Consider the following 53,535-nt stretch of genomic DNA (forward strand, 5'->3'; position numbering starts at 1 on the left):
TAGAAAGCTAATTCTCACAAGAGCACAGTAAAATTCAGATTGCTAAAATAACTCAGCCCCAACTTCCATCGGAGACCCTGCCTATACTTTCATGATGCAACCTGGCTTTCATCAGTGGAAGACTTTCATTTCTGCACATATGCCCTGATTTTTCCACTGTCTTCTACCTTGTGTAGTCATTTACATCTGTGCAAAGCAGTTGTAAAAATGTTACTAAATTAAATGAACAGCACTTTATAGCCACCTTTCACTGACTATGCACAGCTGTAAATGTCAACACAAGGCTCAAGGCAGGGGTGAATTGGGCACACACAGTTGTTGCTAGCAGGGTTCTAGCACAGTCTAAAAGAGCAGTGTAAGCAGGAATTATTTTTCCTTATAACTGAATTATTAGTCATGCTATGCGACAGACTGTCTCCCCACCAAGTGATATATGGTTCCATCTATACTATGAATTCAGCAATATCAGGAGACCTCATTAAAACACATCAGTCCCCTCCAGGGTTCCATTATGCAATGTTGATGAGACCCAGCTGTGTTTTAAGAATTAAGCTCTTTCCCACAGAATGGAACAAGTCAGTGGACAACTATCTTTTAAGTGGGACCCCCCAACATTGCTATATTTGAAGCACTATTTTATCCTATAGTTCCAACATGGTTCTCAGATAAAACATCCCTGTTGACACTACTCAGGAAAATAATGTTAAATCCCTGTTAGCAAAAAGCATGTTTAAACATGAGCATAGTTCTGCTCTCAGTGCAGGCACAGCCTAAATATTTGGCCTCCCCCATGGAAGAGAAATGTACACTCCTGACCTACATGAGGAAAAACAGCTGAATTAACCCTCCCATTGTCAACCACCTACAATTAAACCAGTACATTTAGGGCAGCAGAAGTTTATTTCCTAAGTGTGGTTTGTGACCTTGTGCAACCTCAGTGCCTGACTGTCAACTGTATACAAACTAAACATATGGTGATATCGGCAATTACATTTACAAATATGTTACTCAGTTGTTGGGATTTCTTCACTTGCCCCTCAAGAGAAGCACATAAATAAACTGTTTTTCCTTACCGGCTTTTGCTTCCACTTGACCAGCATTTTATTTTCTTGTTTCTCAGGTACTGGAGTCTGAAGGACTTAGACACATGGTTGGATGTTTACCTGAGCATTTCCATTGTGACATCAAGATTTTGGCAGGATGTCACTATGCTCATAGGTCAACACTGCTGTTTCCCCAAAGGGCTCTGTGGTGCCTTAATTTGCAAGACACAATGTGTGGGTGAGGGAGACACGGGGGGAGGTGTGCACATGGGTTTTACACTAATCTAGCTCCAGTCTCCAGGGGCATTCTGTCTGGGGGCATAGACAATGGAATGAGTGTGCTGGAAAGCAGTGCGGGCCATTTTTTCAAGCTGGAGCATGTGCTTCACCGCACAGCTGCTGCAGTCTGCTAACCTGTGCAGAAGAGGAGTAAAGCCAGGGCACTCAAACTAACAGCCCTGTAGTTTAAACAGCAGGACACTGGCCGCAAGGCATTCTCCGTAAGGGGTCTATGAATTATAACTTACCTCCTTTTTTAGTCCACTGGATTTGGTGGCCCTCTTGGTATGCAGCAAGATTCGTCTATTCCCCCCCAAAATGTTGGAGATGGGAAGGCGGTTTGGGGGATAGAGGGATGTTCATGCCTGGATTAGCCAATCGGCACTCAATTTACTTGCACAGGACTCCTGATCTCAAAGAGGCCCTGACCAGCTTTGGGCCTAGGGTTGCCACCTGGTCCGTTTTTAAAGGGTCCGGACAGTTTTTCTCCTTCATTGCTGGTTGCAATGTTCCTTTTTTCCCTACTTGTAATTTACAAGTTATTTGTAAGTTATAAGTCAGTAACATCTCCCTCCCCATTGAAACCAGCAACAGCTGCTGCACACATGAGGTGGAGGGGGTGCACCAGCGGCTGCTTTCACTATGGCATGCAGGTCACATAACTGCTGGGAGCTCTCCTAGAGTGGCACCTGCATTCGGCTCCATATGCCAGGCCCTCAACCTGCTGGCACAGCCGCTGAGGCTTCTGCTCCTCTCCTTGCCGGAAAGCAGGACACACCCTGTAATGGCATGCTAAATTGTATTTTCCTGTTCAGCCACATGTAATATACCTTAACAAGCTCACAACAGCTGAGCCATTCTTGGCAGTACATTAAAGGGTCTTATCATGAACAGAACTTAGAGGGAATCTCTGTGACCAGTCCATATCTGGTACAGAAAGCTGACCTGTTAGTAGCAGCCCTGCAACCTACTGTTTATACAGTGTACATGACATGGAGTCAGAAGCAAACTAGTACCACAGTGAACAGAAACAGAAGGAACAAAGCAATAAAGGTTGCAAACAGAAGGAGGGGGAAAAGCAACAAATTTTGCAAGATTTCATTAACATCCCACTGTTCAATGCTCCAGAGAACTTCAGCTGTGTTAAACCTTCCTAATGGAGAGACTGCAAACAGTATTTTGCAAGATTTCATATTACAACCAAACTCCAAAAGGAAACTGGAGATATTCAGGTATGCTCTTTAATTTATGCTATGGGGAAGCAAGCAGAGCATATCTTTAAATCTTTTACCTTTGCTGAAGTTAGTCACAAAGATGACTGTGAAAGGATTATGGCTATGTTTGATGCATGTTTTATATCTCAGATAAATGTGGTTTATGAAAGAGCATGTTTTCACCAGAGAATTCAAGAATCAGGAGAAAATGTTGAATCTTTCATAAGCACTCCTGATTCATTGGTTAGAAATTGTGATTTCGGGACAGCAAAACATTAAAATATCAGAGACAGGCTGTTTATTGGGTTAACAGATGCAAATCTTTCACAGCAGCTACAATTGAAGAGCGACTTTACCCTATACACAGATATTCAAATAGCAAGGCAGTCTGAGCTAGGCAAACAGCAAAATCTAGAGCAATTTGCCCAACTTGGAAAAGCTGAAACTAGCTTAGAAGCTGTATTCTTCAAACTGGCTGCCTCAAGCAGATTCTGGCAAATTCTTTTAGCCAAAGAGACTTCAAAACTGACTACATTTATCACCCTTTGGAGAGTTTGCTTTTGAAGACTACTTTTTGGGATTACTAGTGCACCTGAAATTTCCAAAGAGAGATGGCAGAACTGTTGGTGAAAAATGGAGTTGTAGTTTTCATGGAGAATATTTCGATATATAGGTCTTTAATGGAAGAACACAACAAACCCCTCCATGAAGTTCTAAGTCTAATATGTCAGCTAAAAAAAAAAGTGCATTTTCAGCCTTCCCCAAATCGAGTTTTTGGAACAGACAATAAACAAAGATGGAATCAGTCCTAGGCCTGAGTAAGTAAAAACAATTTGAGAATTGAGTGCACCAGTGAATGTGCCAGAACTGAGATACATATTGGGGTTGGTAAATTACCATGGTTGATAACTAAAAGACCATCCTACAGTGACAAAATCACTGAATGACTCTATTAAAGTCCAACATATTGTGGTTACAGGGGCCAAATGATGAAAATGCCTTCAAAAAGATAAAACAAATAATCTCAACAGCTCCAGTTCTCAAGTACTATGATGTGAACAACCCACAATGGCCAGCAAGAATGCAAGCAGCTATGGCCTAGGTGGTATACTGTGTTCCCTCTGAGGTGCATGGCTGCACAGGAGTCCATCAAAGGCTGCACATACAGGTGAGTGTGTAGGGTGGGTGGGGGCAGTGGAGTGAGGTGAGGGGCAGTGATGGGGGTTTGGGGAGCTTGGGCCATGCAGGGCTATGGGGGAGGGGAGAGAAGCCTTGCCCCAGGGCTGTGGCAGGGAGACAGGGCTCCCTCAGCAGCACTGTCCACAATTTATTAAGCATTGCAATTTATATTAAAATCTGATCTTGGCGCTTACATTATTTATCAGCACTGAAAACTGCTACTTCTCCCACAACCGAACAATAGAAAATGACACATTATTTTTCTTTCTCTAGTATAATTGAGTTGAAATGTAAAATAACTTTTAAAAATAGCTAACACATTTAAAGAAATACATTATTTCTTTCATTGAGAAAAATTACCTGACCTCTGTGCTCTTACCCTGTGCACTTGGGGCTCGGACTACTTTGTCATAAAGCTACTATTAGAGAAATAATAATATTAGTACAATTTCTCCATTTGTAGAAAGGAGATGATGATATTTACCTGCTTCAAAATAGTTACTGTGTGGCTAAATCAAATGTATAAACTTATCTGATGGCCTCAGAAGGAAGAAGTGCAAATTATTAGTAGTTTTATTATTACTCCTCCATTAACTGTGTGTGTGTGTGGGGGGGGGGTTATGTGTGGACTGGATGGTTCAGGAAACTAATGGGATATAAAACTTTTGTTAATGAGAATCCAAAGCAATACAACAATATTAATAATAATAGCTTGATATTAATATTATTGTAATGTATTACGTATTGCTTGTCTTCCTTCTCTTTTCCTTCACTCCTTTATTCCCTTCAGTTGACTGTATATTTTGGTGTATCTTATCCTCCTTCTTTTTCTTGTTTTCCCACTCACTGCTCCCTCAAGCCTGCACACCCGCTCACACTCACTTCCCCACACACCCACATATCTGTTCACACACACTGTCCCTCAGGCCAATAAAAGGTACCTACTCACACTTTTGGGGATGTCTTTCCGATACTGGGAGGAAGAGAGTATTTCTTGTCTTTATGAGAGAAGGGGCTGCTGTAGAAAGGTCCTTTTCTTTTCTCCTGGAGGAGAGAGGCATTGAGCTAGATCTTAGGCGTAGGGCACTGTTCTGCACTCAGTTTACTGTGCTTACTTTAGTCTTAGACCAGGCAGTGAGCTGAGTTGTAATCAGCCACACATCATGGGTTCTGCTGGAGATGGGGAGGGAGCTGCAGTTGGAAGCAGGGGAAAGGGAGGAGCAGAGTTGGTCAGTAGTTTCTCTGAGGACACGAACAGGGAGGAGAGGGCACTAGTATCCTGGAAAGGGCAGAGGGAGGGAGCTTCAGAAAGGAAAGTAATTGTTTGTATTTGTCTCCCACCTGCCATAGGTAGCATCAGGGTCTCTCCATAGAGCATTGCTTGCTCAGGTGACTGGGTATTTTTATCCATATAAACATGTAATATTTTTATGAATGCTTATAAACTCTTGCCTACAGTTATATCTATTGGCAGTGAGTTCCACAAGTCAATTATTCATTATGTTAAAACCTGTTTCCTTTGATCAGTTTTAGATGTGTTGCTTTTCATTTTGATTGAATGCCACCTTGTTTTTGTAATAAGAGAGGGTAAATAGGAGCTCCCAATTTACCTTCTCTATCCCATTCATTATTTTATGCAACTGTATTATATCCTTTCTTACCTATGCACTCTCTAATCTAAATAGTACTGATATTTCCTCGTATGGAAGTTTTCCCATGACTTTCTCACATAATCCGATGAAGTCACAATGGCTCCCAGATCTCAGCATTACCTCGATATTTGTGCTGCACATAACAAAATTCATTCCGCACATGGATGGAAAAAATTAGAGGGAACATTGGTGGTGTATTGTTGCAAAAACATTGATTTGAGTTAAAGCCAATTGTATTTTACTCTCATACACTCACAGAAGCATAAAAATAATATAGACATATTGAAAAAGGAGTGACTGGCAAGCATATGGGCACGTGAGAACTTTTTTTCATATATCAGTATGGATTAGACTCTTATACATCAATAACAGACCATATACTGCTTTAACCCTCATCCATGGAAAAATCCTGAATCAAACACGACGGAGACATCAATGTCTTTTGATAAAGTTAATGTGATTTAACCCGTTTGCTAAATATGTTGCTGGGAAAAATCTGGTGGTAGCAGACACTGTCACGGAGCCCAGCATCTCATTCAACTACCTGTGAACTAGAAGATGATGTAAAGCAGATATGGATGCTATGGACACATACACACCAGGATCAGAAAAGAGACCACACCAGCTACAACAAGCAACCCTGAGACATACACACAACTTTTAAGAAGTTCTAAGTTATATTAGGCTGGCCCAAGTATCTAAAGGAGACTAAGGAAGTGACAAGAGACCACTTTGTGGTATGTGGACAATTAAGTGATTCAGATGGACTCATAATTAAAGGTGACTGCATCATAATTCCAAATGAGAGGAGAAATCCTAAATCTTTATATCTTTCATGGATCAGGACTAACTAAATGGGCTAACTAGTCAGTGTGGAAGCTGGGCATCAGCAAGGACATAAAGAATGAAGTATCTGCATGTGAACATTGTTTGCATTGTGTTGGTCTGTTAGTTCTGCAATCTTTGATAACAGCACCTCTACCAGACTGACCATGGAAGACACTAGCTGCAGATGTATACAGATTCAGAGGATATCATTACTTGGTGGTAGTGAACTTTTTTCGGGTATATAGAAATAACATACTTGAAAGACATAACATGTTGCAGTGTCATTGAGAAACTGAAGTGCACTTTTGCTCACTTCAGCATTCCAGAACAACTAATAACAAACAATGGACCACAATTCATTGCAGCAGAACTTGTCATTCCGAACAAAATATGATTTTGATCTTATTACTAGCAGCCCACATTACCCACAAGAAAATGGAAAAGCTGAGAGAGTTGTTCAGGAAAGAAACTCCTACGGCAGGAAGATCCATTTCCTTGCTCTTCAGAGCTATAAATCAATGCCAATAGTAGTTACTGGATATAGTCCAGCACAACTCCTGGTGGGAGGACAACTCCAAACTACTGTTTCAGTTTTGGTAAAGAACCTATCTACAAAGTGACCAGCCATGAAGAAAGCTGCCAAATTAGATTAAAAGGTAAAAAGAGCTTACAAATGCTTTGGCATTAGATGTTACTCAGAGAAATGCCAGGTCTAGAACCTGGTGACCATGTTTGTGTTAAACTGGATGGAGAAAAAGGATGGAGAACTTCAGCTGATGTAAAGAAAAAGAACTGACTGCACAGGTCATATGTGATAAAGATCACCAGTGAAGAGCTAAACAGAAATCTTTGACATCTACAGTGTGTTCCTCAGAAAGAACAATCAACCGAGAAAACTCTACAGATAGTGGATGCAGAACAAGAAGACTCAAAGATTCCAAACCAACCAGAAACAATCTTTGCAACTAATAGACAGCCAGATGACCGAGTTGTTACACATTTGGGTCATCTCATTAGAAAACCAGCATGATTCAGAGACACTTAACAGACTGATCCATATTGAACTTTAAGATAGTATGATATTGTAAATGGTAGAAATGTCATACAGTAGAACCTCAGAGTTACAAACACCTCAGGAATGGAGGTTGTCTGTAACTCTGAACAAAACATTATGGTTGTTCTTTCAAAGTTTACAACTGAACATTGACTTAATACAGCTTTGAAACCTTCCTATGCAAAAGAAAAATGCTGCTTTTAACCATTTTAATTTAAATGAAACAAGCACAAACAGTTTTCTTACCTTGTCAAATCTTTTTTTAAACTTTTTTTCATAGTTTACATTTAACACAGTACTGTAAGGTACAGTATCTGCTATATTTGTCTCTGCTGTCTGATTGTGTGCTTCCAGCTCCAAATGAGGTGTGTGTGGTTGACCAGTCAGTTCATAACTCTAATACTCATAACTCTGAGGTTCTATGGTACTTAAAGGGGGAGATGTAATGGAATGCTAAATTGTACTATGCTGCTCAGAGAATAGGTGGAACCATGTTTAACAGACTTCACCATAAGACTTCACAACACCCATTCCTGGAAGTGTATTAAAGGATCTTATCGTGAAGACAGCTGGTGTGTCTCTCTCTGAAAAGGAAACTCTGTGGCCAGGCCCTATCTGGTACACAAGCCTGACCCACCAGTAGCAGCCCAGCAACCTACTATATTCAAGGTGTAAATGACAGACCCAAGGCTTGCCGGCAGGGTGGAGTAAAGAGTGGGGGTCAGGGTGGGGGAGGCAGGGGCTTCTAGGAGGAGATGGGAGGGGGAGCTCCCTGGATTGAGGCTCCTGGGAGGGAGCAGGTGTAGAGACTAATGGACTGGGGGGGGCAGGCCTAGGGGGCACCTGAGAGGGAAACAGGAGGGTCAGGCTGGTGCGGGAGGTGGTGGATGTTTTTTTTCGCCTCTCGGAGGTGGCAACCCTATTTGAGTCTTGGCCAGGTTTGGCCCGGCTGCTACCTATCATGACATATGACTGGTTGGGCAGGCCAAACTTCAGTGAGTAGCACTGTGACCTGGTGCATGGGGCCGCAGCACACTGAGATTTGGTGCCCTAAGCAGATGCACAGGTAGGTTTCGCACCCTAGGCAATTGAGGCTCTTCTCAGCATTCTTCCAGATGTCCATGGCAAACAGAGCCATATAAAAGTAGGGGGGCTTCAGGGAGGGGTCCAGTTTTTCAGGTCTCTTTTTTTGGGGTTCCACTCATCTTTGATTTGTTCTGCCTCCTTGCTGGCATTGGCATCAGAGTCACGGTGTCCTCTTCAGGGTCTTGGTAGGTGGCCATCCTGGCACCCAAGTTCACCCTTCTTCCCAGGGAGAAAAGAACCAGCTTTCCTGCTCACTCAGCTGGCTGGGATGATTTAGTTGGGGATTAGTCCTGCTTTGAGCAGGGGGTTGGACTAGATGACTTCCTGAGGTCCCTTCCAACCCTGTTATTCTATGATTCAGCTGCTGAAGCCCAATCCCACAACCAGCTTTTCAGAGCCCATCCCTTATTTGTATTCAATCAGCTCAAACTTGTGTCCAGAGCCAGCTGAGACTCAGTGCCCCTTTCCCTGAGGAGCTGGTAAAGTTCTTCTTCTCTGAGCCTTGCCTGCTTGTCAAAGGCCAGCAAAGTGTCTCTGGCTCAGGAGGCTCAGATATCCAATGCACTAACTTACTTGCTCTTTCCAGCCAGTTCCACTCTGAGCAGGAAGACTTTCTCCTATTGCCGTGGGGCCAACTGTGCACCATCAAGTTCATTTCTAAGTCACATTTCATAAATACAAGTGATTAGCCTACTTGGAAAATGTTTCCCAGAGCCAAAGAAGGGGTTAGATTTTTTTTAAAAAAAATCAGACTGTCATTTATATTTAAACTAAATATTCTATTTTTTTTTTTAAAAAGTCTTCTCTGATCTTTCCCTGCCAGTTTTGAATAATTATCTTATTTGGATATTTTGGGAAAGATTTGGTGGGCAGATCTGATCTCTCAGTGAAAGGTGGATGCGTTATTATGCCTGATGTCCAGTTAAATGTAAAAAACAATGCTAAATCCTGTGGTGGCCTGAGGTTCTGAAGGCTATCTGATTGTCTACAGTGACAGGAAGCAACCAAATCTCATTGCAAACCTACCATGTTATTTGGGAGTGGCTGGCACCCATTCAGGTACAGGCATTCATTTTAATACTGAGCTCAAATCTGTTTGTGTGTTTAGTGAGCTGCAAACATTCACTTCCAATGGAACCAAAACCCTGGTCCTACACTGAAATGAAGAGGTAAAAGAGGGAAAGGATTGTCATACAGGGTGCTCTCTCCCCAATTCTCAGATCTGTCTATATCTTTCTGTATGAACATATTTGCATTTATAATTGAGTGTCTTGGCAAGCTAACTGATTACCTATTAGGCAGTTACACATATTAATAAATGGAGATATTCTAATATTTACAGACTGTATATTACATGCTTTGTTTAGTTTAAGGAAGGTGGGGAGGACCCCAATTTCCATAGCATGAGGGAGCACAAAATTCTTTAATCCAGCCCTGGGGATGTTTCCCCTTCTCGACTCAAGTGGATAGTCTGTGTTTGAGGCTCTGTGGGTGATCTAGTTAGGAGCAGAAACTAGTGATAGTCAGGTCTTTCTTTGAAGCAGTATTGTTTATTTACAAAGAATGCACAAAGTCCTGTTTCTCTGAATGCAGAGGGAATCAAATAGCAGGAAACAGATTCTTTTGCTCACAGCAGCAAGAGCACTCTTTTCAGCCTGCACCCTGATCCCAAAACAACTCCCCCCAGCTTTCTTCCGGAGTCAGCCACCACACTGTGCTTTCAGGTGCTCCTTCAGGCTGTCTCTCTTACTCAGGGCTGGTCTACACTAGGAAATTAGGTCAGTAAAACTAGGTTGCTCAGGGGTGTGAAAAATCCACATCCCTGAGTGATGCAGTTAAACCGACCTAACCCCCAGTGTAGACAGTGCTAGGTCGAAGGGAGAATTCTCCCCTTGACCTAGCTACCACCTCTTGGGGAGGTGGATTACCTATGCTGTGGGGAGAACCCCTCCCATCAGTATAGGCAGCGTCTTCACTGAACATCTGCAGTATTTTAAGTGTAGACGAGCCCTCAGTCTGTTCTTATCTAGCCTCAGGGCTTGTGTACACTTAAAATGCTGCAGTGGCATAGCTGCACTGAGGCAGCTTCACCACTGTAGCGCTTCAGTGACGTTACCAGATTTGCCCGCTACTTTGGGGTATGCTCATTCATTATGGTTACTCTTCTGGGGGGGAGGGGTGTTTCTGTAATTCTATTAATGTACTGCTTGTGTCACTTGTGTTTTCATATGGAGCTCTACTTCTCCCTTCTGCAAGTCCCCTCCCAATGGAGCTATCCTGCAGGACCTAGGTTCTCCAGGGCGGGGGTCCTCCAGCCCCAGAACCGGATGAACACACACACACACACACACACACAAGTCTGAGTGGACCGGGTCAATCAGCACTTTCAAGTTGACCCCTTATATGTCCCTGGACTCAGTGGGCTGGGTCAAGCCGCACTTCCAAGCTGCCACCTTCATATGTCACAGGTTCAGCACATCCCTATCCCCACTTTCACGTTACAATTGTACTGGTAGTAACCCCCTTGATGAGAAAACCCCACAGTATTTTTGGGCGCTACAGGGATCTTTAGCTTAGGTAAGAGAAGCGTTGCTGCAGAGTGAATGGGGAAGCTAAAAACACAAAAGAGTAAAGTTCAGAGAGAGAGAGAGGGAGGGAAGCAACCAGGTTAACCATAAAAGTTAGTTATTGAATAATAGTGATAACTACACAATGAGAGCCTAGACCAACATAAGAATTACATTATTAAAGGTAATACCTGAGGTAGAAAAGAAAACAGAGAGAGAGAGGGATCTCACCCACTCTATGAAGCTTGAACTGGTTGGGGTTCCCAGGTGATGATGGTAGCTCATGGTCCTGAGTGCTGGAGACTAGCAGAGCCCGCAGCATGATCAGTCAGGAGAAGATGAAATCCCAGTGGAACTGATGCAGAGTTTGGATCCATGCATCAGAACACTTACCCTGAACATAGGTAGGGGTTTTTGTAGAGAAACAACAATGGTTCAAGGGAGAACACTAGATTTGTTTATGGGTAAACTGATGACTCAAGAGTTTTCTTTGGACTAGATAATAGGAGCTGATCACTCGTGGCTATGGGTGGCGTTTTCTTCCATGGAACTCACAATGCAATTAGGCTGCTTCAGTATTTTGGATATCAAAGATTTATTACTAGAATTAGTCTGATAACTGCTGAGCTGGGTGATTGCAAGCATAGGTTTATTAACATCTGGAGCAGAGATCCCCCCTGATGCAGTGCTTCCCTGCTTTTCTGGTCCCAGAGTTCAGTGTGGTTCTTGCCTTGGAATCTCTGTTCTCCATTCTGCATGCTATTTGCATGGAGATGCCTCCCTGCCCCATCTTTGATGCAGATGAGGCTAGGGGAGTTGCCTTTGTTCTTGTCGCCCGTGTCAGGAGGGGTCTAGGTGTGTCTCCCACCACCCTTCACTGCTCTCTGCAAGTCTTTTCTCTGATCGGTTTTGGTTCAAGCAGAGGCTGGGGGTGGGGTGTCTTTCATGAGTCAGACAGGCTGGATACTGCTCCCTGGTTCCCCAAGAACACAGAGATGACTGGTATCAAAGAAGACACTACCTATGTTGACGAGAACAGGTTCTGCCATTGGTATAGGTAATCCATCTTACTGAGGGGGGTAGCTAGGCTGACAGGTGAATGCTCCCATTGACCTAGCGCGCTCTATACTGGGGGTTAAGTCGGTTTAACTGTATGGCTCAGGGGTGTGGATTTTATCCTAATATAGACCAGGCCTCTGTTTCTGCATGATCTCTCTTCCCTGGCCTCCACACCTACCCAAAACAATACTCAGCCAGTAGCTCCTGGGCAGGTTCATACATGCCTTTTTGTTTTAGGCTATGTCTACACTGTGCACTTTACAATGGCACAGCTACACTGCTACAGTCGCACCGTTGAAAGGTATGCAGTGTAACCACTCTTTGTCACCAGGAGAGAGCTCTCCTGATGACAAAATAAAACCACCCCAATGAGGGGCAGTAGCTTTGTCGGTGGGAGAGCGTTTCCCCCCCGATGAAGAGGTGTCCACAACAGTGCTTTTCATCATTAAAACTTTTGTCGTTCAGGGGTGTGTTTTTTTTTCTTCACAGCCCTGAGTGACAAAAGTTTTAACAATGAAAGTGCAGTGTACACATAGCCTTAGGTAGGGCTTATGCTTACAGTTATGTTAATTGAAGGGTGAGTTCACACCTACCAATCTCAATGGGTTTTAACTCACCCCATAACAAGGTTTCATCTGGCTCATAAAAGGGAAAATGGCATGGCGGTCACTTCAAGGTCTGAAAGGTTTTTTTGTCTATGTTTTAAGGTTTATTTCATATATTTTTGGCATTTAAAGGTTTGTAATGTGCCCACAACACAATACGTTTTCATAAAATCTCAATGGGACTAATTGTGGGTGTAACTGCTTATCAATGAGAGTATGGGGGTCTGTGCACAAATAAATAAATATTTACTTTTCCTAGTACTTGCTTCTTATGAATTCAAGAATAATCCTAGCTTGCAAAATATTTATATTTTAAGGCAGTGAGTCCCCTGATCCTAAACTTTTATAGGTTATGCTGATATGTCCAGCAAAGAAATGCTGGACATATCAGCAAAACCTGTAAAAGTTTAGGATAAGAACATAAGAATGGCCGTACTGGGTCCGACCAAAGGTCCATCCAGCCCAGTATCCTGTCTACTGACAGTGGCCAATGCCAGGTGCCCCAGAGGGAGTGAACCTAACAGGTAATGATCAAGTGATCTCTCTCCTCCCATCCATCTCCACCCTCTGACAAACAGAGGCTAGGGACATCATTCCCCTAGGATCAGGGGACTCACTGCCTTAAAATATAACTATTTTGAGATATATTAAAGCTGCTCTTAAAATATAGTTGTTTTAGACACAGTTTTGAGCAAGATGACATTTCACTTCATATTTTAACTGAGGAGCTGGGTGTGGCTGGCATATCTCGTCAGGACCCATCAGCTAATTTGTGCAATATGTATTTCCTTTATCAACATTGTTTGTTTTAATACTCACTTTAAAAAAAGTTGATATGTAACATTGTGCTGCACCACATGAGTTACATTAGTTGCATTACATTATGCAGTGCAATAAAATGTCAAAGGCGCTTTCAAGGTGAAAAGCCATGAGATGACTCATCAACTGAAAATCATGAAAAACCACAATTTCCCCCAAATTGTGGTTTGGAGCTAAATATAGCCTTTAAAGAAAAACAATTTTTTAAATAACCGGCAGTCTGCAAAACACTGTAGATCAGTTGTTCACTACAAAAACTTTTTACTGTTATTGGAGATAGTGCTGTGGATGTTAAAAATATCTTCACTATCTGCAGGTCATTGGTATAACCATATTGTTGTTTTTATGTATTTATTGGTTTTGTATTGTGATCATACTAGGAACCCTGGTCAGGGACCAAAATCCCACTGTGCTAGGTGCTGCCTGTTCTAAAGCTCCAGATTTTTTGCTACGCTACTGAAGTATGGGCCTGATCCAAAACCCATTGAGGTCAACTGTCTTCTTTCCATTGACTTCAGTGGGCTTTGGATCAGGCTGTCTGTCTCTTGAAACATTTCCAAAAAAGCCTAAGATAGAACCAGATGTAAGTGTAAAATGTCTGCTGTAATTTAGATTACACTAAAGCTGCATCCTCCGCACCCAGTCATCCCCGCTACAATGGACCTAATCCAGCTACCACTGATGAATGGGAGTTTTGCCACTTCCTTAAATGGAAGCAGAACTGGCCCCAAAATGTGGTAATCTATTTCTGAATAAAGAAACAGGTATAATAGACAATTCCATTTCACAAGCTACATGCAGCTATCTATACTGTCTATTAATTTGAGCAGTCCTGATTCTTTTTTCAGTTAGACTTGTGTAAATCAAGAGAAACCCCACTAAAGTCAACAGAGTTAAGCAGTGAAAAAATGATGCAAGAAGAGACTGAGGCCCAAAGTTCCTAGAACTAAAATTGACTGTGGGAGATAAGCTCTGGGGGATGCATTCCCAAAAACTGGAATAAATTACTAAATCCAATGAATCGGGCACCCATATTGTTTGGTTTAAGAAACATTTAATCTTTATTTTAAGGAACCATTCTTGCCTATATAAAATAATGTGGCGTAGGTTCTGTACTCTGCTAAGGTCCTTTTATATCACCTTATGGAGTGGAATGGCAAATATCGCCAAGCAGCTGTAGCACAGGGTGGTGCACAGCTCTAAACTTTCTTGCACGCAGAGAGAGAAGGGAGGTGAGATAATATCTTTATTCGGACCAACTTCTGTTGCTAAGAGAGACAAGCTTCTTCATGCATGCAGTTGGGAGTGGCTGGAAAACGCCAGTTAATCTGAGCTATCGAAGAGCTACTCTAACTTATGTCAGGAGGCCGCATTGGCCCCGATAGCGGCTCAAAATACGGGAAGTGCAGCATAGAATCTGGCCCTATGTCTTCTTAATGTTATAGTCATCTGCCATTTTAGACTGAGTGCCCTGCATTATACTGTTTCCACTGTAGTGAAATATGTACAGCTGTGTGGTTGATCTACCTATGACCATCATGAAGCTGGATGTATATCTCATGAAGACAGTTGGCTCCAGCCCCTTGGTGGAGCAGTTGTACACATCACTCTGCTGTGACCTCCCACCTGCCCCCCTGCCCCTAGAATGGCTTTCTGTCACTAGAGGCCCACACTTGGGGCCCAACTAAATCAACCCCTCAGTATTCATATGCTAGGGTACACAACAGAGAACAGAACACTCTACTCTGAAAATGCTGGTCTAGTCACCACCTTTGGCCAGATTGAGGACATTGACTAAAACATGGTTCGATCCTGTTCGATCTACAGTACAAGACTGATCCATTTTTTAACAATGTTTTGTGCTACTATTTTGTAACTCGATTCCCCAGCAACTCTCTGTAGTGTAGATGGGCCTAAACAGCTAATGTGGGGAAAGAGAGAAACCAGTAGAAAAATGCAAACTCACAGGGAACACAGAAATAGATGTAAGGCCCCAGCAGATTGAAAACATGCCCACTGCCTGACTAGATCCTAGAACACTTTCTGTTTGGAGGAGTCTGGTTTTTTTTTACTTTTCTGATCAAAAAAGAAGAGAAATGTGGTTCTGATTACTCTGAGCAGTGAATAACTGACCAATGAATTTCCAAATAGGATTCCATTTTCACATCGCCCAGTACAATGTTGTGAAAAGTTAATTGACATGATGTCTACCATCTGACAAAAATATATATATTAAAAATAGTAGAGAGGATACTGAACATGATTTTAAAATGTGAAACACATGCTGTACATTGTTGTCCTATCAGCGATCAAGTTCCTGGCATGTGTCATTAAGTTGTTAGACTTGTGGGGGTGGCGGGCGGCTTTAAGTAGTCATTCACAGTGATTATGTTTGACTTGAGGAGTGCAGTGTTACAACAAGTGAACAAGAAACTTAGGCATTATTCTTCAATTGTTAGGGAAACGGGTACATTTATGATAGATTATTCAGATGGTTTCAAATTTTTATGTCCTCTCAAAAAGAAAAATAATTTCTGAAAGGAATATTTCTTACAATGTCTTTAATTTCATGACAACCTAGCCACTTAGAATGCAAAAAATATTTATAGTGTCCAAGCATGTAGAATGCAGATTACAGGACAAAGAGAAAGACAATGGCTCAGCCTCAAAGAAATTACAATCTAATTTTAGATGTGGCATGATGGCAAAAAAGGTAACAAGAAGTAGGGAAAGAATTGGTGAGGTAGGAAAAGGGTTATGCTAATAAGATTATGTGGTTATGTATATTTCTAGAGGATTCAATTCAAAGTTTATATTTTTGTTTAAGTAATGATGATTCTTGAGTCACTTCTTTTGGTCATTGCAGAAGTGAGTCATAAGAGATCTGAATACGCACATAGTGACTTGGAAGTGGGAGATCAGTTCATGTGAAAACGTCACAGTAGAGAAAGACAAGGAGAGGGTTGCGTGAGAAGCAAACAGATGGGGCATTGTGGGCAACTTAAGATTCCTGAAGTTTTTAACTACTGCTGGTGTTCCTGATCAGCAAAAGTACATAGGATATTACCTAGACATTGCCATACTAGATCCGACAGCAGAGGCCAATTCCTCTGAAGGGTGAAAAATATCTCATCGGCCAGTGGTGCAATTCTATACATTTGCAGAGACATTTCTTCCTGACCTCTGCTGCTCTGAAGCATGAGATTTTATTAGCCCATTTTAACATGTATCATAGGGTTGTCAGGGTTGGCCGCAGTAACTGGCCTCTACCACAAAGGGGCGAGAAGAGCAGCAGCTGCGGCTGGACCCACATGGAGCTGCTCTCTGCTCAGCTGCTGATGCCTGACAGAGAGCAGTGGCTGGCTTCCGGACATAAGTGCTGACGTCTACTGGCGCCAGTGGGTGCTCGACCCCCCTCTGCCCCCACCCCCTCCCTGCCCCTATTCAAACTCCTTCCGCAAATCCCCGCCCTGGCCCTGCCTTCTCCCCTAAGCGCGCCACGTTCCCGCTCCAACCCACTCTTTCCTGTTTCCTCTTGCTTTTTCCTACCCCCCCCCCCCAGATGTTCTGGTTTAACTTGGATTTAAACCTGGAGAATGATCAGTTTAGATGAGCTATTACCAGCAGGAGAGTGAGTTTGTGTGTGTATGGGGGTGGGGGGGATGTGAGAAAACCTTGATCTATGCAGGAAATAGCCCGACTTGATTATGTAAAGAGTTGTCACTTTGGATGGGCTAGCACCAGCAGGAGAGTGAATTTGTGTGGGGGGGTGGAGGGTGAGAAAACCTGGATTTGTGCTGGAAATGGCCCACCTGTTGATCACTTTAGATAAGCTATTACCAGCAGGACAGTGGGGTGGGAGGAGGTATTGTTTCATGATTTCTGTGTGTATATAAAGTCTGCTGCAGTTTCCACGGTAAACATCTGATGAAGTGAGCTGTAGCTCACGAAAGCTCATGCTCAAATAAATTGGTTAGTCTCTAAGGTGCCACAAGTACTCCTTTTCTTTTTGCGAATACAGACTAACACGGCTGTTCCTCTGAAATCTTTCCTGGAGTTTGCTACAACTGTTTGGCAGCAGCAAGCGCTGGGAGGTGCAGAGCACCCACTAATTTTTCCCCATGGGTGCTCCAGCCCCAGAGCATCCATGGAATCGGCGCCTATGCTTCCGGACCAGGCTCCAAGAGGTAGGTGCTCCCACTGGGGAGGTGGAGGATCTTGTCCGTCCCCCCTTTTGCCCTGCCCCCCGACTGCCCCAGCCCAGACCCTCGCTCGGTGGACTGGTCCCTCCCTTTCCTGGTGCCTTGCTCTAGGGACTGACCCCTGCCGTGTCCCACTGTGCCCCAACCCCTCACTATGGGGACCGACCCCCTCCCTCCACCCCGATTGGGCAGGCTCCGCATCAGCTCCTCTGAGCGTGGCTCTGCCTGCAGCAGGTGCGTCCCTGGAGAGGGGGGAATTAGCGCGGGGGAGAGAGGAGTGAGCAGAGGGCGGGGCCTTGGGGAAGAGGCGGGGCAAGGATGTTCGGTTTTCAGCAGTTAGAAAATCTGCAACCCTAATGTACCACTACAGTTCTTATTATTAGTCATAAAATTACGCATCCTTTGCAGAAATCCTGAGGTGCAACTGACCTATTTGATAGAATGCAGGCCAGGCCCTCAGTACCAGCTATGTGGTAGAACGAATGTTACCCTACAACTCTGTAGTGTCATTGAGAAGATCCTGCAAGGGGTCCTGTACCCAGAGCGCCCAGGGGTGGTGAGAGTGCTCAGCACCCCACACCACTGCGTCAAATGCTTGCTTCTGTGAAGGACTGAGCCGGCTTGGGACTGAGCATATAGAAAACATCATCCAAGCCCAGGGGCGGGGAGTTATATGGGCCCACGGTGACCATGCTCCAGGAATATTCTGGGCGCCGGGGGCCTGGCTCCACCCCTGTTCGTGGCTGGGTCTCTCCCCTGACCCCGCCTGCCATCCCTGCACGCCTCCCCCGGAGTGTCTCCCAGCCACCCCCAGATAATTTAAAAGCACTCCAGAGCCCCCGGCTGCCACCACCGGCAGTGCAACGGGGCTGAGGCGGCTTCCTGCCTGCCCTCACTCCGCCCCAATCCCGGAAGCAGCTGGCACATCCCTGCAGCCCCGGGGCGGGGGGTGTGTGGCAGGGTTGTCTCTGTACGCTGCCCCCGCCCCAAGACCGACTCCGCAGCTCCCATTGGCCAGGAATGGCAGCCAATGGGAGCTGGGGGGCAGTACCTGTGGGCAACAGTATGAGGAGACCTCCCGGCCCCTCCCCCCGCCTATGAGCCGCTGCCAGAGGGGTGTGCCGCTCACTTCCAAGAGCTGCCCAAGGGAAGCGCCTCACCCTCTCCCACACCCCAACTCCCTGCCCAGAGCCCAAGCTCCCTCCTGCACCCTAACCCCCAGCCCAGAGCCTGCACCCAAACTCCCTCCCAGAGCCTGGGGGGGCAGGGGTAAGACTTGGACCCGCTGGGCTCCACCAAAACGTATACAAACCGGCCGCCCCTGGCCAAGCCAACCCCGCTTCAGGCTCCCTCCCAGCTGCTACAGTGAGGTGGCTTCAGCCCCGCAGCTGGGATCTGGGGGCCAAACCCCCCCGGGGTCAGGCGAGGGGAGTTGCGAGCCTGTCGAGCCGGCACTGAGCATGCGCCCAGCTGGGCAGTGGCTCGGGCTCTGAGCTCCCCAGGGTTGGCTCCTCCCAGGGTGGGTCCCCCGGGTGAGGCGGCGGGGAGGATGCACGATCTCCCCCTCCCCCTCCCCCTCCCCCTCCCTGCCTGTGGCCGGGCTGGAGCCTGACAGGGCCCCGCCCAAGCTCCAGCGCTCCCTCCGTCGCCGGCCGGGCTCCGCGCGCGCGCGCCGAGTCCTCCCAGCCTGCAGGGGGCGCGGCGTCGCCCTCCCTGCGCCCCGTGCGCTCCGCTCTCTGGCCGGCCGGCCCGCCGCCGCCTCCTCCTCCTCCTCGCCGCGCGCGCGCGCGAGCCGCCTTGGCCTGGCCCAGCCCAGCCCAGCGCAGCCCCAGGGAACGCGATGGCGGCCTCGGTGTTCTGCTGCCTGCGCTGGTGCGGGGACGGCGGCGCCGGGCACATCCCGCTGAAGGAGATGCCCGCCGTGCAGCTGGACACGCAGCACATGGGTAAGGGGGCGCGCCCCGCCCCGGGACCCCCGCCGCAGGTCCCTTTCGCCCCGGTGGCGTGGGGGTGCGAGCTGGGGGTGAATAGTAAGGGTTTCTGGCGCCCCTGAGCTCCGTGGTTGTTATTAATGGTAGGGGTGTGGCGCTTGCCCGGCAAAGAAGCGGCAAGGTGCCCGTGCTTTGCCTCTTCATATCTTCTAGGGTAGTCTGTTGTGCCTGCGGGATGTCTTTAGTTCTGTGTACGTGGCAACGTTTTAAAAACCGATGTCACAAAGTGATGGTTAAGAGGGCTAGAAAGCGATATTTAGAAGAATCCCCCCAAGCCCCGAGGGCTGTCCCCGCTCAGGTGACCCCATTACGGAAGAAGCCTGGCTGAATCGTTAGGTGTTGCAGTCTTTCACAAAGGTCACCAAACGCAGGGGCTGTCGGATCAACAAGGCAGCAGATTCCACCGTTGATTTGCTTTCACGGAGACTGCCCTGTCTGGGCACAGTCAGCCTGAGTATTTATTATTATTTTACATTTATATTGCAGCAGCCTCTAAAGGCCACAGCCAGGTTGGGCCCAATTATGCTAGGCACTATACAAATATTTGACAAATGACCGTCCCTCACCAAAGAGCTTATGGTCCAAAGTGATCTTAGTTATATAATTGTGAGGTTATGGCACAAAAATAAGTGATCTCTAAGGCACACAGAGGATATGTCAAAAATAACACATTGCATTTCATTTGGAAACTAATTGCAATTTCATCGTCTCTGAAGTACTGGTGTAATATGATCCCAGCATGAAAATGTTGCTAAATAACCAGGCAGCAGTATTCTGCTCTAGTTTTAGTTCTAAAGCCGGGACTATAAATTGCTGGTCTACCAGTATGATTATGTTGGTTGGGAAGTGATTTTTTTTTTTAACTGACATTGTTAAAGGTACCTTAAACCTATGTAACTTATTACCTTTCCCATATGGGAATAAACTATACCGGTATAAGGGCTTGGCTACACTTGCGAGTTACAGCGCAATAAAGGAGCCCCGGGTGCACTAGCTCGCTACCCGTCCACACTGGCAAGGCACATAGAGCGCTCTGACTCCGCGGCTACAGCGAGTGGAATAACGTTAGCTGCGCCCCCGCTGGAGCGCCATGGTGCCAATGTGAACGAGGTGTTGCTTTACTGCGCTCTGATCAGCCTCTGGAAATGTCCCATAATCCCCTTAAGTCAAGTGGCCACTCTTGTCAGTGTTTGGAATCGGCTGTAGGTATGCGGAAATGCCCTTGAAAACTCCATTTCTGACAGCCGGCTGCTTATCTCCTCCGAGACAAAGTAACCATTACTGTGGAATGCTGTCTGTGGGAGAGAGAGAGAGAGAGAGGCGGGTGGGGGGGTCTACTGCTCTCTGAATTTACAAGACAACATGCTGACATGCTCTCAGCCCCCCAAAAACCCACTCTCTCTCCCCCCACATACACATAACACACTCCCTTCTCACACCCCACCCCACCCCCATTTGAAAAGCACGTTGCAGCCACTTGCATGCTGGGATAGCTGCCCATAATGCACCACTCCCAATGCCACTACAAGTGCTGCAAATGTGGCCACGTCAGTGTGCTTGAAGCTGTCAGTGTGGACAGACTGCAGCGCTTTCCCTACTGCGCCCTACAAAGACTGGTTTAACTCAAGGGGCTCTACATCTGCAAGTGTAGCCATGCCCTAAGTTACTGTTATAACTGTGTCCATGCAAGGGTATGTTTGCTGCATTAACTATTTTAGTATAGTTAAAGTGGTACATCTTTTGTGCTAAGACAAGGGTGGAGTGGTCTTCCACTGTAGTTCTGCGTAAAGGGCATTGCAACAAACCAATTAAGAAAGGCCTACTCCTTGCCAAACAAATATTTAAAAAATCATCTTGGCTAGAAAACATCCAGGCATCCTCAGAAATTATTGGACTGGCTTTTGAGGACTTTGTCTTATCTGTGCCTATACTGACAAATGCTTATTAGAGCTTTTGAGCAAAAATCTTCCACGGGAGAGTGTAGTATTTAGCAGAGCTCAATGTTCTGATCTGTGTGCTGGCAGGTACCTTTTTAAAGGAAGCTCGCAATCAAACCCTTAAAAGGAATCTTACTTATTGATTAATTCTTGGTGACCACAACTCATGAAAAGCCTTCTGCAGAATGTGCCTATCCTTCAGTTCTAGACCAAGAAAAGGAGGTGATTTAGAGAAAGGCATGAGCCCTGCATCCCCTTTCTCTTAGTGAGTGTCTTTCTAATTAAATGATTGTAAGCTATGCTGCTGGGATATTTGAAGAAATGTTGTAATCAACATGCTGCCTTAAAGCCTGAGAGGAGAAATTAAAGAATATAGATTTTAAATAGATGAACTCTAGCTGAAAGATGAACTAGCCTATAAACACATCCTTTCTTTACCTGAAAGCACTGCACAACCTAATTCTGATAGACTAATGGAGCTCTTACTTGGGTTGAAAGAGAAAATAGTTCTTGTTGTTTAGGGGTTTTAGTGGATGTCTCCAAACTTTAAAAAAAAACAATGTTTTTTGAAGTTTGTGTATTTTATTTGTATATGCAGGAACAGATGTCGTCATTGTCAAAAATGGCAGAAGAATATGTGGCACGGGGGGTTGCTTAGCCAATGCACCTTTGCATCAGAACAAGAGCTATTTTGAGTTTAAAATCCAATCCACAGGTTAGTTAGCAAAATTATTTTCTACTTTAGATTGGGATTTGAGATTTGACTACAAGCAGGCAACGCATCTGCACCTTTGGTAATTAAGTGCACTTCATCTTTGGACTACTACCATGAGAAATAACACACTTAACAAATATCAAACTTTTGTAAGACACTAAACTGTCATCTTGTAAGAAAGATTTGTCATTTTTCTATTTTGCTGCTTTGATTTATTAAAAACTATAGTAATTGAAATGACTAGAGTTGCAGTATTAAAACACTACCATGTTTGAAAACTCTTGTATATATGTTTTTTCAATAAACCTAATTTAGAGCTACTTTCTGCTAAATTCTTTTTTATTTATATTGCATTATGAGCATGTAAAATACTGTGTACATAGCTCTTGTACTTTTTGTCCAATAATATTTGCTGTCTGTCTACATTTATTTGCTATTTTAGAATGGATCCAGATTCTTCTCCTTTAGCTTCTTGTGGGAATGATTCTGTGCTTAGAAATGCAGCAGAGAACTCACAGCTTGGGAGTGCGGGGCTTAAATGTGGTTTTAAGCCACCTTTGTGTCCTCCCAGTTCTGGGCTGGTTCTGGGACTGAAGCATCCCCAGCATAATTTAGACAGCCCCAGGCTGCCGTATGAGCTGCTGCATTGTCTGAAATCACTGGTGTATATATGCTGTGGCCATGACCCCGGCATTCCCCCTATGCCGAGGCTTGCAACTGTGTCCTCAGAGACACAGTTATCTTCTGCCGTTATCTTCTGCCGTTCCTTTTGGTTATCTTCTGCCGTTCCTTTGCCCCAGGAATCCTCCCCCAGTGAGAACTGCTGCTCTAATCATTTTAGGTGATAACTGGGTCAGAGTGAGGGCTAAGACTTTTACTCCATAACTTTTATTTTGATGGCTCAAAAGAAAAACGCTGAGATACAGCATGTTTTGGAAGGATATTTTTAAGTCTGTCTCAACCTAGTGAATGTAATTGCTAATGCTTTTCAAATTAAAATTCACTCATGATATTGCTGTCATTGTGGCACACACCTGGAATATATTTCTTACTCTCAGTGTGAGATTTCAAAAGAAACAAATAAGTGTTCACAGAATATCGTCGTCATATTTTCAGGGGTTTGGGGTATTGGAGTTGCAACCCAGAAAGCAAATTTGAATCAAATTCCACTTGGTCGAGATGTGCATAGTTTAGTGATGAGGAATGATGGAGCTCTCTACCACAACAACGAGGAGAAGAACAGGCTGCCGGCAAACAGCCTTCCACAGGAGGGTGACATTGTGGTGAGTTTCCTTAGTTCTTGTTAATGTAAATTTGTTGCTGTGTCTAAATAGCTCAACAATAGATGTTTCTGGGATTTTCCAAAGCAGCTTTTGCTGTCAGCACTGTTGCAAGGCTAAAGGGAATACAGTGAATCCTTGTGAAAGGCTAGCTTTCCATGCAAACAAGAAAATTAAACACAGAATTTTATTGAAGCCCTGAAAAGTGAATATCTGATAAAAGGATTAAACCTATTAAATTAATATGCTTACAGTGCATCAGAAGGTAATATTCAGTAGATATTGAGTTGTAAAAAATTTAGGCTTATTAAATGAGTACTTCTAATATTTCATACTAAAAATCATTATAGAACAATGCAACCCTTCAGAATTGTAATCATTTAGTAAAACATAGTTATGTATTTATCATGAGGTCTTGTGCCAGTAATTCTCCCTAAGTTAGGCATGTTCCTTCCTCACTGTCTTTTCTAATCCACATCATTAGCAGGGGCATAGTTGGAATAGAATTTGGTTCCAATACTTTTTGGGGAGTAATGGGTAGAGGAAAGTGCTGTTCAGGGTCAAATATTCCTTACTTTTCTTCTCCCCAACTCTCTCTCCCTTTCATAGATCCCCCCCACCACCACCTTTTCTGGAGAAGTAAGATAGACATGAAGGGGCTCATACCCTCTTGCCTGCCCTCTTGTTCATCAGAAGTACACTGGCCCTTTAAGTGTTTGCTCTTCTAGCCTTTCAGTTCAGCTCCCACTATCCTCGGATCCTTATGCTGTCTTCCTCCTAGGCGTGGCAGCAGGCCCTTAGAGAGTCCAGTCTTCCTGCTACCTCATGGTGTGCAGGAGGAAGGATATCCATTTAGTCTGGTGGGTTTTCCCCTGCAGTCTCACTCCAGTCCTCAAGAGGTTTCTAGTCCTGCTCCTTTGGTGGCTTCATGCCAGTTTACTGCTGATGCAAAGTAGTCCTGTGCCTGGATTGCTTATTTCAAGTGTGGCAGGTCAATTAACCACACCTGGGGAGGTAGCTATTCTGTCCCTTTACCCCTTAGTGACTGTGACAGAATGGGTTTTATATACCCCATCACAATAGTGCTTCATTGCTACCCACTGCTACTAGGGTTGATGAATTTGCCTATAAACCTGACGGGGCCGTCACCCGTAGAGATTCCAAGCTCTTTGTGGCTGGGCTCCCTGCTCAAAGATGTCCCAGAATGCACTGGAGATTGAGATGAGATTGTACCCAGGGAGCACAAGAGCTCTTTGTTGGTCTATGCTTGGTTAGCAGGCAGAGGGAGTGGCCCTTGCAGCCTTGGAAGAAGATTTGTAGCAAAGGTATTGGGATAAAGGGGTTGTATTTTTAGTCAAGCTGGGATTCAATTTAGAAAAGAGAGAGGAAATTAGACTGGGGATAGGGAGAAAAAAATGTTGGAAAGATGAATGAGAGGGACTTGGGAATCTATATGGCTCATGCTCCCTCTCATGCCTCAACACTTCTAAAATATATTTAAAATTACCCTGTATATTTAAAGGGGTCTACTGTATTACTACTTTTTTAACATTATTAGAATTTATTTTATATACACGGAAGTGATAAGATTAACATTGTTTCTAATACCAACTTTTTCAATATCTTTTATTAATTGCTGATGTTTGTGAGTTTCATATACATAGATTATTGCCAGGTATCTGAAGTTTAAAAAAAAATCCCCTGCTTAGGTGGCTTGCTTGGGAGAGAATCTTGCTGTGTTGCAGTCTCTTTAAAGGCTCACTCAAACTATTTAGTCTGCAAAGCTGAAGTTAAAACACTTGAAGGATAATAAGTAACAAATGCATTACTTTGCTAACTGCCTGAGCTCTGTAGATTCACAGTTTGAGCTAAGTTGGTTAGCTTCTGTTCGTCAAATAAGTCGATTGTTATTGCTGCTGTCCCCTGATTGGATAAGCCTGCAAGCACTTTTGGTGCTTGCGAGTTCAAATATAATTAAATATTCTTAATTATTGACTTTTTAAGCGTCCAGAAAAATGGTCTAGTGCGTTCTTTTAGGAGACTGTGGTTTATGCCGTCGTATTAGAAACTGCCCATTGTGTCCAGCTAGATTAGCTGTAAAAAAGAAATAGTTGTAAGCATTCTCACGTATATCAACTTGATGATCTTATGTTAACATTTCCTATTTTGCCTTATAGGGTATTACATATGACCATGTAGAATTAAATGTATATTTAAATGGAAAGAATATGCATTGTCCAGCTTCAGGAATCAGAGGGACTGTCTATCCTGTAGTATATGGTAAGTTGGGTTCTCAAACTTTCAGTGTGGTCAATCTTAATAGCAATATTCTCTCAAACCACCTATTAGTTTTAGTCCTGTGAATATTGTGTTATTGGGATTCTGGCTGCCAGACACCACATTGGTTAGAATGGGAGAACAGACTTTTGTTAGGTAGCTAACATGTCATCTTCCCATTGCTTTGGAAATGGAGTTACAGTAGAGAGAATTTAGACTTCGGGAGTAGGTAGCTTTCATAAACAGTCTACTTGCTGCAGCAGGGACTTGGGCACCCTGGTCTGTACCTTTTTTTTTTTAAACTTCCTCCTCCTTTCTCCATGCCTAATCCCACACCACTGAAGTTTTAGGCTTTGGTGTGAGGTGACTTTTTATTGCCAGACTCCCTCGCCTGTCATCATCTTTCAAGAGCTGACATAAATTCCCAAGAATTTCCATGCTTCACAATGGATTAGTTTATTGCTATAACACCTGATGATTTGCAAATTACATTCAGGTGACACCTCCATGTTACAAATTACAAGTAATAAAACCCTTAATTTAATGCTATGTATTCATAGGCATCTGAAAGGAGAAATTGCTCTCAACCATTTAATTTATCGATGTTTCAGTCCAGAATCGTAGAGATTTTTAAAATAAACTCAGTACAGAAGTTAAATGATGTCATGTATGGGAACTTATAACACAAGTCAAATTCAAAGTTGCTTCCTTCAGCAGCTGAACCCCAGGCACATCTGCACAAATATTAAAGTGTAAAGTCAACACACACATAACACAAGATAGTACTTGTGAGCTCAGTTAAGGCTGCTGTGGGAAAAGCCAAATATCTTGGCTCCAGGATATCTAAATGCTTGACCAAAATATTATATTTGGTTTTGTTGTTCGTTCGTTCTTTTTTCTTTTTTCTTCTTTTTTTTTGGGGGGGGGGGGGAGGGTAGGAGGAATTGGAATTGATATACTGCTGTCACATGAGGTGTGGCTTAGAGGAATGTTTCTTTTAAAGACTCATTAACTAAATGGATCTGATTTTTCTGATGAGCAGTGCTACACTATGAAGTATACTTCTCTAAAGCTGCCTGTGAAGTATTGCTGCAGTTAATGATCTGTCAGAATTTCCATTTTAATCCTCTAATACTCCACCTAGAATCAGGCAGAAAGTCTCGTGGCAATATTATTGTTTTGAATGGTTTATTTTTAAAATCCAGGTGTCTAAAAATAACAGTCAAGCAGGGTTCTGATGTCCTAACCTCAGCAGATGGCTTGACACCAAGCAGGGGAATGGGAAGCATGTCATAGAGATGCATCCTCTTTCATGTCTCACCATTACCACGTTTGGCCTGTGGACTTCCAAAGTAGTGGAGGGGAAAATGAGGGCCCTAGAAGTTGAGGAGAGTTGCTTTAAGGCTTATTAGCACTCTCAGTAAAATTCATAGCAAAACTTTCACTGATTTCAGCGAAGTCTTTTGCAAATCTAAGTATTCTGTAGGAAGTAAACATGATTTGGCCTGCTTGATTGTATTCTAGGATGTTTTCTACAGATTAACCAAGAAGATCTTATTTGTCTTTACTGCATGGATGTTACTGATATATTGGTGAATATCCTTTGTGTTTCAGTTATTGTGGACACACAATGTATTGATGTATATAATCTAATTTGGTGTCATGTATAGTCAAAATAAATGCTGTTCTCCTCTAATTATTTTTCTCTTTGCTTCTGTCCTACAGTAGATGACAGTGCCATCTTGGATTGTCAGTTCAGTGAATTTTATCACACTCCTCCAACAGGGTTTGAAAAAATACTCTTTGAGCAGCAAATCTTCTGAACGTCTTCATACTGAAAACTTGCACCCCTACACTGTTATAAAGCCTTTGCCATCTTAAATAAAGCTTCACGTTTACCTGTAGGAAACACATCTGTATTTTTTAGTAAAGTACTTGTGACTGTTGTCTGAAGAACCAAAGTGTTAACTGCAACACCAGAGAATTGTGTTACAAATGGTAGATTTTGACAACTGTTTTGTGATGTGAAAATCAGTGTTTTGGGGCAGTTTTCTGATTTGTATTTGATGTAAATGGAAACTAAAGGGTATAATTGCCACAGTATTAAATGAACTTTTGGTTTCAATTTGAGCTTTATAAAGGGAATAATTCATATGCGTGACAGTATGTTTCCATAAAGCTACAGGGATAGATAGTTGTCTCATTATTTTTCCTGTTCCTTCCCACTCAGAAGTTATGTACCTTGTAAAAAGAGAGCACTGTGCTAATAGTCTGTTTGGATTGCTATGTCCTTGTTTTGCACAATGACTAATGATACGATTGGCAGCTAGATTTTGTTTTTTCTTTTGAAACTTGTAACCTACCCATTTCTAGTTGTTAAACAGCTAATATTCCTCTTGAGTTTAGATAAATCTCATAGCTTTTCATTTGCTTTAAGTGTGACAGAATACTTTTTAGTAACAGTCAAAACATTATTTTGTTGTAAAAAAGCAAACCTAAACACCGGATGTATTTATGAAAACCATCATGCTGTGTTACTCTGGTGGCAGAGTAGGTACAGATTGTTTAATTGTGATGTATACAATGGCAGGGATGGTATGTTGGATATTACGATGAAGCTTTACATCTAAACTGTAAATCAGATTCTTTATGGAATATTTTATTTAAATGTTTTTTTCTGGAACCAGTAATAAAATGAATAATGGTTAACGTGCTGTTCCAAAACGTGATTCCGATAACTATAAAAGATCAGGTGACGCTTTCCTTGTCATGTATGCAGTATGCTTGTCATGTGTGCAGTATGCACCTTTTCATATTTTTTGCAAAGAAAACCTTTTTGTATATCCTGGTGTGTGTGTGTGTGTGTTAAAAACTTTTAGTAAGATTTTTTTTTTTTGGCTGTCCATGGACTAACGCATTTATATGATGAGTGAATGCTGTGATGCCTTTAAATATTTGAGGTTCTTTTATTCTGAACTTTTCAAATACAGCTGACTTTCTCTGAGCCTTTCTTTCACTTCATAATTTTCTGTATTTGTTTAAAGACTTCTCCTTGGCCTCAAAGGCCCAGCGTTTCCTTTACCATGCTTTGATCTCCCAGTGCTGAAATTGACACAACAGATGATGCCATAAGGCCTAGCTCATATCTAGAGCATGATGCCTCTTCAATAGTATAGTATAAGATTAGGAATATTTGGGGATTGGGGTGAGAATGGAGAGGGTTAATGCTCTTCCCCTGAAACTTGCAATATTAGCCACTTGTGGAACATTCTTTTGGGGCATGACTGTCTTTGTGCCATATATCAGCTGAGACACATCATGATGCTTCTGCAATCAAATCTGTCCACTCTTGAAATTAGAAAGGAATTTATTGGGGGGGGGTTGAATTTCCATTCTTGATGCTTCTCCTTTAGTAATGTCTCCATGGTCCTTTGTGCCATGTGAAAGAATAGGAAGATGAAATGAAAGCACTTGATATGGAATTAAACTTGCTGGTATTTTTTGGGGAAGGGAGAAGTATTTAAAGAAATTATAACCACTGTATCTAACTTCAAAGAACAAATAACTAAAAAATGTGTTTTTAATTTATTAAAGAATACTTAACATACAGGAAGCTGCTATCCTGAGTCTGATGTAGAGTAAGACAGAGAATCCAGGTCCTGTTTGAAAGCACAGAGAAGACAGTCTTCAAAATTGTAAATTCTACTTTTAAAATGTTTTGATAAACGTAAGTGTTTAAATCAGTTGTTAAATTATCCAAAAAAATTTAAGAGCTTACTCTTACATCTTAGGAAGTTGCTGATTTCCCGTTATTTTAAATGTAATGTGAATTTTCTGTCCTATTGTACATATGGCTTTCCTCCTCTTATAAAATAACACATTGAGAGTCACTTGAGAACCATATGAAGTAATGGAGAACATTGCATTTACTGTTTGTGAATCTGTCAATATGTAGAAAGAGTGCACTTTTTACCTGCTAATGATAATCTTAAAGCACTTTGAAAAAGTGGATGATACTGTTCACCCATTTTACAGGTGAGAAAAGAGGCACAGAGATTAAATGACTTGGCCAACATCTCATAGCAAGTCAGTTGAAGACCTAGAAATAGAACGATGCTTCCAGTCCTGTGCCTTGTCCAGTGGAATGGACTGTAATGGATGCCTCTAAAAATTGCTCTGGTAATCGATTTTTAATAATAGAGCTAGCTAAATATTTACCAAGTAGTAAAGGTGTTAACCAGAAAGAATCATCATTGTTTTTAATTGGAAGTGTTAAGGCTTTTCCATTAATTATTGTTTGCACCCTTGTTTGTTTAACCTTTGAATGTTCAGACATAGGCAGCCTGCTGTAGCAATGTGTAACACTTTATGCTGTACGTTTTCTAGTCCTTGGCAGCAAAATTTTCAGTTGATAGGTCTGTGCATCAACTACTAAATAGGCTTGCCAGAGCATGTAATCCAGTTTGCATGTTTATCAGCAGCATTCTTATTTATACAGTATGATGGCTGTGTATGGTATTTTGCAGATAAATAAAATGAGGCTCCTATTTCAAGGATCTTAAAATCCAAATTAGATCGCATAAAGTTAGGAAGGACGAATGAGGAGAGGGTTGGGAGGACAAAGATTGTAACAATGTATATCGGGAGATATCAATGTTAAGTATGATGATCAAGATCTGATGCAGTTGTTTGCAGTGAATAATTCAATTAATTGAACCCTTGTTTCTGTTGGTAAATTATCCATGATCTGATTTTCACAAGTTTACTCGTTATTCAGTGAAAAGTTTATGCAAACATACTTCAGCCTCTATGAGCCGTCAAAGAAGAATTTGTTGTTCATGCTGTTCAATGGGTCTTTCTAGTCCCATGAATGCTTCTACTCCCAGATCCATACAGAGCCTTCAAAGATGGCTTTGCAAACCCTCTGGTGATAATATACCTGAATGAGAGTATATGCAATATTTTCCCTTTATGCAAACTTGCTTTGCAACAAAAAACAAGGAAAAGAGATCTGAATATGATTGATGTGAATGCTTGAATTTTATTCAAATGAATGTTTATATTATTGCGGTGTTATTTCAGCTCTCTTATCCATCCACACTGTGTTGATTCCTCTTTTCATAGCTGCAATTGATTAAACTGGAGATTGAGATTACAGAAATTCACAAGAGAACACACTACTCCTCTGTACTTGTATTCTTCTGCATTTCTTTACATATCAGCTCACTGTAGACTGGGCAAAATCACAAATTATCCAGATTCGTATGCATTTTTGATCTACCTACAACTGTAGTTGCCATTCCTTTTGGCTTTGTATTAACTAAAAATTTAATTTAAATTCACATTTCCTTTAGTTTGTTTACAAAAATGTTGAAGAATCGCTGCAGTTTTGAAGTGAGGATTCATTAGATAATATTTTGGCCAACTAAAGATTGTGGAATCCCACGTAGCTGGAGCTTTCATCTGGCATTTATTGATCAGATTTTATACCTTGACCACTTTCTCTGGCGTACACTCTGCTGACTTGCCTATGACAAGCAATTTTCACCAACTCATCTACATTTTGCCAAAGTTTATTTTGGCCCAGATACCTGTGTATTTTTGGCATAAAATACTCCCAAACAAAACTAGTGCAACGGTTATCCATGGTAACATTTTTTCACTGATGAAAAGAACCCAAGTTATCCAATTCCAAGTTCAGATATTTTAAGGCTGAAGGGAATTCAGATTTCCCAGCAACAGAGGTTTTAACATGTTTTGCTCGCCAGTTGTACTGGAGCATCTAAGAAATATGACTCAATCTTTGTTTCTTGCAGCTAAGAGCTCTTTTCTGCTGAACTGCCAGACTTTTCCATGGAAGTGACTTGGCATCCACTCTTGCTTACACTGTGAATATAATCTTGAGTTACACTGTGTGCACAATTCAACCATATTATAATTTTCCTTAACTTGTACTGGAAGTAGAGAGCAGTGACATTAGATTTATTTATACAGCATCTCATAAGAACGGCCATACTGGGTCAGACCAAAGGTCCATCTAGCCCAGGATCCTGTCTTCTGACAGTGGCCAATGCCAGGTACCCCAGTGGGAATGAACAGAACAGGTAATCATAAAGTGATCCATTTCCTGTCGCTCATTCCCAGCTTCTGGCAAACAGAGGCTAGGGACACCATCCGTGCCCATCCTGGCTAATAGCCATTGATGGACCTATCCTCCATGAATTTATCTAGTGCAGGGATCAGCAACCTTTGGCACACGGCCTGCCAGGGTAAGCCCCCTGGCGGGCCAGGCCAGTTTGTTTACCTGCTGCGTCCGCAGGTTCGGCCAATCACAGCTCCCAGTGGCCTGGAGAGGCAAACCATGGCCAGTGGGAGCTGCGATTGGCCGAACCTGCGGATACGGCAGGTTGCCGATCCCTGATCTAGTGCTTTTTTGAACCCTGTTATAGTCTGGGCCTTCGCAACATCCTCTGGCAAAGAGTTCCATAGGTTGACTGTGCATTGTGTGAAGAAATATTTCCTTTTGTTTGTTTTAAACCTGCTGCCTATTAACTTCATTTGGTGACCCCTAGTTCTTGTGTTATGAGAAGGAGTAAATAACACTTCCTTATTTACTTTCTCCACACCAGTCATGATTTTATAGACCTCTATCATATCCCCCCTTAGTCGTCTCTTTTCCAAGCTGAAAAGTCCCAGTCTTATTAATCTCTCCTCATACAGAAGCCGTTCTATACTCCTAATCATTTGTCTTGCACTTTTCCAATTCCAATATATCTTTTTTGAGATGGGGCAACCACATCTGCATTATTCAAGGTGTGGGCGTACCATGGATTTATATAGAGGCAATATGATATTTTCTGAGTTATTATCTATCCCTTCCTTAATGATTATCAACATTCTGTTAGCTTTTTTTAACTGCCGCTGTGCATTGAGTGGATGTTTTCAGAGAACTATCCACAGTGACTCCAAGATCTTTCTTGAGTGGTAACAGCTAATTTAGACCCCATCATTTTGTATGTGTAGTTGGGATTATGTTTTCCAATGTGTATTACTTTGCAGATGAAATTAAGTGTTAATAAATGCAATTTTGTTGCCCAGTCACCCAGTTTTGTGAGATCCTTTTGTAGTTCTTTGCAGTCTGCCTGGGACTTAACTACCTTGAGTAGTTTTGTATCATCTGCGTATTTTTCCACCTCACTGTTTACCCCTTTTTCCAGATCATTTATGAATATGTTGAATAGGACTGGTCCCAGAAGAGACCCCGGGGGACACCACTATTTACCTCTCCCCATTCTTAAAATTGACCATTTATACCTACCCTTTGTTTCCTATCTTTTCACCAGTTACCAATCCATGAGAAGACCTTCCTTCTGATCCCATGACAGCTTACTTCTCTTAAGAGCCTTTGATGAGGGACCTTGTCAAAAGCTTTCTGAAAATCGTCTGAAGTGTGTCTCGTACTAAAATGCTGGAACTTCAGAAGATAATGGCTATTCATGAGAGATTTCAAGGGACTATAATGTTCCTTGAATCTTCTTATACCACAGCCCATCTCACTGATCACAGCGAAGGACATCAAATGTCTAAGCAGCTCTTCTTCCTTGTGACTAAGGGTATGTCTACACTATGAAATTAGGTCAATTTTATAGAAGTCTATCTTTAGAAAGCGATGTTATACAGTCGATCATGTATGTCCCCACTAAGCGCAGTAGGTTGGTGGAGTGCATCCTCAGTACTGTAGCTAGCATTGACTCACAGAGTGGTGCACTGTGGGTAGCTATCCCACAGTCCCCGCTGCCCACTGGAATTCTGGGTTAAGCTCCCAATGCCTGATGGGGCAAAAACATTGTCACAGGTGATTTTGGGTACATGTCGTCTGTCTCCTCTCCCTCCCTCTTTGAAAGCAACAGCAAACAATCGTTTTGCACCTTTTTTCCTGGGTTACCCATGCAGATGCCATAGCATGGCAAGCATGGAGCCCGCTTAGCTCAGCGCTGCTGTTGTGAGCATTGTAAACACCTTGCACATTATCCTGCAGTATGTGCAGAACCTGGCTAGGAACTGCCAGCCCGAGGACGATTGTGAGGAGAACATGGACACAGACGTTCCTGAGAGCACAGGATGTGGCAATTGGGACATCATGGCAGCAGTGGGGCAGGTTGATACAGTAGAACCCCGATTCTGAGCCCGGCAAACAAACACAGACTGGTGGGACCGCATAGTGTTGCAGGTATGCAATGATTCCCAGTGGCTGCGAAACTTTTGCATGCGTAATGCCACTTCCATGGAACTTTGTGAGTTGCTTTCCCCCATCCTGAAGCACAGGGATACCAAGATGAGACCTGCCATGACAGTTGAGAAGCGAGTGGTGATAGCCCTGTGGAAGCTTGCAATACCTGACTGCCACCAGTCAGTCGGGAATAAATTCGGAGTGAGCAAACCTACCATGGGGACTGCTGTGATCCAAGTAGCCAAGCCAATCAGTGACCTTCTGCTAACAAGGGTAGTGACTCAGGGAACCCCATCATAGCAAAGCCATCCACTATGACCTGCACATTTCCCAAACTGATGGGGCGATAGACTGAACGCATATCCCTATCTTGGCACCAGACCACCTTGCCAACCAGTACATAAACCACAAGGGGTACTTCTCAATGGTGCTGCAAGCACTGGTGAATCACAGAGGACTTTTCACCGACATCAACATGGGATGGTCGGGAAAGGTGCATCTTTAGGAACTCCAGGCTGTTTGAAAAGCTGCAAGAAGGGATTTTCTTCCCAGCCCAGAAAATTACCGTTGGGGATGTTGAAATGCCAATAGTTATCCTTGGGGACCCAGAACATGAGAATGGCCATACTGGGTCAGAACAAAGGTCCATCTAGCCCAGTATCCTGTCTACCGACAGTGGCCAATGCCAAGTGCCTAACAGGTAGTGATCTAGTGATCTCTCTCTTGCCATCCATCTCCATCCTCTGACAAACAGAGGCTAGGGACAGCAATCCTTACCCATCCTGGCTAATAGCCATTAATGCACTTAACCTCCATGAATTTATCCAGTTCTCTTTTAAACCCTGTTAGGGTTTAAAACCTCCTCAGGCAAGGAGTTCCATAGGTTGGCTGTGCGCTGTGTGAAGAAGAACTTCCTTTTATTTGTTTTAAACCTGCTACCCATTAATTTCATTTGGTGGTCCCTAGTTCTTATATTATGGAAACAAGTAAATAACGTTTCCTTATTCACTTTCTCCACACCACTCATGATTTTATATACCTCTATCATATCCCCCCTTAGTCTCCTCTTTTCCAAGCTGAAAAGTCCTAGCCTCTTTAATCTCTCCTCCTATGGGACCCATTCCAAACCCCTAATCATTTTAGTTGCCCTTTTCTGAACCTTTTCTAATGCCAGTATATCTTTTTTGAGATGAGGGGACCACATCTGTACGCAGTATTCAAGTTGTGGGCGTACCATGGATTTATATAAGGGCAATAAGATATTCTCCATCTTATTCTCTATCCCTTTTTTAATTATTCCTAACATCCCGTTTGCTTTTTTGACTGCTGCTGCACGCTGCTTGGACGTCTTTAGAGAACTATCCACGATGACTCCAAGATCTTTCTCCTGATTAGTTGTAGCTAAATTAGCCCCCATCATATTGTATGTATAGTTGGGGTTATTTTTTCCAATGTGCATTACTTTACATTTATCCACTTTAAATTTCATTTGCCATTTTTTTGCCCAATCACTTGGTTTTGTGAGATCTTTTTGAAGTTCGTCACAGTCTGCTTTGGTCTTAACTATCTTGAGCAGTTTAGTATCATCTACAAACTTTGCCACCTCACTGTTTACCCCTTTCTCCAGACCATTTATAAATAGGTTGAATAGTATTGGTCCTAGGACTGACCCTTGGGGAACACCACTAGTTACAACTCTCCATTCTGAAAATTTACCGTTTATTCCTACTCTTTGTTCCCTGTCTTTTAACCAGTTCTCAGTCCATGAAAGGATCTTCCCTCTTATCCCATGACAGCTTAACTCACGTAAGAGCCTTTGGTGAGGGACCTTCTCAAAGGCTTTCTGGAAGTCTAAGTACACTATGTCCACTGGATCCCCCTTGTCCACATGTTTGTTGACCCCCTCAAAGAACTCTAATAGATTAGTAAGACATGATCTCTTTTTACAAAAACCATGTTGACTTTTGTGCAACAATTTATGTTCTTCTATGTGTCTGACAATTTTATTCTTTACTATTATTTCAACTAATTTGCCCGGTACTGATGTTAGACTTCCAGTCTGTAATTGCCAGGATCGCCTCTAGAGCCCTTCTTAAATATTGGCGTTACATTAGCTATCTTCCAGTCATTGGGTACAGTAGCTGATGTAAAGGGCAGGTTACAAACTATAGTTAACAGTTCTGCAATTTCACATTTGAGTTCCTTTAGAGCTCTTAGGTGAATGCCATCTGGTCCCAGTGACTTGCTACTGTTAAGTTTCTCAATTAATTCCAAAACCTCCTCTAGTGACACTTCAGTCTGTGACAATTCCTCAGATTTGTCACCTACAAAAGACGCCTCAGGTTTGGGAATCTCCCTAACATCCTCAGCCGTGAAGACTGAAGCAAAGAATTCATTTAGTTTCTCCGCGATGACTTTATCGTCTTTAAGTGCTCCTTTTGTATCTCGATCGTGCAGGGGCCCCACTGGTTGTTCAGCAGGCTTCCTGCTTCTGATGTACTTAAAAAAGTTGTTACTACCTTTTGAGTTTTTTGTCTAGCTGTTCTTCAAACTTCTTTTTGGCTTTTCTTATTACATTTTTACATTTAATTTGGCAGTATTTATGCTCCTTTCTATTTGTCTCACAAGGAATTGACTTCCACTTTTTAAAAGATGCCTTTTTATCTCTCACTGCTTCTTTTACAGGGTTGTTAAGCCACGGTGACTCTTTTTTAGTTTTTACTGTGTTTTTTTTAATTTGGGGTACACATTTAAGTTGAGCCTCTATTATGGTGTCTTTGAAAAGTGTCCATGCAGCTTGCAGGGATTTCACTCTAGTCTCTGTACCTTTTAATTTCTGTTTAACTAACCTCCTCATTTTTGCATAGTTTCCCTTTCTGAAATGAAATGCCACAGTGTTGGCCTGTTGAGGTGTTCTTCCCACCACAGGAATGTTAAATGTTATTATATTATGGTCACTATTTCCAAGCGGTCCTGTTATAGTTTCTTCTTGGACCAGATCCTGCGCTCCACTCAGGACTAGATCGAGAGTTGCCTTTCCCCTTGTGGGTTCCTGTACCAGCTGCTCCAAGAAGCAGGAAAGTATCGAGAAATTTTGTCTCTGCATTTTGTCTTGAGGTGACATGTACCAGTCAATATGGGGATAATTGAAATCCCCCACTATTATTGAGTTTTTTATTTTGATAGCCTCTCTAATCTCCCTTAGCATTTCATCATCACTATCACTGTCCTGGTCAGGTGGTCGATAATAGATCCCTATTGTTCTATTCTTATTAGAGCACGGAATCCACAGAGATTCTATGGAACGTGTGGATTCATTTAAGGTTTTTATTTCATTTGATTCTACATTTTCTTTCACATATAGTGCCACTCCACCCCCATCCCCGACCTATTCTGTCCTTCCGATATATTTTGTGTCCCATTGATTGTCCTCACTCCACCAGGTTTCTGTGATGCCTGTTATATCAATAACCTCCTTTAACACGAGGCACTCTAGTTCACCCATCTTATTATTTAGACTTCTAGCATTTGTGTACAAGCACTTTAAAAACTTGTCACTGTTTATTTGTCTGTCCTTTTCTGATGTGTCAGATTCTTTATGTGAATGTTTCTCGTCTGATCTGGCCCATACTTTTGTCCTCTTTCATCCGCTCCTTCTGACTAAAACCTAGAGACTCTCTATCAATAGACTCTCCTCTAAGAGAAGTCTCTGTCCGATCCATGTGTGCCTCTGCAGCAATCGGCTTTCCCCCATCTCTTAGTTTAAAAGCTGCAGCCTTTTTAATAATGTTAAGTGCCAGCAGTCTGGATCCACTTCGGTTTAGATGGAGCCCATCCTTCCTGTATAGGCTCCCCCTATCCCAAAAGTTTCCCCAGTTCCTAATAAATCTAAACCCCTCCTCTCTACACCATCGTCTTATCCACGCATTGAGACTTCGAAGCTCTGCCTGCCTACCTGGCCCTGCACGTGGAACTGGAAGCATTTCTGAGAATGCCATCATAGAGGTCCTGGATTTCAGTCTCTTTCCTAGCAGCCTCAAGTTGGCCTCCAGGATGTCTCTCCTACCCTTCCCTATGTCATTGGTACCTCCATGTACCATGACCACCAGCTCCTCCCCAGCACTACACATAAGTCTATCTAGATGCCTGGAGAGGTCTGCAACCTTCACACCAGGCAGACAGGTCACCATACTGTTCTCCCAGTCATCACAAACCCAGCTATCTATGTTTCTAATGATCGACTCTCCCATTACTAACACCTGCCTTTTCCTAATGACTGGAGTTCTCTCACAATAAGGTTACCTCTGTGGGGAAGGGGATACCCCAACATCATCTGGAAGGAGGGTCCCCACTATGGGAAGGTTTCCCTCTGTTCCCATTGACTGCTCTCCTTCTCTGGGCCTTTCATCCTCCTTAACAGCGCAGGGGCTGTCTGACTGGAGGTGGAACAAATCTACAGTGTCCTGGAAAGCTTCATCAACATGCCTCCCTTAGCTCCTCCAATTCCGCCACCCTGGCCTCCAAAGTCTGTACACGGTCTCTGAGGGCCAGGAGCTCCTTGCACCGAATGCACACATATGCCACCCGCCCACAGACAGGGCAGGTAATCATACATGCTACAATGAGCGCAATAAACAGGATAGCCCCCACTCTGCTGCTGGGCTTCTACCTGCATTTTCTCCTACAGTTACCTAGGTTAATGATAGGAGTTTTGTTTAAATCAAGACGTTTTGATTATAGTTTAGTGTAAAGGTTTTAAAGAATGTCAAGTGTACCTTGCCTCCTTCCCAACTCCCTCTCGAAACTCACCTGTTAGTGGCCCCTGTTCACAAAGCTGCCTGGTTGCTTGCTCACTGCTTTAGAGAGCCCTGGCCTCCTTGGTAGCCCCGCCCCCCGACTAAGGCTCAGCCAATGAACAGAGGCTTCTAGATTTCAAACCTTGTTTAGAAGCTCACAGCTTCCAACTGCCGGCCACAGCACACGGTCCTTCAAACGAACAAACAAACAGACAGACAAACACAAGCTTAGCACACATGTAACCCCAAAACTCAAACACACGCTACAGACAGCGACTTACCCCAAGGGTCCCGTATTTGCTCGTCCTTCACCTGGAGAACTCCCTCTCAAAACTCCCTGTTAGCGGCCCCTGGTTGCTCCCTGTTCGCAGCCTACCCCTTGCTCTCATGACTCATGAAGCCATACACAGGCAGCCTGGACAATAGTAAGGAGCAGTTCAACTATAGGCTGAGCAAGTGCAGAATGGGGTAGAATGTGCCTTTGGAAGTTTAAAAGCTTGCTGGCGCTGTTTGCTGACTAGGTCAGACCTCAACACAATCAATATTCCCATTGTTATTTCTGCTTGCTGTGTGCTCCATAATATCTGTGAGAGTAAGGGAGAGACGTTTATGGTGGGGTGGGAGGTTGAGGCAAATTGCCTGGCAGCCAATTTTGAACAACCAGACACCAGGGCAGTTAGAAGAGCACAGCTAGGCATGCTGCGCATCAGAGAGGCTTTGAAAAAGTTTCATGACTGGCCAGGCTACCGTGTGACAGTTGTGTGTGTTTCTCCTTAATGCAAAACCGCCCCCTTTGTTGAATTTACTTCCCTGTAAACCAATCGCCCTCCCCCCTTTGACTACAGCTGGCAAAGGAAATAAAGTCCCTGTTGTTTTGAATCTATGTATTCTTTATTAATTAAAAAAAAAAGTGAGATCACTGACAAGGTATCCCAGGTGGGTGGGGAAGGACAAGGCCACATTGCTTATTATAGCCACGCTACAAAACAAAGCTATTTGAATGACAGCCTTCTGTTGCTTAGGCCATCCTCTGGAGTGGAGTGGCTGGGTGTCCAGAGCCTCCCCTCCTTACCCCCACCCCCACATTCTTTGGCATCTGGGTGAGGAGGATATGGAACTTGGTGAGGAGGGCAGGCCATTATACAATGGATGCAGCAGGGGTTTGTGTTCTTGTTGCCTTTCCTGCTGCTCCACCAAATGCCTGATCATGTCCGTTTGCTCCCCCATTAGCCTCAGCATCTCCTCCAGCGTATCTGATCATGCTCACTGAATGCTTTCCTGGCCTCTGCCACCGAATGCCTCAATGCATTCAGCTGTGCCCTATCAGTGCGGGAGGACTGCATGAGCTCGGAAAACATGTCATCCCGAGTGCATTTTTTTCATCTTCTAATCTGTGATAACCTCAAGGATGGAGTTGATACGGGGAACATAGAAACATTTGCACCTGCAGGGGGGATAAAAAGGGAGAGTAAAATTTAAGGTGATACATTTCTGAGAACAAAAGGGAGATTCTTTCACAGTGAATCAAGCAATTCACAACAGACAGCACATGTCCTTTAGGTACAAGGTCGCATTTTGCCTTTTGTATTGAGCGCCTGCCAGTATGGTGACACATCACACACGGCTGGGCAACAGAATTCGGTTTCCAGGCAGCCATTGTAAGCCAAAGGGTATGGGGAGGTTGGCTTCTTCCACCTTCATAACATGTGGGAATGGGTTCAAACTGCAGCGCCCTCCTTTCCCATAGCAAGCAATGCCAGTTGGTTTGCCATTTAAAAGGAGGGGCTGTGGTTTTGGGGTGGATGTGCAGCACACCCTTCCCCCTACCGTGTGGCTATTCTCCAGGATGATTCGTTTTAGTCAAGCGCAAACAGACCAGCATGCACGGGGTCCTTTTACTGTTCCCTTACAAAAATTCTCGTATTTCAACCAGGTGACCATGAATGATATCACTCTCCTGAGGCTGACACAGAAAGATAAAGACCAAATGTTGTATGAATGTGACCAAAACCCAGGACCATTCGCTGCCATGCTTTGTGCTGCAGTGATTCTAGACTACTTGCTACTGGCTTGGCGTGGGAAAGTGTCCTACCGTGGAGGACGAAATAAGGCACCCCTTCCCAGAAACCTTCTGCAAAGGCTTTCAGAGTACCTCCAGGAGAGCTTCATGGAGATGTCCCTGGAGGATTCCCTCTCCATCCCCAGACACGTTAACAGACTTTTCCAGTAGGTATATTGGCCGTGAATGCATCCAAATTCTTCAGGGAAAATCAAACATTAAACATTATTGCTTTTAATCCCTGTAGTTTAGTTACAAATGTGCACTCACCAGAGGTGCCTTCTCCGCCTTCAGGATCTGGGAAACCGCCTTGGGAGGGTATTGGCTCCAGGGTGATGAAAAGGTCCTGGCTGCCGGGGAGAACGGATTCTCCGCTTGCCTGCTGCGCAGTCTCCTCCGCCTCTTCCTCATCCACAAAATCCTCCTCCGTGTTGCGTGAGACTTCCCCCTTGCAGGTGTCCACAGACAGTGATCGGGTACTGGTATGGTCCCCCCCTAGAATGGTATGCAGCTGATCATAAAAGTGGCATGTATGGGGCTCTGTCCCGGAACAACCATTTGCCTCCTTTGTCTTGTAGTATGCTTGCGTGAGCTCATTAACTATCACACAGCACTGCTGTGTGTTCCAGGTGTAGATTTTGGCAAATATATTAGCATTTCTTCTTTTTGATCAGAGTTCTGCGTGCACAGATTCTTCTCCCCATACAGCAATCAGATCCAGTGTCTCCCGTTCACTCCATGCTGGAGCTCGTTTGCAATTCTGGGACTGCGTGGCCACCTGTGTTGCTGAGCTCGCCATGCTGACCAAACAGGAAACGAAATTCAAAAGCTCCCAGGGCTTTTCCTGTGTACCTGGCTAGTGCATTGGAGTTGAAAGTGCTGTCCAGGGCAGTCACATTGGAGCAAACCGGGATAGCTCCCAGAGGCCAATACCGTCGAATTGCACAGCTCTGCATCTGCACTATCCCAAATTCAACCCAAGAAGGTCAATTTTAGTGGTATTCCCCTCGTTGGGGAGGAGTACAGCAGTAGATTTTAAGAGTCCTTTTGGTCGATGGAATGGGGTTGGTTGTGTAGCCACTTTGCTTATAAAATCGACCTAACCTCATAGTGTAGACCAGCCCTAAGTGTCAGACTTTAGGACCTTGTGGGGAGATGCAGACCTGTTCTGCAGACTCATCTTGGCAACCAGATCAGATAGGTTTCTCCAGCTCAGGGCCGTAAAAGGCTCTGAAGGAGAGCTAGGAAGTCTGGATGGAGAGCAGGGAAAAAACAGCTCTAGTATGAGCCAGCTCAGGAAGAAATTAGGTGCTAAGGTCTTAGGCTTTTACATATATATAAAGATTTATAGGATGCCAGATTTGGAGGCTTCTCCAGGTTGATGCCTTTTGTAAAAGCTCAAGATAGCACCATTGCTTCACCTTTCTTTCTTTCTTGGTTAAATGAACCACCTCTAAAAAACACAATTGAGCATCTCTAGTCTCAAGATCTCTTTTCAACCCCTTTAGTTTTGAAGCTTTTGTTTGGAAACTGTTGCTATATTTGATGTCAGTAATCTGTTGTTTAATGCCTTTAGTCCCATACCTGTTCCCATTGTGAGGGAGGACGGAAAGGGAGCTAACCTGGAGCTTGGGAGACTCAGGTTCAATACTTTGCTGCACCACGGGCATCCTATGTGTTCTTGGATAAGTCATTTAGGCCTAGATTTTAAAGGTATTTAAGTATGGCTTTGCTCAGCATTGCAAAGCCTGAGTGACTTAAATGTCTGAATCCCATTTTTTAATGCAGTTTAGCCACCAAAGTCCCACTGACTTTCAATGAGACTTTAGTCTTCTAAGGGTATGTCTACACTACGAAATTAGGTTGAATTTATAGAAGTCGGTCTTTTAGAAATCGTTTTTATATAGTGGATTGTGTGTGTCCCCACACAAAATGCTTTAAGTGCATTAACTCAGCGGAGTGCTTCCACAGTACCAAGGCTAGAGTCGACTTCCGGAGTGTTGCATTGTGGGTAGCTATCCCACAGTTCCCGCAGTCTCTGCTGTCCATTGGAATTCTGGATTGAGATCCCAATGCCTGATGGGGCAAAAAACATTGTCGCGGGTGGTTCTGGGTACATGTCATCAGGCCCTCCCTCCCTCCCTCCCTCTGTGAAAGCAATGGCAGACAATCGTTTTGCACCTTTTTTCCTGATCAGGTGTTCCACCATGAATTCCACCATGATTTCAACAATTTCCATCCCACCACCAACCTCAGCCTGGTCCAGTCCACACAAGAGATCCACTTCCTGGACACTACAGTGCTAATAAACAATGGCCACATAAACACCACCCTATACCGTAAACCTACTGACCGCTATTCCTACCTGCATGCCTCCAGCTTTCACCCTGACCACACCACACGATCCATCGTCTACAGCCAAGCTCTGCGATACAACCGCATTTGCTCCAACCCCTCAGACAGAGACAAACACCTACAAGATCTCTGTCAAGCTTTCTTACAACTACAATACCCACCTGCAGAAGTAAAGAAACAGATTGATAGAGCCAGAAGAGTTCCCAGAAGTTACCTACTACAGGACAGGCCTAACAAAGAAAATAACAGAACGCCACTAGCCGTCACCTTCAGCCCCCAACTAAAACCCCTCCAACGCATTATTAAGGATCTACAACCTATCCTAAAGGATGACCCAACACTCTCACAAGTCTTGGGAGACAGGCCAGTCCTTGCCTACAGACAGCCCCGCAACCTGAAGCAAATACTCACCAACAACCACATACCACACAACAGAACCACTAACCCAGGAACTTATCCTTGCAACAAAGCCCGTTGCCAATTGTGCCCACATATCTATTCAGGGGACACCATCACAGGGCCTAATAACATCAGCCACACTATCAGAGGCTCGTTCACCTGCACATCCACCAATGTGATCTATGCCATCATGTGCCAGCAATGCCCCTCTGCCATGTACATTGGTCAAACTGGACAGTCTCTACGTAAAAGAATAAATGGACACAAATCAGATGTCAAGAATTATAACATTCATAAACCAGTCGGAGAACACTTCAATCTCTCTGGTCACGCAATCACAGACATGAAGGTCGCTATCTTAAAACAAAAAAACTTCAAATCCAGACTCCAGCGAGAAACTGCTGAATTGGAATTCATTTGCAAATTGGATACTATTAATTTAGGCTTAAATAGAGACTGGGAGTGGCTAAGTCATTATGCAAGGTAGCCTGTGTCCTCTTGTTTTTTCCTACCCCCCCCCCCCAGATGTTCTGGTTTAACTTGGATTTAAACCTGGAGAATGGTCAGTTTAGATGAGCTATTACCAGCAGGAGAGTGAGTTTGTGTGTGTATGGGGGTGGGGGGGATGTGAGAAAACCTTGATCTATGCAGGAAATAGCCCGACTTGATTATGTAAAGAGTTGTCACTTTGGATGGGCTAGCACCAGCAGGAGAGTGAATTTGTGTGGTGGGGTGGAGGGTGAGAAAACCTGGATTTGTGCTGGAAATGGCCCACCTGTTGATCACTTTAGATAAGCTATTACCAGCAGGACAGTGGGGTGGGAGGAGGTATTGTTTCATGATTTCTGTGTGTATATAAAGTCTGCTGCAGTTTCCACGGTAAACATCTGATGAAGTGAGCTGTAGCTCACGAAAGCTCATGCTCAAATAAATTGGTTAGTCTCTAAGGTGCCACAAGTACTCCTTTTCTTTTTTCCTGAGTTACCTATGCAGACACCATACCACGGCATACCACCATACCATGGAGCCCGCTCTGCTCACTGTCACCGTATGTCTCCTGGGTGCTAGCAGACGTGATACTGTATTGCTACACAGCAGCAGCAACTCATTGCCTTGTGGCAGTAGACTGTGCAATAGGCCTGAAAACCATCCTCATCGTGTCCGAGGTGCTCCTGGCTGCTCGTCAGTCAGGTCAGTCAGGAGCGCCTGGGCAGATATGGGTGCAGGGACTAAATTAGGAGTGACTCGACCAGGTCATTCTCTTTAGTCCTGCAGGCAGTCCTATTGTACCATCTTATGGTGAGCAGGCAGGAGATGAGGATGGCTAGCAGTCCTATTGCACCATCTTCTGCCGAGCAGCCAGGAGATGTGGATGACTTGCAGTCCTACTGCACCGTCTGCTGCCAGCCAAAGATGTAAAAGATAGATGGAGTGGATCAAAACAAGAAATAGACCAGATTTGTTTTGTATTCATTTGCTCCCCCCTGCCTCCCCCCGTGAAATCAACAGCCTACAATAGTTTTGGTGAGGTCTGTCACGGACACCTTGAAAACTTTAATGGAGACTCAGTCCTGCCTGAAATACCAGAGGGAGGGATACCTTAGTGGGTTGAGCATTGGCCTGCTAAACCCAGAGTTTTGAGTTCAATCCTTGAGAGGGCCATTCTGTGTGACAGTTGTTTTTGTTTCTCCTTGATGTAAAGCCACCCCCTTTGTTGATTTTAATTCTCTGTAAGCCAACTCTGTAAGCCGTGTCGTCAATCGCCCCTCCCTCCGTCAGAGAAATGGCAGACAATCATTCCACGCCTTTTTTCTATGCAGACGCCATACCACGGCAAGCATGGAGCCCGCTCAAATCACTTTGGCAATTAGGAGCACATTAAACACCACGCACATTATCCAGCAGTATATGCAGCACCAGAACCTGGCAAAGCGAAACCAGGCGAGTAGGCAACATCAGCATAGTAATGAGAGTGATGAGGACATGGACACAGACTTCTCTCAAAGCACGGGCCCTGGCAATGCGGGCATCATGGTGCTAATGGGGCAGGTTCATGCGGTGGAATGCTGATTCTGGGCCCGGGAAACAAGCACAGACTGGTGGGACCGCACAGTGTTGCAGGTCTGGGACGATTCCCAGTGGTTGCGAAACTTTCGCATGCGTAAGGACACTTTCATGGAACTTTGTGACTTGCTTTCCCCTGCCCTGAAGCTTATGAATACCAAGATGAGAGCAGCCCTAACAGTTGAGAAGCAAGTGGCAATAGCCCTGTGGAAGCTTGCAACGCCAGACAGCTACCGGTCAGTCGGGAATCAATTTGGAGTGGGCAAATCTACTGTGGGGGCTGCTGTGATGCAAGTAGCCAACGCAATCAAAGATCTGCTGATATCAAGGGTAGTGACCCTGGGAAATGTGCAGGTCATAGTGGATGGCTTTGCTGCAATGGGATTCCCTAACTGTGGTAGGGCCATAGACGGAACCCATATCCCTATCTTGGCACCGGAGCACCAAGCTGGCGAGTACATAAACCGCAAGGGGTACTTTTCAATAGTGCTGCAAGCACTGGTGGATCACAAGGGACATTTCACCAACATCAGTGTGGGATGGCCGGGAAAGGTACATGACGCTCGCATCTTCAGGAACTCTGGTCTGTTTCAAAAGCTGCAGGAAGGGACTTTATTCCCAGACCAGAAAATAACCGTTGGGGATGTTGAAATGCCTATAGTTATCCTTGGGGACCCAACCTACCCCTTAATGCGATGGCTCATGAAGCCGTACGCAGGCAGCCTGGAAGTAGTCAGGAGCTGTTCAAGTACAGGCTGAGCAAGTGCAGAATGGTGGTAGAATGTGCATTTGGATGTTTAAAAGCGCGCTGGTGCAGTTTACTGACTCGGTTAGACCTCAGCGAAACCAATATTCCCACTGTTATTACTGCTTGCTGTGCGCTCCACAATATCTGTGAGAGTAAGGGGGAGATGTTTATGGCGGGGTGGGAGATTGAGGCAAATTGCCTGGCTACTGGTTACGCGCAGCCAGACACCAGGGCGGTTAGAAGAGCACAGGAGGGCACGGTGCACATCAGAGTAGCTTTGAAAACCAGTTTCATGACTGGCCAGGCTACGGTGTGAAAGTTCTGTTTGTTTCTCCTTGATGAAACCCCCCACCCCTTGGTTCACTTAATCGTCCCACCACCCCATTCTCCAGCAACCCACCTCGCCCCAGTGACCCGTCATCTGGACGATGTTTTAAATGTAACAAGATGGGGCATGTAAAGGCCAACTGCCCCAAGAACCCCAACAGATTACAGTTCATTGCGCCGGGATCACACCAGAGGTCCGCAGGCCCAGATACCGCCCAGATACCCTTGGAGCGGAGGGAAACTGTGAGTGTGGGCGGGAAGAAGGTCACCGCGTGGAGGGACACTGGAGCACAAGTGTCAGCTATCCATGCTTCCTTAGTGGACCCCAATTTAATCAACCCAGAGATCCAAGTGACAATTCAACCCTTCAAGTCCACCTCTTTCAATTTGCCTACAGCCAAGTTGCCTGTCCAGTACCAGGGCTGGTCAGGAACGTGGACTTTTGCAGTCTATGATGATTATCCCATCCCCATGCTGTTGGGGGAAGACTTGGCCAATCATGTGAAGGGGCCAAGAGGGAGGGAATGGTCACCCGTAGCCAGGCTAAACAAGCCGTGAGGCCTAGCTCTATTCTGGAAACTTCTATCAGGACCCAGTCAGAGGTGATGGACCTGGACCCCAGGCCAATGTCTGCAACAGCAGTAGTGGATCCAGTCCCAGAGACCCAGACAGAACCAATCCCAGAACCGGAACCAGCCGAACAACCAACACCAGACCCATTGCCAGCACTGAATCCAGTACTTGCAACCTCTACACCAGAGGGCCCCACCGAACCTGAACTGGCAGCAGCCCATAACCCTACACAAGAGGCTCAGCCAGAGCCTGAATCCGAACACAGTGCACCAGCGGAGAGCGGTTCACAGTCAACGGAAACAGCCCCCTCCCCTACATCGCTTCCAGAGGGACCAAGCATAGGTCCACAATCCAATGAGGAACTGATGTCTCCAGCACCAAGGGAACAGTTCCAGACCGAACAGGAAGCAGATGAAAGCCTCCAGAGAGCTTGGACGGCGGCACGGAGCAACCCACGGCCTCTCAGCTCTTCTAATCGATCCAGGTTTGTTGTAGAAAGAGAACTTTTATACAAGGAAACTCTTTCTGGTGGACACCAGGAAGACTGGCATCCTCAGAGACAGTTGGTAGCTCCAACTAAATACCGGGCCAAGCTCTTGAGCTTAGCCCATGATCACCCTAGTGGCCATGCTGGGGTGAACAGGACCAAAGACCGTTTAGGGGGGTCATTCCACTGGGAGGGAATGGGCAAGGATGTTTCTACCTATGTCCGGTCTTGTGAGGTGTGCCAAAGAGTGGGAAAACCCCAAGACCAGGTCAAAGCCCCTCTCCAGCCACTCCCCATCATTGAAGTTCCATTTCAGCGAGTAGCTGTGGATATTCTGAGTCCTTTTCCGAAAAAGACACCCAAAGGAAAGCAGTACATACTGACTTTCATGGATTTTGCCACCCGATGGCCGGAAGCAGTAGCTCTGAGCAACACCAGGGCTAAAAGTGTGTGCCAGGCACTAGCAGACATTTTTGCCAGGGTAGGTTGGCCCTCCAACATCCTCACAGATGCAGGGACTAATTTCCTGGCAGGAACTATGGAAAACCTTTGGGAAGCTCATGGGGTAAATCACTTGGTTGCCACTCCTTACCACCATCAAACAAATAGCATGGTGGAGAAGTTTAATGGAACTTTGGGGGCCATGATACGTAAATTCGTAAATGAGCACTCCAATGATTGGGACCTAGTGTTGCAGCAGTTGCTCTTTGCCTACAGAGCTGTACCACACCCCAGTTTAGGGTTTTCCCCAATTGAACTTGTATATGGCCGTGAGGTTAAGGGGCCATTACAGTTGGTGAAGCAGCAATGGGAGGGATTTACACCTTCTCCAGGAACGAACATTCTGGACTTTGTAACCAACCTACAAAACACCCTCCGAACCTCTTTAGCCCTTGCTAAATAAAACTTACAGAATGCTCAAAAAGAGCAAAAAGCCTGGTATGATAAACATGCCAGAGAGCGTTCCTTCAAAGTAGGGGACCAGGTCATGGTTTTAAAGGTGCTCCAGGTCCATAAAATGGAAGCATCGTGGGAAGGGCCATTCACAGTCCAGGAGCGCCTGGGAGCTGTTAATTATCTCATAGCATTCCCCACCTCCAACCAAAAGCCTAAGGTGTACCATATTAATTCTCTAAAGCCCTTTTATTCCCGAGAATTAAAGGTTTGTCAGTTTACAGCCCAGGGAGGAGACGACGCTGAGTGGCCTGAAGGTGTCTACTACGAAGGGAAATGTGCTGGTGGTGTGGAAGAGGTGAACCTCTCCATGACCCTTGGGCATATGTAGTGACAGCAGATCAAGGAGCTGTGCACTAGCTACGCGCCAATGTTCTCAGCCACCCCAGGACTGACTGAACAGGCATACCACTCCATTGACACAGGTAATGCTCACCCAATTAGGGTCCAACCTTACCTAAAGCTAAAACTTTAAGCTTTAACCTTACCTCAAGCTAAAACTGCAATAGAACGGGAGATCCAGGATATGTTACAGATGGGTTTAATCCGCCCCTCTGGAAGTGCATGGGCATCTCCAGTGGTTTTAGTTCCCAAACCAGATGTGGAAATACGTTTTTGCGTGGACTACCGTAAGCTAAATGCTGTAACTCGCCCAGACAACTATCCAATGCCACGCACAGATGAACTATTAGAGAAACTGGGACGGGCCCAGTTCATCTCTACCTTGGACTTAACCAAGGGGTGCTGACAGGTACCGCTAGATGAATCTGCCAAGGAAAGGTCAGCCTTCACCACACATCTCGGGCTGTATGAATTTAATGTACTCCCTTTCGGGCTGCGAAATGCACCCGCCACCTTCCAAAGACTTGTAGATGGTCTCCTAGCAGGATTAGGAGAATATGCAGTCGCCTACCTTGACGATGTGGCCATATTTTTGGATTCCTGGGCAGACCACCTGGAACATCTACAGAAAGTCCTTAAGCGCATAAGGGAGGCAGGACTAACTGTTAAGGCTAAGAAGTGTCAAATAGGCCTAAACAGAGTGACTTACCTTGGACACCAGGTGGGTCAAGGAACTATCAGCCCCCTACAGGCCAAAGTGGATGCTATCCAAAAGTGGCCTGTCCCAAAGTCAAAGAAACAGGTTCAGTCCTTCTTAGGCTTGGCTGGTTATTACAGACGATTTGTACCGCAATACAGCCAAATCGCCGCCCCACTGACAGACCTAACCAAAAAGAAACAGCCAGATACTGTTCAGTGGACCGAAAAGTGTCAGAAGGCCTTTAACAAGCTTAAAGCGACACTCATGTCTGACCCTGTACTAAGGGCCCCAGACTTTGACAAACCGTTCCTAGTAACCACAGATGCGTCCGAGCGTGGGGTGGGAGCAGTTTTAATGCAGAAAGGACCTGATCAAGAATTCCACCCTGTATTGTTTCTCAGCAAAAAACTGTCTGAGAGGGAAAGCAACTGGTCAGTCACTGAAAAAGAATGTTACGCCATTGTCTGCGCTCTGGAAAAGCTACGCCCATATGTTTGGGGACTGCGTTTCCACCTGCAAACCGACCATGCTGCACTGAAGTGGCTTCACACCGTCAAAGAAACTAACAAAAAACTTCTTCGGTGGAGTTTAGCTCTCCAAGATTTTGATTTCGACATCCAACACATCTCAGGAGCTTCTAACAAAGTGGCTGATGCACTCTCCCGTGAAAGTTTCCCAGAATCAACTGGTTAAAATCGTTCTTGAGATGTAGAAAATATTGTTAGTCTTTATGTACTTGGTAGTATATTTAGAGATGCATGTGTCTTATTAACTCGGTTTTTCCTAGAGCTCCAGGAAGAAATCCCAGCCAGTGTTTCACCCTCGCTGAGATTTGGGGGGCGTGTCATAAATATAAAGGGAAGGGTAAACCCCTTTGAAATCCCTCCTGGCCAGGAGAAGGCTCCTCTCATCTGTAAAGGGTTAAGAAGCTAAAGGTAACCTCGCTGGCACCTGACCAAAATGACCAATGAGGAGACAAGATACTTTCAAAAGCTGGGAGGAGGGAGAGAAACAAAGGGTCTCTGTCTGTCTATATGCTGCTTTTGTCGGGGGGGGGGGTAGAACAGGAATGGAGTCTTAGAACTTTTAGTAAGTAGCTAGGTACGTGTTAGATTATGATTTCTTTAAATGGCTGAGAAAAGAATTGTGCTGAATAGAATAACTATTTCTGTCTGTGTATCTTTTTTGTAACTTAAGGTTTTGCCTAGAGGGATTCTCTATGTTTTGAATCTAATTACCCTGTAAGGTATCTACCATCCTGATTTTACAGAGGTGATTTCTTTACTTCTGTTTACTTCTATTTCTATTAAAAGTCTTCTTGTAAGAAAACTGAATGCTTTTTCATTGTTCTCAGATCCAAGGGTTTGGGTCTGTGGTCACCTATGCAAATTGGTGAGGCTTTTTATCCAACATTTCCCAGGAAAGTGGGGGTGCAAGTGTTGGGAGGATTGTTCATTGTTCTTAAGATCCAAGGGTCTGGGTCTGTAGTCACCTAGGCAAATTGGTGAGGCTTTTTACCAAACCTTGTCCAGGAAGTGGGGTGCAAGGTTTTGGGAAGTATTTCGGAGGGAAAGACGTTTCCAAACAGCTCTTCCCCAGTAACCAGTATTTGTCAGCGGCTAATCCAAGGACAAAGGGTGGAATATTTTGTACCTTGGGGAAGTTTTGACCTAAGCTGGTAAAGATAAGCTTAGGAGGTTTTTCATGCAGGTCCCCACATCTGTACCCTAGCGTTCAGAGTGGGGAAGGAACCTTGACAAGTGGGTACACTCTTTCATGGTAAACCTTGCTGTTAACATGACATACATAGCACATGGGCTTTTGTTCTAAGGTCGCATTTTGCCTCCCCCCACCATGTGGCTAGCCCCTCCCCACTCCCCGTGGCTAACAGCGGGGAATATTTCTGTTCAGCCACAGGCAAACAGCCCAGCAGGAATGGGCACCTCTGAATGTCCCCTTAAGAAAAGCACCCTATTTCAACCAAGTGACCATGAATATCACTCTCCTGAGGATAACACAGAAAGATAAAGAACGGATGTTGTTTGAATGCCAGCAAACATACACTGCAATGCTTTGTTCTACAATGATTCCCGAGTACGTGCTACTGGCCTGGAGTGGTAAAGTGTCCTACCATGGTGGACGGAATAAGGCTGCCCTCCCCAGAAACCTTTTGCAAAGGCTTTGGGAGTACATCCAGGAGAGCCGCAAATGCCAGGGCAAATTAATCATTAAACATGCTTGCTTTTAAAACATGTATCCTATTTTAAATGGTACACTCACCAGAGGTCTCTTCTCTGCCTGGTGGGTTTGGGAGGCAGCCTTGGGTGGGTTTGGAGGGTACTGGCTCCAGGTCCAGGGTGAGAAACAGTTCCTGGCTGTCAGGAAAACCGGTTTCTCCGCTTGCTTGCTGTGAGCTATCTACAACTTCATCATCATCATCTTCCTCGTCCCCAAAACCTGCATCCGTGTTGCCTCCATCTCCATTGAAGGAATCAAACAACATGGCTGGGGTAGTGGTTGCTGAACCCCCTAAAATGTCATGCAGCTCATCATAGAAGCAGTGTGTTTTGGTCTCGGACCCGGAGCAGCCGTTTGCCTCTCTGGTTTTCTGCCTCAGCTCCTTAAATTTCAGGTGGCACTGCTTCGGGTCCCTGTTATGGCCTCTGTCCTTCATGCCCTGGGAGATTTTGACAAAGGTTTTGGCATTTCGAAAACTGGAACAGTGTTCTGATAGCACAGAACCCTATGCAACAATCAGATCCTGTACCTCCTGTTCAGTCCATGCTGGAGCTCTTTTGCGATTCTGGGACTTCATCATGGTCACCTCTGCTGATGAGCTCTGCATGGTCACCTGCAGCTTGCCACGCTGGCCAAACAGGAAATTGAAATTCAAAAGTTCGCGGGTCTTTTCCTGTCTACCTGGCCAGTGCATCTGAGTTGAGAGTACTGTCCAGAGCGGTCACAATGGAGCACTCTGGAATAGCTCCCAGAGGCCGATACCATCTAATTGCATCCACAGTACCCCAAATTTGACCCGGCAAGGCTGATTTCAGCACTAATCCCCTTGTCGGGGGTGGAGTAAGGAAATCGATTTTAAGAGCCCTTTAAATCGAAAAAAAGCTTTGTCGTGTGGACGGGTGCAGGGTTAAATCGATTTAACGCTGCTAAATTCAACCTCAACTCCTAGTGTAGACCAGGGCTAAGGGATGTCTACACAGCAAAGAAAAACCCGCGGCTGGCCCGTGCCAGTCAACTGGGACTCAGGCTGCAGGGCTGTTTCATTGGTGAGTAGATTTGGGGCTCAGGCTGGAGCCTGGGCTCTGTGGGGTGGGAGGTTCCAAGAGCTTGGGCTCCAACCCAAGCCCAGAAATCTACAGAGCAATGAAACAGCCCCACAGCCTGAGCTTGAGTCAGCTGGCTTGGGCCAGCCGTGGGTTTTTCTTTGCTGTTCAGACAGACACCAAGTCATTTTTGAAAACGGAACTTTTAGTCCTTTTGTATCTCAGTTTCCCATTTTAGAGATGGGGATAAGAACACTTCCCTACCTCACAGAGGTGTTGAGGATAAATGTATTGAAGATTGTGAGGTGCTCAGATAACTACAGTGACGGGGGGCCATGCAAGTACCTTAGTCTGTTTTGTCTCTGACTTCTTTGGGAGGAGGATTGGGCCCCTGTTAAGCTGTTTCCCTATTTCAGATCTAGTTTAACTTAGA

At 44.5% G+C, this 53,535-nt stretch overlaps 1 protein-coding gene across 2 annotated transcripts; it reads left to right on the top strand.

Annotated features, from left to right (window-relative positions):
- The first annotated feature begins 19,341 nt into the window (after positions 1-19,341).
- On the top strand, positions 19,342-30,538 carry SPRYD7 (SPRY domain containing 7). Of its 2 annotated transcripts, XM_073343515.1 has the most exons (5): positions 19,345-19,533; positions 22,114-22,230; positions 23,347-23,513; positions 25,688-25,790; positions 27,513-30,538. In XM_073343515.1, exons 1-5 carry the CDS (start codon positions 19,428-19,430, stop codon positions 27,608-27,610), a joined length of 591 nt encoding a protein of 196 aa, XP_073199616.1. In that variant the 5' UTR covers positions 19,345-19,427; the 3' UTR covers positions 27,611-30,538. The 2 variants fall into 2 exon arrangements, with proteins under 2 accessions (XP_073199624.1, XP_073199616.1); XM_073343523.1 differs by lacking the exon at positions 22,114-22,230 and having other exon boundaries at positions 19,342-19,533.
- Positions 30,539-53,535: the final 22,997 nt, after the last annotated feature.

This window comes from Lepidochelys kempii, chromosome 1 (genome assembly GCF_965140265.1).
Source record: "Lepidochelys kempii isolate rLepKem1 chromosome 1, rLepKem1.hap2, whole genome shotgun sequence".
In the NCBI taxonomy this organism is placed as follows: Eukaryota; Metazoa; Chordata; order Testudines; family Cheloniidae; genus Lepidochelys; species Lepidochelys kempii.

What these genes read in the sequence shown, in the direction of transcription:
- SPRYD7 (XM_073343515.1), top strand. Translation starts at nt 19,428, where the DNA reads ATGGCGGCCTCGGTGTTCTGCTGCCTGCGCTGGTGCGGGGACGGCGGC. An exon ending in GCTGGACACGCAGCACATGG is followed by an intron (nt 19,534 to 22,113) that starts GTAAGGGGGCGC and finishes TTGTATATGCAG; the next exon opens with GAACAGATGTCGTCATTGTC. An exon ending in GTTTAAAATCCAATCCACAG is followed by an intron (nt 22,231 to 23,346) that starts GTTAGTTAGCAA and finishes TCATATTTTCAG; the next exon opens with GGGTTTGGGGTATTGGAGTT.